The following is a 72089-nucleotide window of genomic DNA, read 5'->3' on the forward strand; positions in this document are numbered from 1 at the left end:
TTTTTTTGTTGTTATTCTTTGACTATTGAAGGAAGAGGAGGATTGCAGCAATCTGTAAACCAATAGTAATGCTTTTGGCTAGAAAAAGCAAAAAAACAAAAACAAAATTTGATTAAAAAAAAAAAAGTTACTCAAAATAACCTTCATATATAGGAGTGTAAAAATGGTCCACGGGCCGGGGTGGGCCCGGCCCGTTTAGGCCCGGACCTATGCCCGGCCCGAGCCCCAGTCCTATGCCCGGCCCGAGCCCCAGTGCCTGGGCCTGGGCCATCATTTTGAAGCCCAGCCCGGCCCACCTGGCCCGGCCTGTGGCCCTGCCCATCAGCCCGCTTAAGGCCCGATCAACCCGAGGCGCAGTGTCTTTTTCAGTGGAAAATAATAAACTTTTGATTAAAAAAAATGGTCAGGACCTCCCAAGCCTGGGGGCAGGCCCAGGACCGACCCGCCCAAGGCTCGAATACCCTTGGGCTTGGGCTTAATTTTTTGACCCATGGCCTGGCCCGGCCTGGCCCGAATTTTGGCATGAGCCCGCAAGGCTCGAAATAGATCAGGTCAGATTTACACCCCTACTCATATATGTAAATACACCACACCATTTGAAAAAGTAAATTCTTTGAGTCTTAATTATACACACTTCATCGATATAACTACACAAAGTGGTGATGAATTTTTAAGGGCACAATGTGTTTACACTTTGCCATTAGTGCAATTGGTTAATTTCGTATGAATTTTACATGCTATAATCCAATATTTCTAATAGAAAAATGTCATACATAAATGGATTTTTTATCTTCTTTTTTTTATTTTTAATTTTACTAGAGACAAAATTAATGGATTCTATGTTTTATTAACTTTGTGTCTCTACTTGTAAGAAAATTTTGTAAAAAGGGAAAAATACAATTTAGTGTAAGTTTAGAAAGAAAAGGAAAAAAAAAAAAAAACACATATAAGTGGTAAACTTTAAGAATATTAATAATTAAAAATCTAAACTTTTTCATGTATATATATATATTTTTTCAAAAACTCACTGAATTGTAATTCTCCTAAAAATTATTTATGCATAATGTTACTCTTTTAATATTTTTCTATTTAATACTCTTTTATTAATGTGTGTTGTTGTTTCCACTTCCTATAAGGGATGTAATCGGTTCAATTTTGTTGATTTTTTGTGTTATTGATGGACCGTAGGGAAGTAGTCGATTTTGATAATTAAAATAACCGTTTGTTTTGAGTCGATTTGATGCAATCAGATTGGGATTAAAATAAAACAAAATAAAAAATTTAACCATTACGGTTAACTTGGGGTTCTGATAAACCAACAACGATCGCCAACACCCCAGTACTCAAAAAAAATTAGCAACAACTTTTTGTTGAAAACCAAAAATAAATAACAGTAATCAAAATCTTAATTTTTAATGGCTAAATTGGAATGTGAGCATTAGAGACAGATAAAACATTCACTAATTGGCAAACATGTTATTTAAGAATGCTTTTGGGCTTAAATTAATAATAAATGGTAAGTTGTGTATTGGAAATTAAATGTATGAAAATTCGAATTATTGGTGATAATTTAAGGAAGGATTTGTATTTTGTACCTAACTGGGCAGTAATTACAGTAGTGTCTTAGATTCTTAAATAAAAATGCTAAACTCTTCAAATAAATTACATTTAATATTATACCAAATATTCACATGGCACTCATGTGGGTCCCATGTGGTGTAGGTCAACACCCATATAAATATTGTGTAGAATATTTGGTAACTCATTTTGTAAATTTAAAATTATTGTTATCTTTTCTTATAGAGCAATGCTCGTAAATTAAATGAAATTAATTATAAAATTAAATTATAATTGTCACACAATGCCGCATAAAATCAGATCCTTAACTTTTGCCTATGTCCCACCTAAAAATATAATTCAAAATTCAATCGATAGTGAAACGAACATGTTAAACAGTGTCGGTCTTCATATTGTAAGAAGATCTGAAATCAGATCTTAAAGTTTTGGACGTGAGGAAAAAAGTTTGAGCGCAAGCTAAATATCAAATATGGTGGAAGGTGTGGTGGTGGTGGTGGCACCGAAAAGGGTTGGAAGATAAGCTTCCAATATTTTTAAGCAAAAAGACGAAGAAAATGAGTGGAAGGAGGAAAGAGGAGGCCAGTGACTAGTGACTGGAACCCTCCCCACCATGGCGGCACACCGAGGGCTTAGGGAGGGAAACTTAGAGAAAGATGCTTCATTTAGAAGGATTCTAAATTGCAAAATGCTACTTTAGTACATCAACAACTTCATTATTATCATCTACTTAGTGATTCAAGGTTTCAATTAAGTGATTCAAGGTTTCAATTAAGTGAAAAGGGAAGAAAAAAAAAACATAAAATTATAGTCTAAGAAAATCTCACTGGTTTTAGTCAAAGAAATTAGTTTAATCGAATTAGTAATAATTTAAAATTATAACCAAACATAATTAATCAACATAAATGATCTAAATAAATAACTTATAAATGCTACTAAATGAGGCCATTAAATTTGTATCCTTAAGTTATCACCCATATTAAAAATAAAAATAAAATTTAATAAATTATAAATAATAATTTTTTTAACCTTGAGACCCATGTTAATATTTTTGAAAACACGACGCATAGAATTCTTTAAAAAAACTTCTTAACGGTTGTAACTAACTTCATTTTTTTAACTCCCTCGAATGGGTTACCTACTCTAATAATTATTTTAACAAATTTTTCTAGAGGTTTTGTTTGGAAATAGGTTTTTTTTAGTAACTTTTTAACTAAAATATGATATAAAAAAAAGTTATTATATTTGGGATAACTTTTTGATTTTTTACAAAAAGATTTGTAAAAAGTAGAAAAAAAAAAAAAAGAATCTTTGGTTGTGTTTGGTTAGATATTCAAACTATGATCCACCATTTGATTTCAGTATGGGCATTTGTTTAGAGTTTTCAAAAGTTAATTCCACACCCATTTTTGAAAATTATTTCCAATGTGGGAAAATTTAGGCTAAATGGTCGTCCTCCCTGATGTCTAGTCGGTTGTCCTCCCGGACATCCGGCCAGTTGACCGGTATATTGTAATTTTTTTTTTTTTTATAATTGGCACCTGTTATTTTTTATATTTTAAATTTAAAAAAAACGGAATTTTTTTTTAAAATTTATGAGTTTTGAATAGAATTTTAAATTGTGTTTGGTTATGAGTTGTAAGTTTTTGTATCAAATATCATATGTCACATCAAAAATTCCCCACTCAATTTCACCAAATAAAATTTTGACACTCAAATCATAATTCCAAAACTCACAAACTCAAAATCCAACTTTATTCTCAAATCATATTTAGAAAACTCTACCAAACGTTACCAAAGACTTTTTGGTATAAGTTGTTAGTTTTTTAATTTTTTTTGTGATTTTTTGACTTTTAAACTAAAAAATAATGTTGCCAATTTGGAGAGCCTAATTGACATCAATGACATTAATGTCTTAGATTCTTAAACAAAAATGCTAAATATCCTAAATAAATTATTAAATATTCTGCAAAATACTCACATAGTAACTCCAATGCTACTATTCATTTTTCGGTAGCTAAAGTATAAAAAAAAGGTATACTCTCAATTTTACTTAACTAATTTTTCATACATGTGTTCTAACACTAACTATTTATTTTACATATTTATCCCTACAAACTAATTTAAAAAGCCTCTCCAAGTGTAGCTAGCTTGGGAGAATCTTATTAAAATAGTTGTTGCAATAGGTAGCCCATTGGAGACGGTTAAAAAGCTGAGATTAGTTATAATAGCTACCAAACTTTTTTTTAAAGGGCCCATTGGAGATACTCAAAGAAAATATAACATTAATTTTGAATTAAAAAATAAGTAATGGTAATTATTCGACACAACACTCGCATGAGCGTGGACCCACACCATATGAGATCTACATATAGGGGTGGACAAACCTCGGGCGTGGCTTGGGTCAGGCCGGCTTGCTCTATTTAATAAGAGAATGACTACCATCCCAAGCCTGGCCTAGCCCGACATCATGCCTAATCTAGCCATTCCAAGTCCAATCCTAAAAAAAATTAAATTTCAAACCCACCCACTTAACCCAATAGATATCACATATATATATATATATATATTATTAAAAGTAGTGTTTTTTCTATGCTTAGGTGACACATTATAAGGTCTTACTTTTTTTTCTTCTAAAAGAGCCACATCACCATACCTTTTCCATTTACATATAAAATTCTACACAAACTCAATTTCAATTATAATAACCAATTTTACATAAACTCTATTTGATAAATATTTATTTTTCATATATATACACATTCTAAAGTCTTTTTTTTTCTTCTTCTTCTAAAAAAGCCACATCACTATGCCTTTTTCATTTATATATAAAGTTCTATACAAACTTAATTTCAATTATAATAATCAATTTTATACTGACTCTATTTGAGAAATACTTATTTTTCATATATATAATTTAAACTACACTTTCCTAATAAATAGTTTTAAAATAGATATTAAAGAAAAATTAATACTCAACATAATTAATCTATCTATTTTTTCTTAATCTAACCACAAGATACTTTATTTAATTTTTTTAAATAAACTTTTTTATAACTTCCATTCCTACTCTCTTTTTTTCAAATGAATAAAATAAATAAACAATGTTATTTTTTTTTTCAATTTAACTATTATTATTAATGTCAAATTGAATGTTTATTTTACTATGTTATAATTTAATATCATATAAAATTATTATATATTTATTTTAGTTACATGTTTATAGCACGATAGGGCTAAGATTATTAAAATACACATAAATAATTGAAATAAAATTATTATATATATTTGTTTAAATGACACTTTTATAGAACGATAAGGTTAGGATTATCAAAATAAATAATTAGAACCATTATTTAATTTTAAATGACTTTTTTCTCCAATTTAATCATTATTTTTAATAAATGAGTATTTATTTTATTATATTGAAATTAAGTACAAAAGTATCATATATATATATATATATATATATTTAAACTACACTTTCATAGTTTAACATAACGAAAATTACATTGCATATTTCATAATGTATTTTTTAAATAGTTATATGTAAATGTATACATAGATATATATTATTCTTTGGTAATGCATTCCAACATATTTCTAAAAATATTTTATTATATTGAAATTAAGTACAAAAGTATCATATATATATATATATATATTTAATTTTAAATTACAATTTTATTTTATTTTATTTTATTTTATCGTAATTTAATTATGATAATTTAATTTTAATTTAATTTAATTTAATTTAATTTTATCATAATTTAATTAAGTACAAAAGTATCATAATTTAATTTAATTTTATATAATATTATTTAAAAAGAAAAAAAAAATTAATCTATACATTACACAGGTTAACTATTAGTGTACTAATATTTTTTTTTAATTTTATTTTCATTTTGAATAAATATTAAATTATTTCGATTCTTTTATTTATTATTTTAATGCGGAACATTATCAAAATTCAATGGTAAAATAAATTTAATTTTTAACAAATATTTTAATTTAAGTCGTAAAAAGAAGTATATATTGTCTTTTATATTTTTGTTCTTTATTTTATAACTAAAATAATATAAACTTATAATCAATGCAAAAAATCAAATTCATCCAACATCGGTTGTTATATAATTAGATCATTTTTACCTATACGATCTACATTTTTATCATTTTTATCTAAAGTCGAGATTTTTTACTTTAGCAAATTCGGACTCCCTTATTAATGTATATGCACTCATCACTACAAATCATAACAATAGAAGGTGAATTAATTTCTTGAATTTCTTATAAAATGTTATTTACGTGATTTTGTGCCTGTTTGGTGCAGCTTAAAAGCTGCTTATTTCAGCTTTCAGCTTAATTTAAACTATTTTAATGTGTTTGGTTTAGCTTAACAATGCAGCTAATAGCTTTTTATAAGTCAGAAATCAGCTTATTCTTTGAGTAAGGCAGGAGATGCTTAATTTATAAGTCAGAAATCAACTTATGTTCATAATTATAAGCTATAAGCTATTAAGGCATAAGCTATAAGCACTTTCCCACAGCTCTACCAAACATTCAAGAAGAAAAAGGAAATATGAATTGTTTAAAATGATCTAAATAAATATACTTTTAAATTTTTTAATTTTTTATAAAAAGATGTGAAAAAAATAAAAAATAATTTGACTCAAAAAAAAAATTACACTTTTATAAATATTTTGATCTCAGCATTCATTGGTCCGTGGACTCTAAACTAATCTAATTTCATCAAATATTTTTTTGGTACAGAAAGATAGCGACTTTTCCGGTCTTTATTTATGTGTTACACAAATGGAATATTTCTTAATAAATTAGCATGTTGGGGTCAAGTTAAAAATAAAAGGTAAGTTGTGTATTGAATGTACGAAATTTGTAATTATTGTTGATAATTAAGGAATGATTTGTGAGGAAAATAAATTTTAATTTAAGGGTTTCTGTTCTCTAATTAAAAATTTTACTATATTAACATTAATTTTCATTGTTTTAAAAATATTTATTTAATGTTCATATTTAAGGCAATAACAGTTAGAGTCATATCAGGGATCCCAAATAAATTATCAAACCTCTTACATGAGTGTGGGATCTACACAAATCACATGTGTGTGGTAATTTATTTGGTAATTTACTTGGGATTCATAGCATTTTCCTAACAGTTATAGTGACTATTATATTTAATGATAATGATGGTATTTCACTACTTCAATGCTAAAATTTCACAGTAAAATTTACAGTTAATCAGAGTAAATTTTTAATGTCAAATAAAATAAAATTTTATTGTTGATGTCATTTTCGATAGTAAAATTTTATTGTTGATATGAGGGCCAATATGAATCTTGTTTAATAGTCTTGATGAAATGATTATAAAAATAATAATTTTATTAAAAATTGACATTTGGATTAAAAATTATATTATTTTAAATTTTAAAATATAAAATTAGTTAGTAAAGATAATTTGGTAATAATACTGTGTGTTGGCATTTTTATTTGTTTGTCCTTAATGCGTGAAAATATTGTTACGAGGGAGTATTGACTAAATTTTTCTTTCAAAAAACATATTATTTGTAACTATAATTTCAAATATGAAAGGAATTCATTAACGTATGAATAGCATTTTGTACCCACCCAAAAAATGAATAGCATTTTGGGTCAATTTGGGAACTTGGCTAAAAACTAAATTTTAGCTTTTAACCTATTTTAGTTACATCACCTCTCTACATTTTTATATATTTTTTCAAAAAAAATTGAAAAGTCAACCTTTAATCAACTTCCCAAAACAACCCTTTGTTATTGTCTTTTAAATCTTCTCATATTTGGAATTACAGTTACAAAGAATTAATTCTTGGGTTCCTATAGTCAAATAAACAAATAATTAGAATTAATTGAAATTGATTATAGCAATGTCTATATATCTTATAAAATTAAAGGAAAATGATATATAAACAAATCCATTTTCTAAACCCATTTTCTAGATCTAATAATGTGTCAATAAAATGGTTAATTGACGATTAAAAAATAAATGAGAGAAATATTTGATTTAAATATTTTAATTGAGTGACACATCATTAAATTTAAAAAATAGATATAATTTTGTAGTCTCAATAGCAATACTTAAATTGCAATGACCACACAAAGGCATATACCAAATTAGGATTTGTGACTTTTGCCTATAAAAAACCTTATGTCTCAATTAAAAATATCATTAAAAATTCAATTGATGGCAACTACTAACTTAACTCGATTTGTTTTCTTCTACTTCGTCTTCCTCAATCTCTTGGTTGGTCATGAATGTGAGTAGGCATGAATTTGTTATTTCAATGACACCGTCAAAATCAGAAAATATTGTCAACCAAATTTACTGTAATCCATGAATATTCATTTATTTATTTTTGTTTTCTTATTTATTGTTATCTATGTACACAAGATAGTCATATTATTTATTTATTTTATTTTTTTTGTGGTTTGTGTTGGTACACATACAGGCGGTGAAGATGGCAATATGAAAAGTCCAGATGCAAACATGGAGGGTGCTAGAACTCCTCAAAAACAGGGAGCTTATGATCGTGTAGTCAACAATTCAAAATTAATTTTATGCATCCCGGGCCTGAGCCGTTGTCCTGACACTGCACCTTCTTGTTGGTGTTGTGTTACCCAGAAAAGTTCAATCGATTGTAATTATGGTGACAAAGAAGTTTGTGACGCCCTGTGTGGTAAACTGTCTCTGTGATTGTTGCGACATGAAATGCATATATATATATATATATATATATATTCAATAATATTTTATAAAGAATAATTGAAAAGATAAGAATTTGTCCAATTATAATATGTAGATTTTGTTGCTAAGAAAACAACCAACATTAAAAATACCAAAACCAATAATTGTTTTGGAGATTGGTCTTTTGGGAAGAAGTTAAAAAAAGTTAACTTTTTGACTTTTTAACGTTTTGTATGTGTCAATTTTCAATCAAGTACTCAACTGGAGAACATTGGCAGAATAGATTAAGTCCGAATAACCTGTCATAGATTAAGCCCGAACAACCTGTCACCGAAAGATAAGAATCCCGCGGTGGTCACAAAAAGATAAGAATCCTGCGACAAAAAGATAAGAATCCTCGTTAGTAAAATATCTCTCAAATATAATCTTAACTCACTAGACAGACCCATGAGAATGCCTCTCTTTTATAGCCAACACAAACCTAGTCCCAATAGAAGTCTAACTTCAATAGACTTAGAATTACTGCTAATCTTGGACTCGCAGTAGGATTGAGATAAATTCTCTAAGAGTCTTATCTTATCCAAACTGAAGTCATCTCTCATTCTAGGACTCTTGTCTCTTATCCGCTTATTCCGAATTTCGGTATCTTCGCAGATAACATCGGCCTAGCCGAGACGATCTCGGCGTCATGACCAGGACACATGACACCTAGGCTGGCACTTCGGTGACACCTCGACCACGTCTTGTAATTAAAAAATTATGTCCCCACATTTTTTTACGAAAAAAACCAAAAAAAACCAGTTTTTTTAGCCAAACACCACTAGATTTCATTAGACGGACCGCGTAGTTTTGGACGAGGAGGTCGCAAGACATTCATTATGTCAAATTAATAATTTTTTCTCATATTCTTATGATCTAAATAGAAAAATGATATATAAATAAAGAATTTAAATGTGAGCCTCATTTCATAGAGATGTTGTTTTAATAATATGGTCTCATGCCATCTGTGTTTTGGTTTGAAAGTCAATAACTAATTTAGAAAGTAAATTGTCAAAATTAAAATGACGAAAGAACAAATTAAAAACTTGAATAAAATTAGTGAATAGAGAGTGAAATTTATGCTATTAAAAAAATAAAATACTAGAGATTTTAAAAAATTTATTAAATTTTTCATATGGGTGTGGAACCTATATGGGACTTACATTGTGTAGGTCTCACCTCATATAAAACATTTGGTAACAATTTTAATAGAATTTGAAATCTCTAATATTTCTCTTAAAAAAATTTATTACAGTGAGGATTTTGTTTTTGGGTAAAGAGACAAAATAAATTTGAAGACCAATGATCCAAATCCTCTTCTTTTTTTTTTAGGTACAACGGAAATAAATCCAAATCCTCTTCCAAGAAGTCTTTGAAAACAGTTAAATGCAATTTTTCGTTTACTATGTTGACTTATAATAATAATAATAATAATAATAATAATAAAATTTAAATCTCTACTATATGAATTATTCATAAAAAAATCTCTACTACCTTGATTAAAATATTTTTTAACAAATTAAATTTCTTAAAACTAGTCTCTACTATATGAATTATTCATAAAAATAAAAATTAAAAAATTTGACTAGATTATATTCTTCCTATTTAAAAAAATTAAATCTTATATTTATTTATTTACTAGATTGACTTATAATAATAAAAAAAATTAAAAAAATCAAACCGTCTCAAATGTAAAGTAACGAACCTTTTTTTTATTTTATTTTATTTTTTTTTAGATTGGCAAAAATAAATAAAGTTGAGTGATTACTCCAATACTTAGATATAAGGGTGGGCATCAATTCTTTAATCCTAAGCCTATAAACAAATTGAGTTGAACTGATATCTAATTGTTTGAGTTTAATTTAATAAACTTAATAAATTTTAAAAATTTATTTACCCAACGAATTAATAGAGTCTCAAATATTTATTTTATTTATTTACTATAGTGATATAAAACATAAAAATTTCTAAAAAAACTTAATACGTAATTACTTGCTGAATTATTTAGCCCAAATAAAGAATTTATAGAGAAACATTTTTAATTATACAAATGGCACATTATCTCATTATTTTGTTACAAAATTGTATAAAAAATTCTGAAATATCATTTTGCTCTATTTATTTATTTATGTAGGTATTTATTTATGTAGGTAAATACATTTTAGAAAGACGAATGCGACAAAATAGGCGACTGTACCTCCAGCCCTGCTCTCGCCGATCACTCAGTTTCTTCTTCACGCCTCCACCGGACATCCATGGTTCTCTCTCTCTCTCTCTCTCTCTCTCTCTCTCTCTCTCTCTGTGTGATATCCAAAAACAATTGAAACAATGGTTTATGTTTTTTCTAGCTCTTCAGAGGATGGGGTACTGATAGTAGATGAACTTGATTGAGTCTGTTATTGTGTGTGTGTGTTTGTGTTTTTTTTTTTTTTTTTTTTTTTTTTATAGTTACCTAATTAATTTATTTCATTGTTTTTATTTGTTCTGAATAGGGTTTATTTTCAGATCGCCACTGCCTTTGCTGAAGGAATATTCAGGTAAGTATAGCGAAAATAAGCTTTAACACATCAGAGATGACATTCCTAACTTACAGATTTCAATTTCTTAAATGTTTAAAATGCTCTCTCTCTCTCTCTGTGTGTTTCTACCTAAGTTTGAATTGATGATGTATATGTGTGTGTATATTGCTAAATTTCTGTTTTGTGCTTCATTTTTTAAGTTATGATTCTATAGGGTTGAGATGGATCAGTAATGGTGAGAATAAAAAATTATTATAAGTTTGAAGCATTAATGTATGTATGTATATACCTATATAATATACAACATACATGATGGTGGGTGTATGAAAAGCACCTACTTGTATTGTAGCAGCTATGGAGGGAAAACTGATAAATGCAGCTAAGATTTTTTTGTCATCAGTTACAAAAACCATGCATTGTGACTGTAAGAATGAGTGGCTTGGTGATTTCATGATAGGGTGATGTTTGATGAGCTAAATTCGTTGTATCATATACAAGGTAAGTCAAGAAAGCCCAAAATTTTCTAGTTGCATTCAAATCCTACATGATGATTAGAAATATATGGCCCTGGATAGAATAGAGGAGTTTGATTTAAGAGAGATGCTGTCTCTTCTCTTTCCCTCCCCCATCCCATACTTTGTATATGAATTTAGTTACATGCATAGCTTATTAGCCACATTCCCAATAATTTAGCTATGTGACATGCTCTTTAAAAACCCCCCATAAAATCCCTTGCCTCCCAATTTTTGGTTGTGATGTTATTCAATAAACTAACTAGTTTACTAATTAGTTTACAAACTCCTTATGTGGCTCTGCCACCTCAACACTATGGCCCCCACGCATTTATTTTACCTCTTTCCCTCTCCTTCCAATAGAACTCTTCTCAAGTTCCCCTCATGTCTTTTGCTTTCCCTCTCTCATGCAAAAGTCACAAAACAAAACCCCACTCTCAAAACCACAACAAAACCATATCTTTCTCTCTTGCTGCACTTCTAAACCCTCCAATTATTTGTGGTGTCCTCCAACGTCCCAAAACCCTGATTTGTCATTAAAAACTCACTTCTTCCGTGTTGCTTTCTTCTTTTTGTTTTGTAGGACATCTATATGGCCTTACTATTATTAAACTTCAAAGTCAAGGCCAGAGGCCATGAAACACGGAGCAACATTTTTTCCCCCAAACAAGAGACTTTCATATCAAGAGTTCTAATTTTGTTATGCTTTGAGAGTTGGGTTCTGTTTTGTGTGAGAGAGGAAACCAAAAGATGTGAGGGGGATGGGTTTTGTAAATGAAAGAGAGGGGGCTCAAATGGGTGAGGCCCAAAGAGTTGAGGTGGCAGTGGGACACAAGCGGTTAGTAAACTAGTTGCTGTTCATAGCTTTATTGGATGTTATTTCTACATTTTTTACTATGTCAATGGTCAGTATATAGTACTACAATGCAGGTCTAATGGGAATTCTGTCAATGACAATAATGAGTTTGTTTTTAAATTATTGGCCAAGCACCCAAGCTTGTTATTGGCTTATTTAGTTCACTTGTGCGAAACTCTTATATTTATTATTAAACATTGGTCTCTCTCTCTCTTTCTCTCTCTCTCAGCTTGAATGCATATTAACTCTACTTGTACTATCTAATGCATCTTAGTAACCTTTTATTGTATTTAAATTTTCATATTCTGCCTTCATATTTAAAATCTCTTAAATCTCTATGTCTGCTATGAGTGTTTGTAATTATAATGGAGCATCCATTGCAATGCTAGTGGAGCTTCCATGATCCATTGATGCATTAGATTTCTTAGGTTGATTCCATCTAACAACTGATTGAGGTTTCAATTGAAATGAAGATCCTTGGTTAAGTTCTAGTGCTCTTATATGTGTTTGTGTTATATATATGAACTTCAAAAGCATGAAATTTACCTCTCTTTGAGCTGCTTTTTCTTAATTGCTGGGAAAATTCATGTGAAGTTTGTAATCATTTGGACACCCATTTCAAAATTTATTGGATGGGGTTTGAAGAACATGAGCATTCAACTTTACCAATGTTTATCCTTTTGTGGACTGGGCATAGTTTTGGACATGAGATATATGAACTGCATTATCTACTGTTATGATCAAAGTACTCACGGATTGTATCTTCTGGATTGAATTTGACACTTCCTCTGGTTACTAGTTGCTTTGACATGAAGAGTACTTAATAACTACATATGTTGTCTCTAGTAGTTGGGCTACATTATTCTATACTAAAACTGGTATGACCTGCAAAGTCATGTTGGATACCAGTGAGTTCAATGTGTTTTCTTGGTGAGGCCAATCTAACATTGTATATCATTATAGTTGTTGGCATGCTGTCTAGTTTTATTTTATGTGCTAACCTAATTACATCTATGTTATCTTCTATTGTATCATTTGCAAAACTCGAGGAATTAGTGTTCTTTTTTGTCTTTTTGGTTATCATGCTCATTTCTCAAAGTAGAAAATTATACTCCTTAATGACTAGTCTGTTATTTTGTGCAATGCTTTGATTATATTTGTATGCTTGTTTCTGATACTTTAATTGTTGGGATTGTTCATTGCTGACACTTTTTCATTAAATTGATGACTTGTAACAGGACATCTATGGCGTCCAATGATGTTCGGATGAAGAATGCTTCTGGAAAGGCTCCCGACGTTGGTGCGATCTTCATGTCAAACAGAACTACAATAGAAGAGTGTTTTAAGAGAAAACTATTTGGTCTTCCACATTCTTTTGTTGACTTTGTGAAAGAAGTCAAAGCTGGAATGGTTTTATTTCTTTTCGAATTTGAGCAAAGAAAACTATATGGTGTATTTCAGGCTGTAACAGATGGTTCAATGAATATTGTACCCAATGCATATCGTTCAACAGGAAAATCATTCCCTGCACAGGTATCAATTGATGATTGTATGATTTTTTGTTGTTTTCTTCCTAGCTTCATTCTTTCATAGCTTTCACTAGCCTCAAATTTATTGTTGCCTAATTATATTTTTTTTCCCTTGAGCATATGTGAATCACCAGATATTGTTTCTTTGAAATGTAAGCTCTTTCCTTTTTAGACCAATTTTATGTCTATCGTTCAATTTTGTCTTGTTCAGATTCGATTTAGTGTGATTTGGAATTGTCGTCCTCTTTATGAACATGATTTCTGTGATGCTATTCAAGATAATTACTATGCAGCTACGAAGTTCAACTTCGGTCTGTCTAAAGATCAGGTTTGCTCTTATTCACATTTCTTGTAGAATCTAGGCTCATTGTTTGGCAAAGGATTCATATTCTGTCCAATATGCAGTTTAAGTTCATCTCAGCTCAATCATAGAATGCCATAGCAGGGTACTAACAAGCCCTCTTATTCCTTAGAGAAGTAAAGCAAACAAACATACTTCTTAATGGGATAGTTGGTGTGGCCTAATGAAGCTTGTTGTGGGAAGCTGTGATTGACTGATTGTGAAAGGAAATGAACTAAATATGTTCGAGTTGGAATTGAACCTTGCAACAAGCCCTAAACTGGACCTGTTTCCAACACTCACTTTATATTGATTGAGCATGCAGGTTCAAAGGCTCTTATACTTGTTTGATTCTAGAAAGGTCAGAGTACAAAGATCTCTCAAAAAGAAGAAAGTCAAATCATTGGATATAGTAAATCCCTTGGCTGATTCTGGCAAACTTGAGCTGAAGAGAGACGACTCCATGGCTGAAAGTCAAGCTAGGAATTCAGTGGATGTACCCCAGTCACTGAATGCAGGGATATCTTTTTTCCAGGCTCCATTCGTGTCTGGAACAAGCAACAAGTTTACCTCATTTCATGAATATGCTACTCACTCTACCGGTATTTCAGTAAGCTCATCTTTTTCTTTAAGTCAATCGGTCCCATTGCAAAAAGAGTCAGAGCACATAGACACCTCTTCTTATAATGCTTCATTGGGCCTCGGCGATTACATACCACTGTCTTTCCCTGAACATCTTGATGCAACAGAGAATGAGAATGCTTTCTCAGAGGCTGGGGTTTTGAAAGATAACCAAATAGAATCTGCCTCTTGTGATGATTATATAGATCTGTCCTCCTCTGAAGCATGTATATTTCCCATGCCTTTTGGACTGATGGATTCAAATCAGCCATCTTCTGTATTCAGTCCAGAGAGGGATCAATGTGATGAAAAATACCCGAGGGTGAAGGGCCTGTATTCTGATACTCAAGACAAAAGAACAAGTGTGTTTTCTCGTTTGAATTTGGTGTCAAAAGCTGCTGTAGAAGATGATGAAGACGACTCTCAAGTGACTGAATCAGTGCATGAAATTATGGAGAAGTTGCAGTGGTCTCATGAAAATTGGAAAAGGACGACAAGGAAAACTAAAAGTATTTCACGTGAAAAAGGAGATAGCCATCTGAAAAAGAGAGCTAGTGTGTTTTCTCGCTTAAATTTTGCTTCTGACAATGCTGTGGAAGAAAAGAAATTTGATATCCAGGTAGATAATTTAGTGGGCAGAAATGCAGAAATATTTCTGGGGAATAAGAGAGAGACACGCAAAGCAGCTATCAGAAATCATGATAGTGAGAACTTACAGATGACTATCCAGGTGCAGATGAATGAAGATACATCTCAAGTTGAAGAGGATATGGTGGATAAATGGACCGGGAAACAAATTGGAGAATGCATTCCACTTCTGAATGTTAATGACGAGGGCAAAATGGTGAAGATAGAGTGTGAAACTAAGGGAAGAGATCATGTAGATGGTGAAGAACAACAGAAGAGAAGATTAGTTAGGCCAATGCTAACAAACAAGTCAGATGCCAAAACCGAGGATAATCAAGCCAGGTTATCTCAAAATGACATAAAACCAGCTCTGATATACCCGACCATTAGTGATGGCAATGGTGAAGAGCAGTTGAAAGGCTCGACCAAAATGGATTCAATGTTGATAAAACAAGATGGTCCGGGAAAGAACTGTTTTGGAGAGGTGGGCACAAAGCCATTGAATGTATGCCAGCTTGGTTGTTTGTCTGCATCAGCTGCTATCAAAGATGTGGACAAAGAAGTACTCATTGTAGATGAAGGACAAGCGAAACGTACAAAGACATTTTTTGGCATTGGGCGTGAAGAATGTGGTGAGCAAGATGCTGGAGTTATATGTGAAACTGGTGGTGTTTGGTACCTTTAGAACTTGTTCATAGCGTATGACTCAAAATCTTTTTGTGTTACCGTACATAATGAGGGAACTTGGAGGAATATTTGAAAGAAACCGGTGAATGAAGGAATCATTTAAAATTGTGAATGAAAGTAGTCTTGAGAGCACAAATGTTTGTTTCTGTTCCAAGAAGAATTAAGTGAGTAGAATTACTATGTAGATAGTTAGAAGGAGCGGAGTATAGAATCCTAACCATTTGAGCATCTCAAATATTGTAACTATGTTTTTGTGCACTGGAAATTAACTATTATTGCAAGCACATTGGTCCACAATCCTTCTCTTCTCATTACATTATTGTTACAGTTATGTGTTGGGTTTCTATAATTTGTTGATTTATTCTTACTGTTATTGTTAAGCTAAATCTTCAGTTATGTATCGAGTAATGCTTTTCTTTCCAGACTCTATGTAAATCAAATGGAGTTTTACAAACTTTCTAAAATAATGTAATATTGTTTTTTAAACTTAACCCATCTTGCCTAGGTTAATACTTGCCATTATACTTCAATTAAGAGAGTGGGGGAATTAATAGACTAAAACCTAGCATTAAAGATTATTATTGTACTTTATGGCGTATTATTTCAAGTTTAGTGGGTCAATATGTATTAACTGGTTATATTGAAATTTCATAGTTATTTATCTAAGAAAAAAAGTCTCTGGGAAAGACTATGATACATACATTTCAAAAAATATATACCATATACAACTTGTTACTCAAAAAGCAACCTAAGAGCATCTCCAACGGTGTATTATTTTTTTCACCAAATCTGAGTAAAAATTAGTCGATTTTCTCAGTCTGATGTGGCTTGCTCCATTGGTGCATCAAAAGGGAAGGGTCATCCGCGGGTCGACCGGTAAGGAACTTTTTTTTTTTTTTTTAAAACCTGTTTGAACTTTTTTACCCTGTTTAAACCTACCTATTTGAAAGGGAACTAGTCGACCGGTGGGTCAACTGGCCGGACACCCGGCTGGTTGACCGGTTGCCCCCGTCCAACGGTACAGAACAGTGAAAAGATGAAATCTGGAGCTTGTCCTCAGTTTGATGAAACTTTTGTTCCATTATCTTTTTGATATCAATTTGGTGAAACCATTGGAGTGAGAAAAAGTGATTTTTTCATCAAATTTCAACTCTGATGCAAGGTTTGATGCACCGTTGGAGATGGCCTAAGAGGGGGTGAATTAAGTTTCTACAAAATAAAATTAATAATACCACAATAAAATTAACTACTAGTACAACAAATTATTAACAAGTACAATGATGAGCTTAATAGTAAATGATGAAGCAAAATAACAATGTAGTATAACTAGCATACAAGGTAAATCAAATGATTAACACATAAATATTAGATAGCTATAGCAGTAGTATGAAAGTAAAGAGATTAGGGAAGAGAAGACAAATAGATTTATAGTGGTTCGGTTTCAACCAAGCCTACATCCACTCCTCAAGCTTCACTTGAGATTTTCCACTATCTTCTAGCTTTACAAGGGTGCTAGCAACCTCTTTACAAATGAAACAATCCTCCACGGATTTTACACAGACTTCACAATCCCAAACCCTTGCAAATCTTAAGTGATTCACAATCACTCTCAAGATTTCAAGAACACAGTATTTGCAACACTTTTACAAGAGAAAATTGTATTTTTACTTTCAAAGAAAGTAAAAATAAATATCTCTCAAAGATAGATATATAAAATAAAGTTTTGATTTTTCTGTAAATCTCACACAGGAAAGATAGGCTTAAAGCTATAAGGCTCAATGTATAATTTCTGAGAAAAGATGTGAGTGATTATAGATCAAAGAATATTTTCAGGTTTTTTTGTAACTTGTTTACATTAGAGGATTTGGTATATATAATGAAACTTATAGTCGTTTATAGCCGTTGTATTCATTTGAATTTATAGTCGTTTATAGCTGTTGTATTCATTTGAATTTATAGCCGTTGTAGTCATTTGAATTTATAGTTATTTATAGTCGTTGTACTTCTATCATTACCATTTTGAATATCTTTCACTCCATCATTACAAATTTGAATATCTTCCTCTTGAACCTTTTGGCTTTTTGAACCTTTATAACCGTTTATAGTTGTTGTACTTTCATCATTACTAATTTGAATATTTTTCACTTGAACCTTTTGAACTTTTTGGCCTGTTGCTGTGCTGGGCTGTTTGAACCTTTGTTTTGGGCTGTTTGAACTCCTGATTTAATCAAATATTAAATACATTCTAACAACATTTAAGATAAAGGTTTAGGTGAGAAATAATAGGACAAAATAAATTTTGATTCTATTTTTCTTTTTCAAATAAATCATCAAAATAAATTTTGATTAAAATATTATTAAATAAATCATCAAAATAATTTTGGATTTTATTTTTCTCTTTCAAATAAATTAAAACATAATTAAATAAATCATCAAAATAAATAAATCTAACACAACTTATAACTAAGAAAGAAAATAGTATAATCTTATACTTTTTGAGTCATAATTAAAAAAAAATAATAAAAAAGATCATAATCAAACAATACATAAGACATAACTAAGAATTTCACGAGTCATAACTAAAATAAGGTCATAACTAAACAAGAAAATTGATTATAACTAAAAAAAAAAAAAAATATAACTTAAGGATGCATAACATATGGGGCGTGCATAGTAGAATTTCACTCTAATCTTACACAAAAATAACTCAAACTAATTTATAGACTTGTGACTTTTGAAATTAAAAACTATCTTGATGGACAATTTTTTTTAAAAATAAATTGTTCCAATTCAACTAGTAGGTCACTGTAAAATTTTAACAAGTGATAAAATAAAAAAATAAGAGTAATATTAAAAATTCTAACAAATTTTATTAAAATTTTTGTTAAAAAAATGTTTGAAAACTTTAGAAGTGAACCCACCACATGATTTGATGTTTATTAGACCTCTGTTTTTTTGTTTTTTTATTTTACCACAGAGTTCGCTTCAGCTCCAACTAGAGCTACCTATCACTATTGTTCCTCCCTATTATATTATCAACACATAAAATGAACTGAGAGGGGAGTCTTCTCACTGGACTGGATTGAGTGGGCCGTCGCGAAGGAATTGGCTGTGGCTTTCTGGGTTCGTCAGTTCTCTCTACTGAAGATTGTAGTTTTGTGTTATTCAATTTTCAAGTTTGTTTTTTCATCTCTGCGTTTTGATTTGAGATTGAGATTGAGATTGAGATCATCCTTTCAATGTGCTATACATAGATCATTGAGAAAGAGAGTGTAATTTTGTAACAAATGATATGAATGATTTAATCTGTTGTTGCTTATTGTTTGTGTCATCACTCACTATTCACCTTAACCTAGAATGACCACTTTCTTCCATTTTATAGTGATGATGTTCTTATTTATTTGTTGACTCAGTGCCAGTGATTCAACAATTTCATCTTAGCCTAATATGAAAGCTAGATTCAATGCTGCTGTTATCCAATTTCGTTTCCTATTCCGCATCCCTGAAATCTTCGTCCCCTTAGCCTTTGATTCTCCCTCTCCAAAACCCCCAATTTTGAAGCTTTGCCGGTACTGGACCACCTTTGCCACCACCACTGCACCATCCCCATTAGGCGAAACTCTAGATGGAAAAGTAGCAATACAAGAGGTTGGAGGTTTCCCAAAGGACTCCACAGATGTTTTTCGGAGGTGGGGCTGCAGTGATGCTGATATATTACAAATATTTCACCGGAGGCCTGCTTTGCGTAAAGTTGGTCTTGCCAACCTTCAATCCAAACTCAACTTACTTAGTGCGTTGGGCCTCAATTCTTCCGACCTTGTCAAGGTCATTAATTGTCGCCCCCGCTTGTTCAGTTGTCGCATCAATCGCTGCTTTGATGAGCGCCTAGAATTTCTACTAAAATTGTTTGGGTCAAGGGAGGTAGTTGTGAAAGCAATTACACGAAACCCTTCCCTCCTCACCTATGACTTCCATAATAAAATGAAACCCGTCATTGCCACATACGATGAATTGGGTGTTAGTAGAAAGGATTTAATACCAATGCTTATATCTCGTCCCACCTTAATTCCCCGATCCTCTCTCAATGATGGGAAGTTGGATTACATTCGCAAGACTGGTATCTCCAAGGATTCCAAAATGTACAAATATGTTGTCACCCTGATTGCTGTCTCACGTATTGAGACGATCCGTGAAAAGCTGGCAAACTTTGAGAAGTTTGGGTTTTCGGAAGATGAGGTTTTTGGCCTTTTTGGACGCTCTCCTCTCATATTAACGCTATCTATTGACAAGGTTCAGCGGAATATGACTTTCATATTAGGCACAATGAAACTACCAGCCAGCGTGGTCCTTGGTCACCCATTTCTGCTGTTCTGCAATTTGGAAGCTGTGTTAAAGCCACGGGTTCTTCTGGCAGGAAAGATACAGGATATGGACCTAATTCCACAAATTAAAGGACCTGCAATGTTGAGGGCATTGAGAATGAAAGAGAAGCGGTTTGTTAAGGCATTTGTTAATTGTCACCCAAAGGATGTTGCTTATGAACTGATGAAGTTCTACTCAAACGCAAAAGATGTCAAACGATTAGCAGAAGCCTCAAAGACTAATGTCCATAAAGGATTCCCATTCTGAACATTTTTGGATACCAGGTTTGGCTGTACAAAACTATTTCTTTCAATTTTCAGGAAATAGGATACTTTTTAATAACAGCTTAGTCTCTTTTGTTTTAAGCTGGATATTTTTTTCGTTATCCATTCCATCATGCTGGAAATAGTATTAACTGTTGTAGTGCATAATGCATTTTACGGATTAAGATTTGTTTCTTCATGAGCATCCTTGTGCCATTTTCTTTGTGAACTTCACGCATATGCAACAAAGTGCCATAAGAAAGCATACTTATGTATGCACTGGAGTCAACTCCTGCCAATTAGCAGTGGCATTGTTGCTTTTGCTTCTTTGCGAGGACTTAGTCCTCCAGCTTGGATTTCACCTTAGCACAAAGAGGTTAAAAAGTTTATTTATCATCTGAATTATCCATTTAGAAAGAACCATTGAATCTACACATAAACAAACTAAGAAGATCATACCTCATTTGCACGGGCTTCATATATCAGATCTGTCGAATCATCCATGCCAATGGCAATTATGTTATTATTATGAGGATAGAAGGCAAAATACATTGGCACAGGCGGTGGACGTGTGAAAGTCGCCATTGTCTATGTCATTTCAACATTTAGGATAGGTCAGTTTACTCCAAATGAAATTAAGATTTTTTTAAATGCAACGGAAAAATACACCTCGATGTGTTTCCCTAGCAATATATGTTGGCAATGTACAAAAACCTTTTAAAGCAGTAAGAGGTGTTTACAAGAAGTGTGAGAATGTCTTTCAATAAGGCCCAGGCAGAAAACTAGAGTACTTAAAACCATACCTAAGCACTTGAAAGTTGTACAATACCTTACATGTTATGTTGAACAAGGAAACTTGACCTCCAGATGTTGAAATTAGGTAAGCATCATTTCTGGACAAAGCAAAACAAGGTTTGGTCTCTTCAGTTCTAACATTAGTTAAGTCATTTCTCATTAATATCCCCGATATCGGATGCCATAATTGAGGGGGATTTTTCATTGTTGCCTGCATCAAGACTGACCTCAATTCTCAACATAACAATCATGAACTAATCTTTGAATACAAAGAGAAGCGTGCGTGCATGCATACAGATTAACGATAGATTATTTTTATTTATATTTATTTATTTATTTTTTTATACCTTGCCTTCATTTGGCCACTTCCAAAGTAGATGGATCGCATTTGATGCTAATGCTAAAATGGCATTACTTGAACTAGTGTATGTTAACTTCAAGATCTAAATTAGTCAGCAGAGAAACACATGAGAAGAAATAGTCTTTATTTGGCAAGAGCTAAGAAGCACGGACATGACACGGACACACCATCTTCTTAGAAGTGTTTGTGTGTCCAATATTCCAATATAGAATGTTGTTGAAACAAATGTGCATCTAAGGTGACCAAACTGTAACATTTATAGCATCATTTTGAATACAAAATGGAAGAACAATGATTGACCATATCTACAATACAATAATTAGTGAATCACACCTTAGCCATTTTGACAAAACCAGGAAGCAACAAGGACTAAAGTTGAGCAGGCTCACTAATTTCTTCGAGCTTCGACCTCTTTGTTGGTTTGACGACTTCAATTGTTTTAGGAACATCCTCCGAGCTCCTTTGGTCCCCATTCTAGTAAGTCCAAGTTTTATGTTTACTTCAGAAGTGATATCAAATATACATATAAAGACATGGAATACATGTGAAATTAATGAAATAGGACAGATTGTGAGAACAAAGAACACAATTAATATGGAAATATACCAAATGGGGAAACATTACACGCACAATATAAATATATATTTATATATCTACATCTTCAATTTTGACAATAAATTTTGTTTAGAGCCCCATGAAATGATTTAATGAACTGACCTTAGCTGCAATAATGGATACAATCATTTCATAAGCTCGTAATGACTGAATTCCGTTGAGGGCTTCTAAGATTTTAATTATGTTGTTCCTCACAGATGCAGCCAGTAGCGTGCCCTCCCCGTTGAAGCGGATGCACAGAGTTTCCTTATGATTTGAGAAATTTAAAAAAAAAAATAATAAAAAAAATAAAAAAATGTGAATTGGACTACAATTTTTACACGAAGAATATGTAATATGATATAGAAACACAAATGCCCATTTGTAAAGAATAGATTTAATTTTGAGCACAATTACGAAAACACTTGTAGGTAAATCTCCCCAACATCAAAAGTTGCCATGAGATTCTCGCTATCCGTTTCCCAAAATTTGGTAAAATAGTCATCACCGGCAACCAAGAAGCTGTCTTTGGTTGTATCGAACTGCTCAATATCCAAAGAATGTTTTTGCAATCCTTTGTAGCTTATCTGCTCAGTACCTTTACTTTTTATCCATTCAACAAGATGGGTCTCCCCATTTTGGTTTGTACCACATGAAAAAAGCCTACAATGTGTTCAATGACAATGTCAGTGCTTCAATTTGTCCTCTATATATGAATAGATACAAAATCATGTGGTAAAGGAGGTTCAAAAGATCTACCTTTTACCATCGGTACTATAAAGTATTGTTGTGCACCCTTAACCTGGTGCATCATAATGAACCAATGGTCCCGATATATCATATAACCATGCTTTTATCTTTCCATCGGTGGAGGTTAAAGAAATAATTTAAATAAACTAGGAAATAGGAATCCCAAACATAATATTCAACATATTGAAAACAAATAACAGAAGCCATGGAAGCAAGAAGTACACATGGAACAATCATAAAAGAGAGATTTGAATTTGTGATTCCAATACTCATCTTTATTCGACCAGTAGTCACCATTGGTGTGCTTAAAGAGAGAATAAAAGACTTAAGTGGAACCAGTACCCAACAAGTAAGATTCTGAAGATAGGAATACGTCTTCGTTTTGAACAATCCATGTCAGTGTTGACTATATATATATTTAAATACAATATTGATTGGATGTCTATCCATTTTGGCTGCATAGGTAGGTAATGCTAATTTAATTGCCAATTCAAAGAAAAAGAGTTCATAGGTCTGCAGATTAATGGCCCTGAATCCCTGGTACGGGATCTAATTGTTATCTTTAATATGAATTATTTGTCTAGATTTTTATTTTTTCGACTTTCAATAGAGTTGTGCATCTCTCATACTTAGCAAATTAAGTTGTGTTTTTCTGGGGGTTATCTCTTCATATTTCTTCTCTCAAATCCTGTAAATGACGGCCTTTGGGGATGAAGAAACAATACATATATATGATCAAATATGTGAATTGTGGTTGAATAATGGCAAATATAAACTTTGAATAGTCTATGACTTGATTTATTGATGAAAATGAAGAAGTCACTTGCCAGATCAAGTTGCATTTGATTAATATTTGCAAATTGGTCCAATACTTTTTGGCATGGTGATGGATTAGGCATATGCTCAATAAGAGTGCTTCAGAAAATGTAGCAACTTGTACCATTTAGTTTTGAAGTTAACATAAATGAAATTCATTGTCGTTTTTTTTCTGGATAATAATGCTGTTGTTTGGTTTGAAGATGCTTTTGTGTGCCTTAAGCGGGGCCCAGTACCATATTAGTTGTTAATGGAAGATAAGATTGTGTAAATCAATAAATGGTTGCACTTCACATTGGGCTATGCTCGGATGCCTTTGTAAACATTCCAGCTATATTGCATGAGCAATATAATAAAGAAGATCATAGACAAGTTAAGACATCCATCTAGATCCTAGTCGATGAGATTAACATTGCCAAAGCAAGGTGAAAGATCCTCAGAGAATGTTTCTGTTGTCTTCCATAGCGACATATTTTTCTGGACTGGACTTCATTCTTTCGGATGGGCAATTCTCTGAGAATGCTACAATTCTCTTTTTGCTCTGTTTCTGATGCACTGATACACGCCACTCAGTTTGATTAATATCTCTTGCATTGTCAATGCTGTGCAGGGAATGATTCAACATCATTATTGTAGTCTCTGCCACCTACCAGAGTTATTCTTGTACCTTTTATTATTGTAGTTTTATAATTAGGTTTTATGTTTCCAAGTAGAATTTCTTATTCAGACCTTTCTTAAACAGGTGCTGCTGATGGTTAGGCTGAAGTTGCTCAACCCTGTTGACAATGAAATCTGATAGATTTGTGATTAGAAAGGGTAAAAAGGTTACCAAGCTGACTTGAGGGGATCCAAAACAAAGGGGACAGGCTAAAAGAGAGAGATTCGAAAGGGACATAAAATGAAGTATGCGGAGAATGAACACTTGGAGCAAGGAGCTTCCCAGAAGGTGTCCCGGATGGTCTTAGCCTCCGGCTATTGTTTCACAGCTACATTCTTGAGGCAGGAAAACTGTAGTTGGTTGTGATTGAAGGAAACCGTGTGAAGATAGTTCTGGGATTTGCTGCAATTATCAATTCTTACAACAATTTGAAAATGTATTGAGTAAACCATTTCAAATGCAATTTTGTATGTGTTCATTGTATCAAGATTGGAACAATGCAATTGAGGTCTGTCTGCTTATTCCTCTCTCTCTGAATGCTAAAAGTTCTGTGGGTTCTTGCTGATCAATTACATTGATATTCCTTGATAAACTTATCTATTATATTAAAAAATAAATATTACAAAATTAATCCAGGGCACTTGGTTCATAAATCCAAATTGTAATTTTATAAGGCATGAGGTCCAGGCGCTCAATCAGCTTGTTCAGGACAAGTTCAAGTAAAATGATCAAAATACCCTTCCTATATATATATATATATATATCATATTGTAGGTCCCAAAACCCAATCAATCACACTCCTCTCTCTCTCTCTCTCTCTCTCTTCTCTGCCTCCCTCTATTATAAATCATTTGATGTCTGCTTAGTGGATTCTAACAATCCAACCGTATACGATTGTGCAGGCATCTCTTTGGACAGCCCTGTTGTAACTTCATGTGGCACTGCTGTAACTGCTTGCATTCTTGCCCCGGTGAACCTTTTTCTTGTTTCCCATGTCACATTGCTATTAAATCTTCCTGTTTTGGGTTTTTTTTTTTATTATTCTATGAATGTTTTCCCTCCCCCACCAATAAAGACTAAAAGTAAAAAAAATTGCGTGCACGCTAGAGACAGGGAAGGGAGTTGGTGGTAATACTGCCAGGGAAAATTTTACACTCTTCTTCTGGTTGAACAATTGCATCTTTTGACACGAAACTGGATTTATTGTGGTTAACACGTTTTATTGTACTTTCTACTAAAATTATGAAGAGAGATGGCGTTTGAGTTTGAACTTGGTTTTTGGCCAAGAGAAGAAGAAACATATTACCCTTGTATGATCGCTGCTCATCTTTTTCAGGGTCTCCATCGACTTGGGAAGACTGATGTTCCAATCTATGATTGTGATATCTCTGTCCCGTAATATGTTAATTGGTACTTAACATGAATGTGATTATGTGTTTCATATAACCTTGTGTGCCATTATGTGAAAATATGTAGTTTTGAATTTCTATCTGTTCACCGTAAGAATATCTATTTGATTGTCTGTTTTGGAAATTAAATTGAAGGCCCTATCGGCCACCGAAATCAAAATTGGTCGCGCCATTGTGATTGGCATAATTTTAGAGCATACGGTGAAATTTAATTGAAAATTGATTTGGATCAGATTGAATTGATTTAATTAATGACATAGTACTTAAATTATTTAATATTAAATAATTATGGTTAGTGGGACTTGTAAAGAGAGACACTATACACTCAATTCATACACTTGAGCTCAAAATCAGATTTTGTGCCTTAGAAAGAGAGAGGGCTGGCTATAGAGAGAGAAAGGGAGAGAAATTGTGCAATTTTGGCTCAAAGCTTGGAAACCTTGAAGATTTCTCAAGAATTTGCTATAGATTGTGAGAATTAAAGCTCCTAGGTGAGTATTTCATGGATTCTAGTTTGTAATTTTGTGTATTCAAGCTAGTTGGGTAATCAAGAATAAGTTTGACATGAAATTGGGTTGGTCATGTAGGATTGAAGGTCAATGTATGCATGCATGTGTGTGATTGCTTTGAAATTTGCATGTTTGAACACAAAATACATGATCCATGTAGAATGTTGGTTAAAGCTCATGTTTGTAATCACCATTTGCACCATGTAAGTTGAAATGGGAGTGATATCCCACATGCATGTACAATTTATGAGAAATGAGTTTGAAAATACATGAAATTGTTATGTTGAAAGTGAATTGGTGTAGATTGGGACATGCATGTGATTAATTTGTGAAATTGAGCTCCATTGTGTTGTAATTTGGTGTTGGTACCATGTTAGTATATGATTATGTGAAGTTTGAGCCAAAAGCATGCATCTAGAACCATTGAATGTCGAATTGGAGCTCAAGAACATGTTCTGGAAAACCCAGAAAATTTGATGTCCGCTTGAGCGGGGAAACCGCCGCTCGAGCGTGAATTTCGTGCTCCCAGTATTTTTGCAGACTTGGATGTCCGCTCGAGCGGGGAAGTTCACGCTCGAGCGGGGAGCTATGTAGACAGACCTTTAGCTCGAGCGCCAAAATGCACGCTCGAGCATAATTTTGATGCATCCAGCACTTTTGCAGACCTCATGGGTTCGCTCGAGCGGGGAAGTCCACGCTCGAGCGGGGACCCTGTTTTCTAAAATTTTGAAAAGGCATTCTGAGTTTTGTTTTCTGTCCTCTTTCACTCCTAAGTACTCTTAGGCATACATTGAGCATTGTAATTGAGTTAAAGAGATAAGAATGAAGCCTAAAGAAGAAAATGTGAATTTAGAATGGATTGAATTGTTTGTAACCCTTTTGTGTTCATGGAATGTGTAGGGTCAAGCTCCAGGGCAAACCAACCAACTAATCACTGTGAGTAATATCTTAACAAAGATATTTGAAATATGTTGTTGTCCAAATTACTTACTTCTATGTAAGTTTTATAAGTTCGTCGATTCGATTGGTGGACAATGTTGCTATGCCAAATGAATGGGCCAGAGGCCCATTTGATCTGATTGATAGAGTGAATGGGCCAGAGGCCGTTTTGATAAGAATGAATGGATGGGCCAGAGGCCGTTTTGACATGAATAAATGGCCCAGAGGCCGTTTTGACATAAATGAATGGGCCAGAGGCCGTTTTGACATGAATGAATGGGCCAAAGGCCGTTTTGACACGAATGAATGAATGGGCCAGAGGCCGTTTCGACATAAATAAATGAATGGGCCAAAGGCTAGTTTGATACGAATAAATGAATGGGCCAAAGGCCAGTTTGACATGAATGAAAATATGAATTGAGCCCAAGGCCGTTTGAAGCATGTTGTTCTACATATTATTTGTATAACTCCTTTATTTGATATTATTCACTGGACTTTCGCTTACGCTCATTCATGTGTTTGTAGGTGAGCCAAGAGAAGTCCAAACCCAATCCCAGTGAAGTCTGTGAGGAACAACAAAGGTTTTGAAGAGTCAGCCCTTGCGTCTCACGCACGAGACCCGCCTTCGCCTTTTTGTCATTTTGTTTTATTTTGTCATGGGGCGAAGTCTTTGAATTTGTTGTATATAGTTTTCTTGGGTTGACTTAGACTTATATGATCCTGTATGTACAGAACCTTGTGTAGTACATATTTTGTTATGAGTTATTAATATGCATATGTATGGTTTGTTATGATGTGCCATGTAAGCACAGCTCTATGGACAAAGTTTTAAACTGCTTCCGTTTGGCCCCCATTAACTCTGTTAACATACATTGGTTTGGTTTGAGGCCGTAGGTAATCTCATGATTACTGGCCGGTTATGTTCTCAACCCATGGGGGCGGGTTTGGGGTCGTGACAATGATGGGTCATGGACAGAATGGGGAGCGCATCCAGACCTGCCTGTCTCAGCTTCTTCTTCATGAAATGTTAATGCCATAGTATCAGACACTTGTTGGCTACATGCACAGCATGAGGTTTACCTTGTTTGATAAGTCATTGGGCATTTTGACGAAAGAGATTGTATCTGAAACAAGTGAATTTAGTATCTGGGGTGTCTCATTTTCTTGAGTTTCGAAAGCTTTAAATTTGGACCCCATAATCACACCTATGAATAAAGAACTGGAGTTTAACTTTTAAAGTTATTTGATTGGGAGTTTATTTGTCAAACAGGATATGAAAATTAGGAAACTGCAACAAATGTCATTTGGCATTTCATTTGCTAGGCTGGTGGTTCTTGAATAAAAATTACACTGGAAAAGTGTTCACAATATCAGCCCTTAATTTAGACATCCAATTGGAATGATGCATGTTGCTGTTTACCAATATGATATATGAATGGCTTGTCTGTTTTAGAAACTTTATTGTTTAGCAACTGTATCAATACCATATTGTTTTAGCTATTAAGCTTCGTAGATGAGCATAAATAATGGTCTGGACAGGTTTAATTTGAAAGAGAGATTTTGGTCCATCCCATTTGATTTTTAAGACAGAAACAAGGGGTAATTAATGTAACCTGAAAAACACTACTCCGACAGTAAAGACCAGATTCAAAGGAAGAGTTCAACCAGATCCATCCAATATTTTCAATCCAAAGGCATAGAACGGTGAATCAGATTGATTCCGAAAAACAAATCTTATTATACAAAATTAAGTTGAAAGCAATTGTATTGAAATCTAAACAAATGAAAGACCAAGCTAGAGAATGTATAAAAATTCAAGAGCTGTTACAAAAAGTTAAGCAAATGCATATTTATCTCTTCAAAACAAGGACAAGTATTGGAGCCAATGGTCGTTCAGCATCTGAAGTTTGCAACAGAGCCAATTCTCAACAGGTAATCCAGAATCAAAAGCTTGTACTGCCTTGCATTCCTCCCTATATAATATCATAAACAGAAGTTAAGCTCTTAGCATCTACCATAATGCAACCTACTGGTAAAAACCAAAAACAAAAAGAAGCATCTACCACACTTCAATCCATTTTAACCTATGTTACATGGACTCTTCAAAATAAATCAAATACCCGTGTCGGACACCCGACACTCGGACAAGGGTATGAGATATGTGTCGGATACTTTTCAACGGATACTTCTTATATAATTATATATAACACTATTATTATATGTACATATTGTTGTATAATTGCTATAAATGTCATTTTGACACTATAAGTTAAATATAATACCATTTTATCTCACATATTAGATTAAAAATATAAAAATATGACATTTTTTTGCCGAGTCCGCGTATCCTTAAATTTATGATTTGATGAGTCCGACCTCTAGATACATACCCGCACCCGACACCCGTACCCGAGTCCATGTAACATAGATTTTAACTACAAGCATACAAGTATCTGTGACTGTTGTCAATTTTGTAAACATCTTCGCAATTAACACACTTGAGTCCTTTTCTATTAGCCACACATGAAAATGTGAAAAATAATTAAACACGATATCCCAAAGGGGAAAGAAAAAAAAGAAGAGAGACGAAGATTTAATACTGTAAAAAAACCAGTTCAAGAACTATTACCTTCCTCCAGGATGGCCCACATAAACCACTATATATGCTGATGAGCCCTCCAGGTGCTAGCATTCTCTTAGCAGCTTCCAGTGCTTGTAGTGTTGTTTCTGACCTTGTTATTAGTGCTTTGTCACCGTCTGGAAGGTAGCCCAGGTTGAACGCGACTAGCCTAAAAACAAACCAAAACCAATGGGAGAAACAAATTTGGGGAATGGAGTGACCAAAAAAAAAAAGTTTTAAGTCACTACTTATGGGAGTTTAAAAAAAATAATTTTAAAAAGTAGTCCGGACAAACAGCTCAATGACTACAGCACCATCAAGAAACTTGATTCGCATTACATACCTCATAGGGACACCCTTTGGCACAAGTTCCTCCATTTTACTGTGGCAAATGGCAAAGAGCTCAACAAGTCCTCTCTAAGTAGATAAGAAATTCAATAAATCAGCAGCGGTAAATATTTGACATGAACACTAATTACCGACTCTAAGATCAACGTGTTTTTCCTACTACTACTTTTGCACCTGTTTACTAGACCATATTGAATAGAAAGCAATATAGAATCCAATTAAATAAGAATCAAGACCAATTCATATACTTGTATTGTATCCTAAGGGACAATACAATTACTGCACGCTCCTGGAGAAAAAGGGGGATATTGTCAGTCGTAAATTCAATTTTTTGCCTTGTGCAGTTTACCAATAGAAAATTGGATAGAAGGGGCACCTCATCCGAAGTAAGTGATTCGTCCAGTAACGATGAAGCATTTTCCAAGGAAACTTTTTGAACATCCATTACTTACACATGTCCACTATGTGTCTCATCAGCAACCATTTTGACCATGGCTAAGGTATCATAACCATTGCCGCAAGTGGCATCAATAACTGTATCACCTTTCTGGACAATATGCCTCCATACCCTGATGAGGAAGGAAAGGGAAAAATGAATGTCGTCAAGCAATCAATTTTGCACCATAATTCGAGTACCATCTCCAGAACTTAACATTTTAAGGCTAATTAATTTGATGGTTACTGACATAAGGTCCAACTCAGTTTGTTTAGTATTATGCTTGCCCAATAATTTCTTAATTGTGTACAAGCCAGACATAAGTGTAGCTTTAATGGCTTTGTCGATAGAAGGGATGGGAAGCTAGATCTCAAATGTTAGTGACCTAAGAAGAAGAAGAAGAAGAAGAAGAAAATAACAAGCTATTAAAGCTCTCAAATGAGCTTCCACCAATTGCACAAAATGACAAGCTAACAATGCAGTCACAATCGACACCTAGGTAAACAATCCAAGATATTGGCTAATTGAGTAGTACCTGAAACAACTAATTCTAACTACAAGAGAGCTCAACCAACCTTAAAACCCAGCTCCATTTTTTTTCCCCCAATAATCCTATGGTGATGGAAATTTGGGTAACAAATTTTGGATGCTATATGATGTGAAACCAATGCATTCAATAGTTGAGATGAGCTATCCAAAATTTAGAATTCCAAATTTGGTCATCATGACATTAGTCTGTGTGTTTTATACACTCAATATTATTATAAAAATCCTTAGGGATTATCTGAATTAGCAAGGTTAACAAAGGCTTAACCTCTAGTGCACAAAAGTTTGGCCATTTTAGAGCATCTCCAATGCACTAGGCATATAATACTTGTTAGTTAAAATGCTTAATGTGATTCACTTTTTTCAATTCTAATGCACTAGGCATATGATTAGGCATTTTGGCTCAGCTCATATTCACTAGCTACATGTAGCTAGCCTTCAACGCTAGGCAAAATGTATTCAATCATTAGGATCATTTCCCTCCATCTTTGTTGTTGACGTGGCATTCTATAAAATTAATAGTATTGGATAAATAGCTAAAATAAAGAGTATGGTTGGAATAAAAACATAAAACAGTTGATAAGCAAAATAAAATATATACTTTATAGTAATATTTAGATAGGTAAAATGCCTACTAAGTGGAAGACTAGTTTGTTTGTTATCCATCATCTTAGAATGAAATGAAGCAGTTAAAAGGTTAAAAAGTTAGAAGATGGGAGGGAGTACCTACGACTATGAGTGAGCAACTTGAGTGGCCTTTTTCTGGCCAAACATATAGCCATCATCACATCTTCCAACCCTAAATAATAATAATAATAAATGAAGCACATTTCGCTATAAGAGAAGAGAACCAGTCATGAATTACAACAGAAAAAGCGAAAGTGAAATCACTTCTCATATTTTTTACCTATAAAAAGATAAAATAGATTAAAAAAACTAAAAAACTAACTTTTTATCAACTTGCCAAAACACCACATAGTTTCCTTCCTTTTCAATTCCTTTCTAGGAGAGCCCCTTTCTTTCTATCTTTTCTTTTTTTCTTTTTCATAAAAAAATAAATAATCATATTTTATCTCATTTTTATCATTAAATATCATATCATTCCTTTTTACTTTAAAATATTAAAATCATATAAAAACTTTATTCTAAAAAAATATTTAAAAAAGAAAAAGAAAAAGTGAAAGTGAAATCATTTTCACAATTAAATAATGTAGATGTTTAGATTTAAAATTAAGCGATTAAAGTAATTTTAAGTAATAAGTGGAAATTAGTAAAATATAAATAACCCAAAATGTATCTAATATTTTTCCTTTCAAACACACATTAATATATACTATTTAGACGACGTTGTTTTTATAAATAACCCAAAATAAAAATACTCGCGTCAGTGCATAAACATAGATGGTCATTTTACACTTTGATTTGGTATAAGGCACTCCACATAGAGGCATAATTTGATATGGTTATTCATTTATATGTGACTTTTTCCCCCACATGGACCGACGGAACCCATTTGATTTAATCAAGACATATGGAAATGGATAGTGCAATACCCACAAATTATGCACAACCATGCTAATGAGTTCAATCAGATTATTAGTAGGCTACACCTCCAAATTATTCTGAGTCAGTTTTGGTGGCTCATCAAGATGTTCAATCACAAGGGAAAATCAACATATGCTTACTAAAATGACAATAATTAAAATAAGAAGGAAAAAAAAGAAAAAAAAAAGGGGGGCTTTTTTCAAAACAACCAACCTAAGCTGAATCATTAACAACTCTTTCACCAAACGGAAGATTCACATTTGCCTAGCAAATCCATCAATCCCACTACAATCAACTTTATTCAAACTTGATCAATTACTCTACAAAGTTCGAGTCCATTATGATTCGAATCGCTCTAGCATCAACAAAAGACGCCCAATAAACAAGAATGGGATCTACGCATTGCTCAAGAATCCTCAAGGGCAAGAACTCCGGGGAGTGATTTTCTCTCGAGAAGTTCCAAGCTGAGGCACCACCTCCAGTTGAGATGTGACTCATCATGTCAGCAAGCCCATACTTCTCAACAGCTGCTACAGAGTCGCCTCCTCCAATTATTGTCATCGCCCCCTTGCCAGTGAGATCTGCCAGTTTCTTTGCGATGGCCTGTTCAAAGACAAAATAATACACATCCCTCAGTAACATATGCAATCTACAATGTAGTCATGTAATCAATTGCCTTAGCATAATAGTAGAAAGGGAATTGAACTACAAAAGTAATGAAAACAGGTTTTAAACTACAACCACCCTCCAAATTCAAGGTTTGATCATTATAGCACAAGAATGATGCTAATGCTATAAATAAGATCACGTGGGTTTTGTCCTCCGTTCCTGCTGCAAACTTTTCGAATTCAAACACTCCCATAGGTCCATTCCAAATAATGGTTTTGGTGGTATCCAATGCTTCACCAAAGACCTTGATGGAATCAGGTCCAATGTCCAATCCCATCCAACCATCAGGAATACCAGATGCTGGGATTTATACATGATAAAATACAATGTATAAAAAGAAATAGAGAATTGTATTATTTATTGATGTATTGATTGTGTGTTACAAGATTGTTCTATTGATTCCTTATATAGATGTAGGTGTAGGGAGTAGGTGGTGGTAGGTGAGTGTAGTAGGTGAGTGTGTGGTAGGTGATGGTAAGTGTGTGGTAGGTGATGGTAAATTTACATTTACATTAACAGCCCCCCTCAAACTCAAGGAGGATAGGTACTAGCCAACTTGAGTTTGGAGAGAGTAACAAAACAGAAAAATAAACTGATAAATAAAATAAAACAGGATAGGAGACACGGTATGGTCGTGTCAGACCGATGTAGCAGACAGTTTACGGGGTCATGTCGGACCGTTGTAGCAGACAGTTTACGGGGTCATGTCGGACTGTTGTAGCAGACACTGTGTGGTCGTGTCAGACCGATGTAGAAGACAGTTTACGGGGTCATGTCGGACCGTTGTAGCAGGACAGTTTACGGGGTCATGTCGGACCGTTGTAGAAGACAGTTTACGGGGTCATGTCGGACCGATGTAGCAGGACAGTTTACGGGGTCATGTCGGACCGTTGTAGCAGGACAGTTTACGGGGTCATGTCGGACCGTTGTAGAAGGCAGTTTACGGGGTCATGTCGGACCGATGTAGAAGCTGACCGGAATCAATATCGGGACAGTTTATGGGGTCATGTCGGACCGTTGTAGAAGACAGTTTATGGGGTCATGTCGGACCGATGTAGAAGACAGTTTATGGGGTCATGTCGGACCGTTGTAGCAGACACTGTGTGGTCGTGTCAGACCGATGTAGAAGACAGTTTATGGGGTCATGTCGGACCGATGTAGAAGACAGTTTATGGGGTCATGTCGGACCGTTGTAGCAGAGGTTGTGGTGGTGCACCAAGGGGGCGACTTAGGGAGTGCGCCATGAGCGATTTATACATGATACTGTGTATAACCCCCCCTCAAACTCAAATAGGTGTGAAGATAGAAACCTATTTGAGGTTGAAACAAAGGGATTGATAAAGCTGACCGGTGTAGAAGACACTGTATGAGTGTGTATATAGGCTGCCCAAAAGATATACATGGATGTAGATATCGAGCCCTCAAAAGTCGTGCCTTCAAAAGGGGTGCCCGCACCCTCAAAAGGCGTGCCCGATTCATGAAAAGGCGTGCCATGAAAAGGCGTGCCATGAAAAGGCGTGCCAGGTTGTCGGCGTCAAGAGGCGCGCGATGCGCGTGGCTGCCTCTGTGTCATGGTCTTTATAAACCGAAGCGGAGGAGGCAGAAACTGAGACAGAAAAACTGAGAGAAACCTCTGAAAAATTCTTCGTTTTGCTGAGAAAGAGAGGTCGTTTTGCTGAGAGAGATAGTCTGTAACACTCTGTGGCGAGAGATATTCTGTAACACTCTGTTGCCCAGAAAATGGCCTCGTCTTCCCGTGGGCTGCTGACTCTCTTTCCCGACCTCAACGAGTCCACAGGAGAGAGAGCTGGTGCGGCGGCCAGTGAAACTCAACCAAGCGCTTCCAGTTTTGCTCCGTTGAACTTTCCGATGCGGTCTGTGGAGCAAAAAATGGCAGTGCAGTCGGATGTGGAGGCCAATCAGTATACTTTGAAGGCATGTGTGGAGTCCATGACGGCGGTCACAAACTTGTCGAACCGGCTGCAGAGTAGGACAAATGAGGTGCAGCAGTTAAACTCCCAGCTGGCTCTGCTCCAACGCATGTATAAGGATGCGCGAGCAGAGATAAGCGTGCTAAGGGCAGAAAACAAGGAGCTGAAGCGGAAGGCCACCGTGATGTTCCGATTTGGAGGGCCGCCATATGCTGCAGTGGAGGAGCAGGGAGTAGTGATCGTGCCCAGTGGAGTGGGAAACACGGAGGCAACACCGGCAAGGGCCGCCCAGGACGGAGGCAAGAAGAAAAGACCGGCGGCAGAGTAGAGAAAAATCCCGCCTGTGGATGTGGTTGTTTTGGTGGGGTTTTGTTTGTTTGTTTGTTTTTTTGTTTTTTTTTGTTTTTTTTTTTTTGTTGTTGTTTTTTTTTTTTGGTTGTATGGTGATCGGGGTGAGCCCCGACAGGAATAAAATGAGGTTGAGTTTGGTTGGCAGTTCATCTGCGTGTGAAATCAAAAAGAAGATGCATGAAATTCGAGAGAGTGAAAATCTGCAATGGTGTTTTTTTTTTTTTTTTTTTTTGGTTTGTTTTTTTTTTTTTTAATGAAAAAAAAAAATAAAAAAATAAAAAAATAAAATAAAATAAAAGAAAGAAAGTGGAGCGCAAAAGGTGGACACTGCCAGTGGAAAACATGAGGGTATTGATTAGACCACTTTTGAATAATAAGAAAAAAATTTCTATATTCTGCGTGGTGCATGGGGCAAAACAGTAGAATAAAAAAGGTGGTGGAAATAAATAAAATAAAATGACGATGGGTATGTAAACTTTCGTTTGCTTTGCAAAAGATGGATTAAAAAAAAAAAAAAAGTGGAGTGGGGAACATGATGATAATGACACTTTTCCCTAACCCAAAACTTCCGAGAGACCCAATGACCACATGCATGTGTGGGTGTTATCTTCTTCTTTGTTTTTTTTTTGTTTTATTTATTTATTTATTTATTTATTTATTGATTTATTCTTCCAAAACTGGATGTCGTGCATGTGTATGTCGTGTGTGTGAATGGTGTAGCAGTGTAGTGTGGGTCTCTTGAGTGGGTGTCCCCTCTCTCTCTAAACCGTGTGTGAGAGAAAGCTGTATGTGTGTTGTAGTGTGATCGGAGACCGAGAGAGGAGAAGAGATAGAGGTCTCTGGACATGGAGACTGGTTCGACGAGCTTGAAGATGCGGATGATGATGAAGGCTAGGGTTGAGCAGAAGCCCATGTGGATCATGGTGAGGTTGCCGTTGAGCTCATCAAATAGAAGAGGAGAGAGACGAGATCGCTGATGATGTGGAGGACGGTGTAGCTGGTGGCGGAAGGAGAAGCATCGGTGTCTCCGTAGCCGCCGAGATCGGGGGAGTAGATGCGTTCTGTCGTGTTCGTATCGCTCTGCCACAGCTCCTCCGACAACGCCATCATCATCATCATGACTACATGCACTGCTTCTTTCAATGGCGGTTCCTGCTCCCATCGTCTCAAGCAGCGGATTGGCCACGGGTTTTTTTTTTTTTTTTTTTTTTTTTTTTTTTGAGTTGACGTTCAGCTTCCACGGTGTTTCTGTAGCCGGAAGAGGAGAGAGAGAGCATCTGGTGACAGCTCCTCTTGAGGCCAGAGTAGTCTCGGTTGGGTTTATTGGAGATGGTGGACTCGAAGAAATTTCAAGGTATGTGTAGAGGTCCGGCGGACGGCTAAGGGGAGGCTGCCGCCCGCCGGTGAAGCAGAATTAGTAGCTTCTCAACCTTGCTCTGATACCATGTTAAAATACAATGTATAAAAAGAAATAGAGAATTGTATTATTTATTGATGTATTGATTGTGTGTTACAAGATTGTTCTATTGATTCCTTATATAGATGTAGGTGTAGGGAGTAGGTGGTGGTAGGTGAGTGTAGTAGGTGAGTGTGTGGTAGGTGATGGTAAATTTACATTTACATTAACATGGGACAATCTGCAAAACACATATTACTAATGTTTAACCACACTCTAACCAGTTATATTAGTTTTGCAATCAAATAAAGTATTCACTTAAATGCAGACAATCAAAGCCATGAACATCATATTAGAAAGGAAAATTTCTCCTCATTTTCCCCCCCTAACAACTTAGCATCCTTGAAACTAATACTAAATCAGATTCAACGAACATGTCAAGGCTGGAGGATTTCATCTCAAGCTAATCTTGAACACGTGATCAGAATACTTATTTCACTAGAGAGAGAGAGAGAGAGAGACTAACCTTACTGTTGGCATCAACGGCAAACTTGTCAGCGACAACCACATCAGAAGGGAGCATTAATGACACCCCTTTAGCCTTAGCCTTCGCAAGGAGTGATGTTGCAAGGTCAAGCTTGTCTTCCTCAGCTAGGGAGGATCCAACTGAGTACCCTTGGGCCTTGTAAAATGTAAAAATCATACCTCCACCTAGCAAGAGCATGTCAACCTTCTCCAACAAAGACTCAAATCACACCAATTTTACTCGATACCTTGGAGCCTCCGACAATGGCAGCAAATGGCCTCTTGGGGTTCGACACAGCTCCAACTAATCAAGTTCCTAAAACCAAAAAAAATAAGTCAAGATGTTACAACCTGTGAGGCTTAGCAAGCAAAGCTCAGATTTTTGACAGGTTGAGCATGAAAAGTCAAACTAAGGTATATAATATATTCATATATTTCTTTGACAATTGATCAGACATTCAAAACTTCAAAATCTCCAATAAGAGAGATTTTGAGTCTAAATTCTGCCAGAGAATGGTGCTGATTATGTGTTTGCCCAATTTTTGCGTGCACACACAGATTTTAAATGGTAATATTTTGTTTCTTGAAGAAAAGTGAAACAATGAAATGGAAACTAAAAACCTTCTGCATAAGGAATCAGGCAACAGCAGGCTTCAAACACTTAGCGACACTCCCTCTGTGGAAGCATGTGCTCTATGAGCAGTGCCAAATGCATCATTCACGTAGAGGTCTGAAAGAGATGCCAGCTTCTTTGCAAATTCAGGATCATTCTTCTCTTCCTCCTTGTAGAACCTCACATTTTCCAGAAGAAGAACACCCCCTTCTGGTAGTTCAGCCACCATTTTCTGAACTTGTTCACCTATACAGCCATTTGCTATCTTGACCTGTTGGAGGCAAATAAACAAGATTAGCAAGCATTTCATGGACTGAAAAGAAAGCCAACAAAAACATCCGGAAAGATAGAAACCTCAACACCAAGAAGCTCAGACAGCCTACGCACAAGGAATTGGGATCCTCCCCTTCATTTCGGTCCTTCATTCCCTCCTTGCAGGGCCTTCGGGCCCACTTTGAGGCCCAATTTTGATAATTCGAACCGTTCATAGTTTTAGATTTATTCAGTATATCATACCTGTAAAAAATCAAGTTGATCGAATATCATAAAGTATGTGTTCGGAAAACTGTTTATTAAAAAATAGTTTGTAGTCCCAATTTTCTGAACGCATACTTTCTGATATCCGATCAACTTGATTTTTTACAGGTATAATATACTGAATAAATCTAAAAATATGAACGGTTCGGATTATCAAAACTAGGCCTCAAAGTGGACCCGAAGGCCCCTGCAATGAGGGAATGAAGGAGGGGGCTTAAGGAGGGGATCTGGACTCACGCACAAGAGGCTTCAAGCTGTACTTTGGTGTGACGCCCTTTGGGCGTCCCTGCAACCCAAAATTCAAAAAATATAGTTAATGTGTGTGTGTGTGTTTTTTTTTTTTGTACAAATTGCATTAAATTTTCAACATATTTAAACTAGAAAAAATAAAACAATACGGCTCCGTTTGGTGGAGTTTTCAAAATCTAGTTCCACACTCACTTTTGAGTATGATGTTTGTTTAGGGTTTTCAAATCATAATTCTACACTCATTTTTCAAAACTCAATTCAAAACATAATCATTACTTTTCAAAACTCATAACCAAACACATAATTCAAAACTCTTTTCAAAACTCCATTCAAATCAATATTTTAAAAATATTTTAATTTTGTTAAGATTTTAAATATTTTAATATTTAAATATGTTACGATTTTTTTAATTTTTTAATTTTTTTAATTTTTTGAATATTTTTAATTTTTTTAATTTTTTGAATATTTTTAAATATTTTAATTTTTAAATATTACGATTTTAATTTTTTAAATTTTAAAATATTTTATAAAAATAAATTCAAACTCTATTTTATAAAAATATTTTTAAATATTTTAATTTTTTTGTTATGTATTTGGTTACGATTTGAGTGTAGAGTTGTGAAAGTAACATGGAGTTTCGAGTTATGTGTTTGGTTATGAGTTTTAAAAATAATTTTTTAATTGAGTTTTGTTTTATGTGTTTGGTTACGATTTGAATGTAGAGTTGTTTTTAAATTTAAAATATTAAAATTTTAAATTATTTTAATTTTTTGAATATTTAAATTATTTAAATTTTTACGATTTAAAATTTTTGAATATTTATTTTAATTTTTTACTTATTAAATTTTTAGATTATTTAAATTATTTAAATATTTATTATTTAAAATTTTTGAATATTTATTTTGAAAAAAAATTATTTCCTTTGTAGTATTTTCAATTAAAAAATTGATTAATGTTATTTTTTGTTAATAATAAATTTTTTTAATTGAATTTTAAAAAGAGTTTGGTTTTGAGTATTGATCAAAATTTTCAATAATGTGAAAGTAATATGTTTTGTTATGGGTTATAGCAATTTGAATTAAGTTTTGAAAACTCTTTTCAAAACTCATAACCAAACAAATTTTCTTACTTCACATGTCAAATCAAACTTTCAAAACTCAATTCTACACTCAATTCCACACTCAATTCAACACTTTATTCAAAAATCATAACCAAACAAATTTTCTACACTCAAATCATAATTCTAAAACACACAAACTCAAAATACAACTCATATTCTCAAATCATAGTTACAAAGCTCTACCAAACGGAGCCTACATAGTTCGAAAATGGAATAGAAACTAAACTCAAATGCCTAGCAATTATCCAAAGTGAACACTTCCATTAGTCTCAATTAACTTTGGCAATTGGAGACTAATTTGGAGCATGAAGATAGGCTTCTACTGCTTTCCATGTCAACAAAAGACATCCACAGGATCTAATTACTTCCCCTACTCCCACGTTTTCCCCTTCCCCTTGTCTCCGAGAGTTGAAATAAGCTATTTTAATCCCTCTGTTCCTTTGGGCTTCATTTGGCCCTGGCTTTTAATCTTTTTTCTGTGTGTGTGTGTGTGTAGTAGACTTTGTCAAATTTGCTTGGTTGGTTAGGTTTTTTTAAAAAAATACCTTTCAGAAAATTTTATTTTTTTATTTTTCATATTTTTTTTGTTTTTACTGAATTTTTTAAATATTTTAAGCAATTTTTTTTCACTTTTTAGACATAATTAATATAAATATATCTAAAAAATAAAAAATTATGAAAAAAATCTTTTAAAAATTCACTAAATACCAAAAATATATATTAAAAAAAAACGAGAATTCAATACATTTTGTATTTTTATGTATTTTTTAATTTTTTAAAATATTTTTTCATATTTTTTTATTTTTTAGATACATCTAAATAAGGTGTATCTAAAAAAGTAAAAAAAATATTTAAAATTTTAAAAATATTCACTAAAAATAAAAAAATACGAAAATTAAAAAACTCATTTTTAAAAAATTTAATCTAAAAGACTCAAACCAAACACACTGTTATTTATTTATTTATTTTTACTTTTTAAGTGTTTATAGAGTAGAATCCCCAAGTATTTTGGAGGGAACAATTTCCGCTAGAATAAAAAAACTTAAAAATGGTTCTTTCATTCTCATTCATTTGTAGAAGAGGGTTGGTAATATACCCCCACCAAGCAACTAACAGGGAAACACAGGAGGTGAAAAAATATATCACAGCAAAAAACAAGTATTTTAGGTGACATCAATCAATCACTCATCAAAATATATAGTAGAATCTGAGAGGGTAATTTTTGGTGAAAATTGGGCCGAGCTATGAGATGGACTTTATGGCCCAAAGTACGAAGGACTGGGTAAAAAAGGGCCGAGAAGTTTCTCCGGCCCAAGAGAGATGAGGTTACTCCGGCCAAAAGAGATGAAGTTACTTCGGCTCAAGGATTGTAAAGCTACTTCGGTCCGGAAGCAACTTGAAATTAGACCGGTCTTGGAGTTATACCGGTCTTGGGGTTATACCGGTCGCAAATCATTGGCTCGGTCTAAACCGTACCATGAGTTCTACATGAAAAGCCGAGATAGGAAAGAGTAAACGGAAGAACCGAACTAATGATAGTTCGGCCTACTCCGTGGCTCAGCATAGCCAGGTTTATCTCGGTCTGATGGTGGTTCAGCCATGGTGAAACCATCCCACTTGGTTTAAGCAGTGGGAGGGTGTAAAAGGATAAGCATTATCCTATAGGAGTATGAATCCTAGGAGGACTCTGCATGGAGAAATAAAAGTCCTACTAGGATTGTGCCACTCGAAACTTATAAAAGCTCACAAACATCACCTTGGAGGAGGTAATTCAAAAAAGACAACATACAATTTTGCTTTCTGAATACATTGAGCTTTGTCAAGTTTGCTAACTTAGGCATCGGAGAGGTTTCTGGCACACACCCGCCGGCTAGCTCACGTTTGTGCTTTCAGGTGACAAAGCGACGTCGTACGGAGGAGTGCGGACTTAGTCAACAGGATTATACGAGGAGAATTATTTCTTTCCCGTACAATTGGCGCCGTCTGTGGGAAAAAACAGACAGAACAAAACCTCTTGATTAAAGCTTCTCCCCTTTACATTCAATGGCACACATTGAAGAATTGCCGCAGTCCGCCGTCGACGGACTAACTCCAGATGGGGGCGCAAGGCGTGAAGGATTACCTTCTGTCCCTCCCATGGCGGACTTGGAGCCCCAACGACATAACTCCAGAAGGGATGCTAGGGGAAGGCGAAATAACAGCCCCCATCACTCTCGTTCACAAAGTCCTGACAGGCAAAGACGGAGGATTGACCCTCAAGCTCTAGAAGACCGCGTGAAAGAGCAAAATGAATTGATAAGAAAGATGGCGGCGGACATAGAGGCCTTGAAACGCCAGATGAAGAAAAAAGAAGTGGCGACAGGAGAGGGGCGCAAAAACAAGACGCCCCCTCGCCACTCAGAAAATCGTAGTAGGAATACTACACCCTCCCAAGGAAAGAGTAGAAGCCTCAGGACAGGTGATACTCAATCATGGTCTTCCAGAACTCGTCACTCCAGGTCTGAGAGGACGAAGTCTGAAAGATCATACACTGAAGGAAGCACATACTAGCCCTCTCATTCGCATCAAACTAGATCTAGACAGACGGAATTACCCAGATCATCCGACTTACGAACCGTGCTCGAAGAGAAAGCACGATGCAAGGAGGATGCCAGGGCGCGGGATCCGCATAGAGTTTCTGCCTTACAGCGGTTGGCTCCTCAGACACATGGAAGCGTCGAGGTTGGAATGCCAATACCGCGCCTAGCCTACGAACCAACGGACAAAGCATTAGCAAGACTACAGACTTCGCCGTTTGTTCCAGCGATCGAAAACGCGCCCTTTCCATCAGGCTTCCTTCTGCCGAAATTCACCACATATGAAGGGAAGACGGACCCGTACTCACACTTAAGCCACTTTCGCCAAGTCATGGCCGTTTACAGACGAAACGAGGCCTTAATGTGCATACTCTTCCCATCTAGCCTTGGCAACCTAGGCTTGACTTGGTTCGAGAAACTTCCTGAGGGCAGCATATCCTCTTGGGCGCAATTGGCAGAAGCATTCGTTACAAGGTTCCGAACAAACACTAAAACCCCGGTGGAGATCGACCAGCTACTCTCCATCGACATGGGCGATAAAGAGACCCTAAGATCCTACAACAGTCGCTACTGGGAGACATTCAATCAAATTAGGGACTGCCCCACCAATCTCGCCATTGCACAGTATAAAAGAGGCCTTCCAGTTGGGAACAGACTGAGGGACTCAATCACCATGACGCCACCCCTCACTATGGAAGCCCTGATGGAAAGAGTGCATCAGCACATCAGGGTAGAAGAGGATGGCGCACGTGCCAAAGCAAAATCTAGTGCGACCGCAGTACCAGAAAAGAAGACCTCAGCGAAGGTCAATGCAGTAGATCGTCAGAGCAAAAACGGACGTGGCAGACGAGATAACGGAGAAGACCCGGATAAAAGATGGTTGAGAATCCGCACTGCCATAACCACGGTGTTCAAAAAACCGATATATCGGATTCTTAGTGAAATAAGAGATGAGCCTTTCGTCAAGTGGCCAGCCAAGCTAGGAGAAGCCCAGAAGGACTATGACGAAAGATCCCGGTGCACCTTCCACAAAGAAAAGGGACACCGCACGGAGAATTGCACACCATTGAGACAACACCTGGAAGAGTTGGTGGCGGCAAGCCACTTGGACAAATACATTGAAGGAGGGACGCAACCAGCCCCTCAGGATCACAATAACCCCAACGGAATGCCAATCGACGCCCCACCTCAAGGCATTATCAATGTAATACATGGAGTCTTTGAACCTGAGCGTGTATGCGAGCTCAGGGGATCAATCAAGAAAGTTGAGCACTTTAGAGAGGTGTTAAGTGCCCAACCTGCCATCAAGAAGAGGAAGACAGAGGCAACAAACGTTATGTCTTTTTCAGATAAAGACTTGGATCGAATATACTGTCCTCACAATGATGCCCTAGTCATCACTCTCCGAGTCAAGGATTTTGACGTCAAGCGGATTCTGATTGACCAGGGTAGTTCATGTGAGATCATGTACTACGACACATTTAAACAACTAAAACTACAAGACAAAGACTTGGCGCCAGCAGTATCTCCCCTAATTGGATTCAACTCCATGCCAGAGTGGCCCGTCGGCAAAATAATTCTTCCAGTCAGAGCAGGAAGCGTAACAAAACAAGTGGAGTTCTGGGTATTGAAGGTCCCCTCCACTTACAACATCATCTTGGGCAGAACATGGCTGTACGCCATGCGTTCGGTGGCGTTATCCTACCACCAGGTAATGCGGTTCCCCAACGACACCGGTATAATTGAAGAAGTCTATGGAGATCAGATCATGTCAAAACAATGTTTCGCCACGGTAAATGGCAGTCGCGCTGCTAAAGGATACGTTCATTCGATGGAAGAACCTGAAAGCAATGAACTATTCGCAGACGTCGGCAAAGCGGCGGATCAGAAAGCGGTGGAGGACTTGGTAGAAGTAAAAATTGATGAAAAGAACCCGGATAAGTTCTTTTTGCTCGGTTCGTCGTTGTCCAGCACTGAGAGATTAGAGGTCTTGGACTTCTTGACCTCTAACATCGAAGTGTTCACCTGGACGCCCTACGACATGCCAGGCATTGATCCAAACTTCATCTGTCACCAGCTCAATGTCCACCTATCCGCCAGACCAGTCATTCAACGCACACGCAGATCGGCACTCCACCACGCCGAAATAGTGGCGGAAGAAGTAGGTAACCTGTTGGAGGCAGGAGCAATTAGAGAAGTGTACTACCCAAGATGGATCTCCAACACAGTCGTAATGCCAAAGAAAAATGGCAAATGGCGAGTCTGCGTCAACTACAAAACAGTCAACAAGGCGTGCCCAAAAGACAGCTTTCCTCTACCGCGGATAGATCAACTAGTGGACCTAACGGCGGGGCACAACCGACTTAGCTTTCTGGATGCCTATAGAGGCTATCACCAAATCGCCATGCATGAACCAGACCAGGAGGTCACATCTTTTACAACTCCAAGAGGATTATACTGTTACAAGGTCATGCCCTTTGGCCTGAAGAACGCAGGGGCAACATTCCAACGGATGGTCACCAAGATGTTTGAACCATTGTTAGGCAGAACAATGGAAGCTTACATCGACGACATGGTGGTCAAAAGCAAGGATGAGAATGACCATCTTAAGGACCTAGGCGAGATGTTTGAGATCCTGAAGAAGCACAAGTTGCGCCTCAATGCGTCCAAGTGTGCATTCGGAGTAGGATCTGGCAAATTCCTGGGCTTCCTCGTGACCAACCGAGGTATAGAGGTAGACCCCTCTCAAATCAAGGCAATCCAAGATCTGGAGAGACCAAACTCAGTAAAAGAAGTGCAGCATCTCACCGGCATGGCAGCTACACTCAACCGGTTCATAAGCAGGTCGTCAGACAGACTACGACCATTTTTTCATGCCTTAAAAGCCAAGTTTGAGTGGGATGAAGAATGCGACCAAGCTCTGAAAAGCTTGAAGGAGTATATGTCTTCCCCACCACTGCTTGTTACCCCAGTACCTGGTGAAGAACTCTTCTTGTACCTGGCAGTCTCTCAGCACGCAGTTAGCGTAGTGTTGGTTCGTACAGAAGGAATCCAACACTTGCCCATCTATTATGTCAGCAAGACATTGCTGGGAGCCGAAACAAGGTATTTTCCACTGAAAAAACTGGCATTAGCATTGATGATGGCCTCCAGGAAATTAGCACACTACTTTCACGCCCACTCCATAATCGTCCTCACAGCTTTCCCACTAAAAGCTTTGTTTGAGAGGGCGAACTTTCTGGGCGAATTTTGAAGTGGGCAGTAGAGTTGGGGCAATTCGACATCAAGTTCCAACCCAGTACCGCAATAAAAGCCCAATCTTTGGCAGACTTCGTCGCAGAGTTTACTCCTGGAAGTCATCATATCTGCCCAGTCGACCTAACTGACACCACCGAACTAGGGATGCAAGTTGACGCCGGAATAGCGCAACCCCTAGTAGAAGGAACTCAGTCCGACTCCAAAGCAGACCAGACTAAAGACAACAAGGAAGAAACAAACCATGGCTTACCAACAGTACAATCAGATGGCGAGGGACAGACAGCAAGCATGGACCTTGAAGAAAACACCATTCTTGACCCCACGACATCAACTGACCCCTCCACTTGCTGGAAGTTGTTCGTTGGAGAGATGTGGAAGCTCTTTGTGGATGGAGCATCCAACCGGCATGGTGCAGGACTCGGCATAATCCTCATCTCACCAGACGGCTTGGTTATAGAACAAGCAATCAACCTTGGCTTCCCAGCATCAAACAACGAAGCGGAGTATGAAGCGCTTCTCGCAGGACTCAAATCAGCATACTACATGAAGGCCACCGAACTAATGGTCTACAGCGACTCACAGCTAGTGGTAAACCAAATTTCTGGCGACTATGAAGCAAAGGATGATAGGATGGCCAAGTACCAAGAGTTGGTCAGAACAGAGATCAAGAAATTTGAAGTAGTAAGGATAGAACAAATCGGTAGGGAGGAAAACAGCAGAGCTGACGAACTAGCAGGCTTCGCATCAATGGCAGACTCCTCCATACCTCATCCACTACTAATCGACTACCTACCTAGACCAAGCATAGAAGACCCCGAAGCAGAAGAGGTATGTTGCACAGAACTAGGCCTTTCTTGGATGGATCCCATCATCCTGTTCTTAAAAGACGGCATCCTACCAGAAGAGAAAAAAGAAGCCAACAGAATAAGAGCGAAATCACAGCGATTTTGGCTCTCCCCATCCTTAGCATTATACAAGAAGTCTTTCGCAGGACCCTACCTAAAGTGTGTACATCCCAGCAAAGTAGAAGCTTTCTTGTACGAGATACACGAAGGGGTGTGTGGAAGCCATCAAGGAGGAAGATCGCTAGCTTACAGGGCCATTTCACAAGGGTACTGGTGGCCATACATGCAGGCAGACTCAGAGAAATATGTAAAGAAGTGTGAGAAATGCCAAAAATTCGCACACCAAATTCATCAACCAGCAAGAGAACTCCTACCATTGACCAGCCCATGGCCTTTCGCAATGTGGGGCTTGGACATAGTAGGACCGCTTCCAACAGCATCCGGCAACAGGAAGTTCTTTATCGCAGCAATAGACTACTTCACAAAGTGGGTGGAAGCAGAAGCATTGGCATCAATCAAAGAAAAAGATGTGAAGAAGTTCGTTTGGCAGAATATCATCACTCGGTTTGGCATACCAAAAGCCCTAATCTCAGACAACGGTACTCAGTTCGACGGCAGAATCTTTAGAAGCTTTTGTGAAGAATACAAGATAGAGTTCTACAATTCTACACTGGCATATCCTCAAGCAAATGGCCAAGCAGAAGCATCAAATAAAGTTGTCTTGGATGGACTGAAGAAAAGGTTAGAAAAGGCAAAAGGCAAATGGGCGGACAAACTTCCTCATATTTTATAGGCTTACCGCACCACACCTCGACGATCAACAGGAGAAACACCATTCTCCTTATCCTACGGAATGGAAGCAGTAATCCCACTGGAAGTTGGCCTCCCCACAATTCGAAGCGAAAATTTTGATCCAGACTTAAATGGAGAAGCCATAACATTGGAACTCGACCTTGCAGAAGAAAGAAGAGAAAGAGCACTAGTTCACATTGCTTCATACCAACAAGAGTTAATTAGAAAATACAACAAAAAGGTGCATCCAAGACAATTCAAGATCGGCGATTGGGTACTACACAAAGTAATGGGAAACACCTTGGTACCAGGAGATGGCAAGTTAGGGCCAAACTGGAAAGGTCCTTACAAAGTGGTTGGGTTAGCAGGCAAAGGGGCATACCACCTAGAAGACAAGGACGACAAAGCAATCCCTAGGCCATGGAATACGGCCAATCTCAAGTTGTTTTATTTTTAGCTTTTTCTCTTTCAAACATGTAATTTCTTCTTTTTTTCTCAATAAGACAATCAAATTCTTTTTCAGCATGAGTTGTTCTTTGTAAAAGTTAGTTTTAGTAAAGATAGGAATATTGCAAACCTTTTATTCTAAGTTAGCTGGAAAAACTAACTTAGAGGTTGGCTGGAATAAACCAACACCCTTCCTAAGCCCAGGATAAGGATCCAGGCTGCAGGACGTTTGGTCGGAATAACCAAACATTATTCTAAGTTAGCTGGAAAAAACTAACTTAGAGGTTGGCTGGAATAAACCAACACCCTTCCTAAGCCCAGGATAAGGATTCAGGCTGCAGGACGTTTGGTCGGAATAACCAAACATTGTGCTAAGTTAGCTGGAAAAAACTAACTTAGCGGTTGGCTGGATTAAACCAACTATTTGTACTCTTCAGCCGAAGTATGGGCATGGCTGAAGAGTGGTTGGCTGGAATAAACTAACTCTTTGAACTCTTCAGCCGAAGTATGGGTATGGCTGAAGAGTGGTTGGCTGGATTAAAACCAACTCTGAGTACTCCTCAGCCAAAGTATGGGTATGGCTGAAGAGTGGTTGGCTGGATTAAACCAACTCTTTGTACTCTTCAGCCGAAGTATGGGAATAGCTGAAGAGTGGTTGGCTAAACCAACTCTTTGAACTCTTCAGCCGAAGTATGGGTATGACTGAAGAGTGGTTGGCTGGATTAAAACCAACTCTGAGTACTCCTGAGCCGAAGTAATTATATCGGCTAAGGAGTGGTTGGCTGGTAAGCATAAGTTAGTTTGGACAAGCAAAAACCGAGATAAACGCTGGACATAAAAAGATCAACTGCAAGCATACAAATCAAAACCGGAATAAAAGTTCAAACAAAATTTTCATTCATTGAAAAGCAAGTACAGAGGGGCATAGCCCGGTTACAAAGACAAAAAGTAACAACAAAGAGAGAAAGAACAAAGTCATGAGAAAAGATCTTCAATTTCGGCATCAAAGGCAGCATCAGCATCAACATGAAGACCGGTTTCTGGCGGGAGCTCGTTCACAAGTGTGGTTTCGGTCGGAACCACGGTTTCACCTGGTTGTTCAATAGTTAGGTCTTCCACCGTGGGCTCCGGCCGAACTGTCTGATCCACATTGACAACCGGAGTATCCTCAGAGGCAGAGTCTTCATCGGAATCTGAGCCTTCAAGAAACTGCTGTTGCATGGTATTTGCATATTCCACAAGGGAGTTCGGTATAAAGTAGGCTGGAGGGTTGAAAACCTCGGTCTGTGGATCATGACCGAGCTTCTCAACAGCTCCCCTCCAGCCGCACTTAAAGAACAGTTCCTTGGCGGCCTCACACTGTTTGACATATATATCCTCTGCATTCTTAAAGCCTTTCTTTTCGGCTCCTTTGGCGCTCTCTTTCAGCTGGTTTATCTCGGTGTCTTTCTTCTTTTCAAGCTTTACCAGCTCGCGCAGGTACTTGTCCTTCAGAGCAATGGCAGCCTTCTGCTTTTCGGCTTCGGCCGAACTAACCAGTCCGGTCAGTCTGCCGATCTCACCTTGTAGCTCGGCCATTTGCTTTCTGGCCTCCTCTAGCTCGGTCGCTTTTGCTTCAGCTTCTGCCGCGGCTTTCCTTGTTATTTTCCTAAGCTCCAGCACTTTCCTATGAGTGATTTGGTTTTTCTGAATGGCCTGACAAAGCAAAGATTTCCTTTTAGCCGAAGTAAAAGTTGAAAAAAGAAAGTAGACAGAGAGACGACCGAAGTCACTTACCAGAATCATGGATTTTGTCGAAGACCGGATGGCCTTCAGTTCGGTGTTCAGTTGTTTTTTGTGGTGCTCCATGTCTTTGGGGAGGCACACACTCTTGGCCAGGTTGAAGGCCAACTGATGGTCTTTTTCAGCAACAATCGAGTCTGAGGCTTGGATGTCTCGATTGTTGAAAGTAAGTTTCGGTGCCCAGCAACCGGTCGTTCGGTCAGAAGGCTCCGGTTGGGGGCTCGGTGGTAAGCTCGGTGGAAGAGCAGGTTCTTCTTCATCAACCAAAATTTGTTCGGTTTCGACAGTCCGAGCGCGCTTGGTTCGGCGGGAAGAGGATGGCTGTTGAGAAGGGAGGGCCACAACAGCAAGCTGCGATTGGCTAGGTGGCGTTACTTCGGGCCTGGTTGTCTCGGTTAAAAGCACCCTGACTCTGTTCTTTTTTGCCATCTCTTCTTCAGCTGTCAGTGGGATCAGTCTAATCTCGGGTAAGGATGGGTCCGGTTCTGGGGCCTCTTCAAGAAGAAAGTCAGTTACTCTGGCTTTTCGGCGACCGCTGTATCGGTAGGTCGGCTCGAATTTCAGCAATTTGGCCCAACTACGTTCAGGATATCGTAGTGTGGCTCGCAAAGTTGCAAGGTTTGGATAACTGTATAAGGAATGAAGGTGGGCAGAATCTGCAAAAGAAGAACTGTTAGCTCGGTTGATAGACTAACAAACCGAAATAAAAAAATGCAAGGAAGAAGACTGAAGTTAAATTACCGGGCTCTCCTTTTTTCCAATTTATAGGTCGGCCAGGAATTTGGGCTTGAAAATCCTCAAAGTTCCGAGAGACCCAGAAAAAATCATCGTCGTTTAAGTCTTTGTCCGGTGTATATTTAATTATCTTCTCTCGGCGGCGGCGTATCCTAAGATAATAGACCCACTCATCTTCTTTTGAGCCAATGGAATATTGATGGAAGATTTCGGCCAGGCCAAGGTTTAGTCCGGCTTGGCGGTTCAGTTCGGCTATTCCCATAATAATGCGGTATGAATTGGTGGACAGTTGGGTAGGGCATAATCTAGTCTGCCTAAGAAATTCACAGATCAATGGTTGGACTGGAAATCGTAGTCCAGTTTCTATAATGGATAAAAGGGTGAAGGGGACAAAGCCTTCGTTATCCCAGGGGATGACATCTTTTTCGGCTAAAGACAGGTGGACATCATCAGGTATGTTATAGTCCTTCCTGAATTCGGCTAGGCCGCCCGGAGTGTCTACTAGATACCTATACTTCCCCATTAAAGGTATAAATTATGAATAAGTTATATCGGTGCAAAAGTTATGCTCAGTAGCTCGGTTGAGCGCACGGAGTGCCTGGGCAACCTAAGTCTGCAAAGTAGAAAACACGGGTTAAGCACAGATCATTGAACCGTGCTACAAATTAAAAGCAAGGTAAAAGAGCCCTACTTCGGCTTTATGGACAGGTTTTATCTCGGTTCAGTAAAATACTTCATAGCTCGGTTTGAGCAGAGTTCTTATTAGCCAAATCTTGGCAAGCATCTCGGCATACTGGCTTTGGAAACAATTTTTGCTAAACCGGTTCATCGTCTAGGGGCAGCTTTCTAAGTTCGGTCTAACAAACTAAGAAAGCTGATTTAGCCCCAAGACCTAAATCGATTGAATTATGAGTTTTGTTACTTCGGTTGAGCCTCTAGGGGCAGCTTTCTGAGTTTGGTTTAGAAACTAGGAAAGCTGGCTTAGCCCCAAAGGCTTAGCTCGGTTGAAGACCGAGGTTCCTAATTTAAGGAATTCAAACTTCGTTCGGTGGACTTATCTCGGCTAGAGTGACTCAAGAGTTGATTTCTACAAGTTCTAGTTCGGTTATAGTCTAAAGTGATCTACCTATATAGGACAAATAGTATCCTAGTTCGGTTGTTACATAATTTTGGATCTAAAACTAGTTTTCTACAGAATAGTTCATACACGCATGAGTTCTACTGATTTTCTCATGAAAGTACAGAAGCAAAAACAAGAATAAACAAGCACGCTTCGCAAAAACATAGGAAGTAGAAAGAAGAAAAACAAAACGGGTTTTCTGAAGCAAAACAGAGGAAGAAAATGGGTTTACTTACCAGATTGAAGAAGAGGGAACTGGAGATGGAGCAGTGGCAGCAATGAAAAACACGGGCTTGGAAGTAAAGAAATGGAGGCATAGAAAGAGAAGATAGGGTAGATGAATGATTCATGAACAAAGGGGTTGTTTTGTGAAAAGGACGAAAGGCAAAAAGGGCGGGACTGTTCAAAATTTTCGTAGTACGAGGGCGGCGTGACAGCTGCCCACAGCCTATCAGAGCCTGCCACGTGTCATTAGAAAGTGAAGCGTTACAGTCACTGTGATTGAAGAGACGTTTTGACCGAACGAGTAGAGCCGGAGTGAAATAAGCTCGGCTGGAGAGGCTACACGGTTTTTTAGCCCGGCTGGAAAGGCTTAAAAGCGTTAGCTCGGCTGGTCACCAGGTAATCCCAATCATACTGTGCAGATGGAATTAAGGGGCAATTGAGAGGGTAATTTTTGGTGAAAATTGGGCCGAGCTATGAGATGGACTTTATGGTCCAAAGTACGAAGGACTGGGTAAAAAAGGGCCGAGAAGTTTCTCCGGCCCAAAAGAGATGAAGTTACTTCGGCTCAAGGATTGTAAAGCTATTTCGGTCCGGAAGCAACTTGAAGTTAGACCGGTCTTGGAGTTATACCGGTCTTGGGGTTATACCGGTCGCAAATCATTGGCTCGGTCTAAACCGTACCATGAGTTCTACATGAAAAGCCAAGATAGGAAAGAGTAAACGGAAGAACCGAACTAATGATAGTTCGGCCTGCTCCGTGGCTCAGCATAGCCAGGTTTATCTCGGTAGGATGGTAGTTCGGCCATGGTGAAAACCATCCCACTTGGTTTAAGCAGTGGGGGGGTGTAAAAGGATAAGCATTATCCTATAGGAGTATGAATCCTAGGAGGACTCTGCATGGAGAAATAAAAGTCCTACTAGGATTGTGCCACTCGAAACCTATAAAAGCCCACAAACATCACCTTGGAGGAGGTAACACAAAAAAGAAAAAACACAATTTTGCTTTCTGAATACATTGAGCTTTGTCAAGTTTGCTAACTTAGGCATCGGAGAGGTTTCCGGCACACACCCGCCGGCTAGCTCACGTTTGTGTTTTCAGGTGACAAAGCGACGTCGTACGGAGGAGCGCGGACTTAGTCAACAGGATTATACGAGGAGAATTATTTCTTTCCCGTACAGAATCCAATGCAAACCAATGGCAGAAGGGAAACACTGGTGTACAACCTTCGTATGCACCCATTGTTGGAAAATTCGATTTTATAAGGTTTATTTTAGGTTAATTATGAGTCCAAAATTGAGTGGGCCTTAAACGTTTTTTGGGATAGATCCGAAGAGGTGACGTATTCCTTGCCGCATGGCAAGTCATACGGTGAAGACGGTTCGTCAAAACCATTTATGAGTGAATGGGAAGTTGACGTCGTTTTCGGGTTCGTGGAATGGACAATTAAAGAAGTAAATATGAGTTTTTTTGAAATGAGTTGTCCCACATTGAAACTTTAGGAGAACTTTTGTGTGTATATAAGCTCTAGATTATAACACCTGGGTTGGGCTCTAAGGGGCACCTCAAGTTTGTAGAAGGGAGGAGTTATGGATAAAGTGAACTTTAGCCTAAGCCACGCACGCAGGCGCTGCCGTCGTCCAACGGGGCACGGGTGTGGGTTGTGGGTCGAATCGGTAATTATATTAATTTTTTGAAGAAAATTTATTTGATTTTTTTTCAATTAATTCAAAATTTGAATTTAATTTTTTGACCTTTGTTACCTCTTCCAGTCCATTTTTCCAAAACAAATAAAACTATTCAAACAGTTTTCAAATCTGTTTGAACCCGGACAGATTCATTTCTGCCAGACAGGTTTTTGAACTGCAGTAGTTTTCCAACAGATACAAATTGTTGGGCAGTTATTTGTTGCACTTGGCCAATTTGAATTTGCATCTGTTCACTTCAAATTATGTACCTATTTGGATCTATATATTTCCAGATTTGTTCCAGCATTTGGCAATCCGAAAAATTCATTTCTTTTGCCTTCTTTTTGCTCTCTTGCATCAATTATTCTTCATATTATTTTAGAAAAAAATTCAAAGAGTTTAGAACACAAGTTTTGTTCGCCGAACAAATTGTTTAGAGTGCTACTACAATTTATGAAGATCATTGTATCCTGGGAGATAGATGCCATTAGTCCCTAAGTACCGAAGTGGGGCGAATTTGTCTTAAGGATAGAGTGTTACGCACTCAACTTGATCTTTTTATTATTTATTCGGTTCGGTAAAATAAATTCGGTACGTTATTTATTTTATTTATTTGATTTAGTTTCAATTTATTTATTATATAAAGAAGATTGTTCCAACACCTAATAACTAAAAAGGAAATAACATAATTTTGAATCATAATTTTGAGAAAAAAAAATGTTAAACAACTCATGAATTATAACTAAAATAATATTATAATTAGGGAGGTATGCGGTACTCTCGTTTTAAAAGGATATATATTAGAATTTCCCATGGCAGAAAGAAAGAAATAAAAATGTAATTCAATACAAACAAAATCGGTTGCATAAACCAAAACTCACTGCTGCTATGCTATGTAATGTATGATCAAAGGATTTACAGATTCGGGATTTCCAATGTGAGTGAGTGATCACAGGATTCAAACAAAGCAAGGGCAACCAGTCAAGAGAAGGATCCAGAAGATTTTTATAGGTAAGAAGGCACACGATAAGGTTAGTAATTCCATATAATAAGCGTGGTGCTATATGCGCGCACCTACTTTCTTTCGTATTTGCCTTGGGTGTTAAAAATGCAAAATATCACTTCACTATTCCTATTTCGATAATTCTCGACTTGGGTAACACGCTGCCTTCTTTTTTTTTCTTTTTCTTTTTTTGTAAAATAAAATGTTAACCGATTAATAATTTACTACTATTTTCCCATAAACTAACTTTCTCTTAAAACTAAAGATTAAATTAGGACAGTGTGAGGAAATCGAAAAATTTACAAATCGAACTTATTTAGTTTAATTCGGTAGGTTTTATTTTATTTTTTAAATTCCTGGTGCAACTCTTGTTTGGAAATCGAATTGAAAAATATATAACTTTGTAGGGAGGTTCGAGGTTAGAAAGATGATTAGAGAGGCAAAACTATTTTAATAATCCAAAAAATGGTGGAATGGCTGAAGAATAGAAGAAGCAACTGTCTGGGATTTGGAGAGTGTGCAGTTAGGTGAGGGTGAAGCAATTAGCACAAGAGGAAAACAATGGCAGTGTACAAATGGGCAGCATCTCCCCCAAATCCCGCAAAATTCCTCTCCTCTTGGGCTGGGAAATGGGTTCTATTTATAGGCTTTTCTTTGGTATCAAGAGGACAACAAGTGACCAAATAGAGAGAAGACATGTATCCTAAAGGATCACATGGAATATTCTGCCTTGAGTTACTAGGTTGAAGGTGCCATGTGTGCCTCAGTAGGTGCACTTGCGACGAGAGTGTTTGGCGCTGCAACTACCTTTTGAGCCTCAACAAGTACACTTGCGGCGGTTGCGTTTGCTGCTACACTTGCCTTCTCATCTTGAACCTGAGCAAGTGCACTTGCAGTGGTAAGCTTTGTTGCTACACTTGCCTTCTCAGTTCGAACCTCAGCAAGTGCACTTGCAGCGGTAAACCTTGTTACTGCACTTGCCTTCTTAGTTTGAATCTTCTCAATTCTATTTAGCCAGTACATGCATTCTTAGGACTTCATAGCCTGCTATCAGTCAAGTTTTCGTGTTCACCTCAGCGAAGCCTCCATCCTTAGCCACTTAACCACAAACTCCCCACCGTCCCAGTGCGAAGGTCACAGCTAAGCTTGCTATCAGCTATGTTGTGCCTTAGTACTAAACCCAAGAGGGCTTCCTTAGTCCTGCCTATGCGTCTAAGGCAGGTTCATAACCTGGGTAATGGAAAGGGATTCCCTTACACTTGGGCTACCCTGCTCTCATTTTCACAGGGTCACCATGGTATACTGGTATCTCTAGGCCTGCTATCAGCTCTAACTAGTAAGCCTTGGGGTCTGCTATCAACGCCAAGCTAGTGAGCTTTGGGGCTTGCTATCAGCGCCGAGCTAGAGAGCTTCGGGGCCTGCTAACAGCGCTAAGCTAAAAATGACTTTGGGGGCCTGCTGTCAACTCTAGGCTAGTAATGCCTTGGGCCTGCTATCAGCGCCAAGCATTAGCCTCTACTTGTGAAGGGGAAGCTTTTCCCAAAGGTTGCTATCACCTTGGTAGGGTGTTCCTTCTGCAAGTTAGTTGTTGCGGCTGTAGTTGTTGCGGTAGTCATTTCCCGCGGCAAGTTCAAATGGCAGAACTGACAATATTGGAGATGGCGACAACGATGAAATGCCTCCACAACTTGGTCACTGCAAATGTTGCCTCTGTAACTTAGTTGCTTCGGTTTTTTCTTTCCTTCAGCAACTCCAGATGGCTGCGATACCGATGATACTTGGAATGGCGGCGCTATAGACAATACTTGGAATGGCGGCGCTGAGACAAAGTGCCTCCGCAACTTGGCCACCGCAAGTGTCGCCTCTACAACTTAATTGCTTCGGCTTTCTCTTTCCTTCAACAACTTCAGATGGCGGCGGAACCGATAATATTGGGAATGGCAGCGCTGAGACAAAGTGTCTTAGCAACTTAACCACTGCAAGTGTTGTCTCTGCAACTTGACTTAGACATTTTTCTTCATAGAGTTTGTTTGGACCTTTGGCTGGTTAGACCTGCTCTGGCCCACTGCTAACCCACTTCCCTTGGGCTTTGGCCCATGCTTCTTTAATTATTCCTAGTCACCTAACAGAGGCGACCTCGGCACTTAGGTCCATACTTAATTTGGACTTTAATTTCTGACACTCTACAAACTTAAATCATGTACATACAATACACTTTGATGCATATAATCCTACCTGCTTATTCATGAATCAAATCCTAATTCATAACATTTTAGATTAATGTAATAATAAAAATCAGAGTTTAATGTTAAACAATATTTGCTTAATGTTATGTTTTTGTTTGATAGACATGTTATTACTATTTTTAAAATTTACGATAGATTAAATTTTTTTTAAAATGTTATATGATTATTTTTATGAACAGATTATGTGAAATTGTAATTTCAAATCGAGCCGAATCGTGTTTAAAGGATTTAATTCAGATTGATTCTATAATTTAAATATATTGATTTGGTTCCAATTTTTATAGAACTGTAAACAACAAATTAGTCGTAATTTTACTTCAAACTAATTCAATTCAAATCATGCTTATCCCTAAATTAAATAATGATTAACAAACTTATTATGCCCACATATAATAAGTGTTAATATGATGATTATTATTTTATGTTGGCTTATTTTAAAATGAGAATTTTGATTTTCAAAGTATATAGTACACAAAATTTGTAATTTTGTTTTACGGTGGACTTAGGCCTCGTTTGGCAAGTGGCTTTTTTAGCTAAAAAGTCATTAAAAAAATCAAAAAGCCAACAACCCATACCAAAAAGTCAAAGATTTTCTTTTTTCTTTACTTTTTGCACATCTTTTTGTAAAAAGCTAAAAAATCATCCCAAACATACTAATTTTTTTTAGCTCATATTTTAGTCAAATAATTAAAAAATTACTAAATTAGTCTGTTCCCAAATAAGACCTTAATATCATATTTTTTTATCCCTATAGTTTTCTTTTGGAGACCTACCTATTTGGATGTTAAACCTTTGGAAAATATCATCATTAGTGCACAGAAAGCATATCCTATTAGTATATTCTCTCTGATTTATAGGTGATTTTTGAGACTCGTTTAATGAGAAGAAACACTAAAACATAATCCACTGATATAGTTATTCATTTCCTTCGCTTTGACTACCTTTTTCTATTTATTTCTTTATTTTAAATTTTACATTTAAAACGCATGGTGTAACTACTATTCACTGTATTTGGTTTGAGTTTACTGAATTAAATTTTTTAAAAATTGACTTTTTTAGTTTTTATATTTTTTTGTTTTTAGTAAATATTTTTAAAATTTTAAACATTTTTTTTTACTTTTTTAGATGCACCTTACTTAGATGTATCTAAAAAGTAAAAAATTTGTGAAAAAATATGTTAAAAAATTTATAAATACATAAAAATATAAAAAATATACTGAATTCTTGTATTTTTTTTTGTATTTTTGATATTTAGTGAATTTTTAAAAGATTTTTTTTATAATTTTTTTACTTTTTAGGTGTATTTATGTTAGGTGTGTCTAAAAAGTAAAAAAATTGCTTAAAATATTTTAAAAATTTAGTAAAAACAAAAAAATACAAAAAATAAGAAAGTAGAATTTTTTGAAAAGTATTTTGAAAAATTGAAAACCAAGCAAGGTGATTATTATTTTTTTCAACTATTGATGCACTATTATTATTATAGGTGGACTTGGTTTGTTTGTTTGTTTTGTTTTTTTTTTTTTCTTTCTATGGTAAGCTAATTAAACCATTTGTTAAATATTAATAATTTATATAACCAAAAAAAAAAAAAACCAAAAAACAAAACAAAACAAAAAGTCAGAAGCATTTGAGTGGCGGCTAACCGTATGATATGCTCATTTTCGTGGGCAAAAATGAAATATCGTGATTCACCTGTTTTTTGTCACAAATTTCCACCTCTGTCCACATAATTTAATTAATATAAATTCTCCCTGTGCTGTGATAGTTTTCAATTGTAGGAGAGGGTTCGAGAAAGGAGTTGGAAAATTCGAAGATCTTCGAAGATCCTTGAAGAACAACTTCGAATTCTCTAGAATATGATGAGAGGCTTAGATTCTTCAATAATCTCAACTTAGGAACACAACAACAAAGGAGATGATAGAGATAAGAGATTGGGTGAAGAAGAAGGCAAAATGGCTAGAGAATAGAATAATGGCAAGGCTCTCCCATTGATCTCCCACTTTCACTCTCAAGGTCGATAATGGAGAAAGGAAATTAGTTCTTTCCCAAGAGTTAAAAATCTCCAAAATCCATCCCCTGTAAAGCTATGGGTGGGTGCTATTTATAGGCACCTCATGATGTAGGATGGAGCCCATGTGCAAGGCACATGGGAGATATTCTCTCTAACCACTTTGTCCGAGGAGGTGACCTCTCCGAGGAGGTGACTTCTCCGAGGATGAGAAAACCCCGAAGAGGAGATCACTCCCTCGGCGAACCCTTCTTCTTAGCCACACCTAACCAATGATCCCCAATCATCCCAAAGGGTCAGGGGTAGTCCCAGAGGACGTCCTGCCGCAAAATATTGCCGAGTCTCATGGACCCCCCGGGGTCGTGCCACCTCGACCCGGGTATAGGCTAGTTTAACCGAAGAGTGAATTTATCTCCACTCACCGTCCTCGGGATCGGGTCCTTTGTTCGAACTCCATTACGCCCATGGTTCTGGTGCGTAGATCCCGGAAAGCTCCGAGCCCGCAAGTGTTCTGGGACTCATTAACGGAGCGACTTCTAGATTGCGTCTGAATCCGTTCGAAGCCAAGTATTTCGGACCTCTAGGCTCGTGGATCCGAACCCTTTCGAGTCCGAGTGCCTCGGATCTCTAGGCTTGCCTAATACCCTTTCGAGTCCGGGCCTGAGTAAGTCTCTAGGTTCGTGGATCCGAACCCTTTCGAGGCTTAGAGCCATTTAGCCCGTTTGATGGTGATAAATCTGGTCCCGCCAGTCTTGGACTTGCGATAAATTCGGGCCCACTAATCTTGGGCTATTGGGCCTAAATAATTTAGTGGGCTCAAATTAGCCCCTCTTACATCAATAATATTAGGGATTATGAAAAAAATATCATGAAATGCATCATGAAGATTTTTCATCCGTCGTTGATTAGTGCGTGGTGTTTTATTGCATGTGTAATCTAAGGGTAGAGAATCTTTCATGATCATCTTTATGATAATTTTTTTCATGATCTCTTCTAACAGTGTAACCTTTGGACGGAGACGGCGAGGGAGATAAAGAAAGCCGTCACTTGTCTCATTCGGGTTATGCTTCTTTCCGATCAACTTGGAGGAGTCGTGATTATGCATAGCCTAACCTAACCAACCAGTGTCTCCTCTGTCACTTCCAACATTGCAAGAAGACAAAGCTAGCTCTGGAAGTCATGCCATATCCTCCAAACCAAACAGATTAATTTTTATGCATACAGCAAGTACGAATTACTATATGATCTAAAAGTTCAGATAGTGCAAAGACACTACTAGTTTGATGATCTCCCTCATCTAATAAATATTTTTCACCCAATGTTGGGTTGATATGGCCATCTATCTGTAGCCCATTATTAGAAAGTTTTTAAACCATATAACATATATTATCACAATTGAATTCCTCCATGGTTGAGAGAGCAAATTGAATGATGAACATTCTAAATTCACCTTGTTCCTGGCAGCTATCTTCAGTCTTCTATCCTTTTCATGCTCTTTTCTGTAACCATACAAATGGAGTTTAAGGATTGGGTCATATCATTCCATGGTTGTAATGTTACTTACAAGCTTAACATATTTAAACCCAAAAACAAAAGCCACAGCAAACAAATTTAATTTGGAAAAAACAAGGTTTTCAGGTGGTGGGGCTGAGAGGGTGCCCAATTTATTAATGACTAGAAAAGGTTTCTTGCCATTAAAACATTTCTTACCATCCTTAATGTGAACGAGGGGTCAGGAAAACAGGGTAAATGGGTCCTTACATTGATGGCAATGGTGAAAACCTACCACATGAACTCGTATTTGGCTACAACATTTCTCGTTTACAAGCCCGAATTGACATGTCAATAAGGAGATGGATGGGTGGGGGAAAAAATCGTATGAAACTTGTCTTAAGCAGTAACTAGTATGGCTTCATCAAGAGCAAGGACACCAGGGAGCTCTTTGCCTTCCAACAACTCCAAACTGGCACCACCACCTGTTGATATGCGGCTCATCACATCAGCAACTCCTACTTTTTCTACAGCTGCAACAGAGTCTCCACCTCCAATTATGGTTGTCACTCTCTTCCCACTGAGTTCAGCTAACTTCTTTGCAATTGCCTGCAATAGCAGTTACAAACTTTAACTCACCAAGCAGAAATATAGGGATTGCAATGGGAGCAGGTAAATCAGGTAATCCTTACTATTTCTCCCTCTTCTGATGGGCTCTTTGCATAACATAGCCCAACGATTTGTATGGGTTAAAACTGGACTCGGTTCAATGCATGATCAAGTTTTCTTCGCCTAATGCAAAGTTTATCTACTGCATTCAATTTGAGGGTAAGATGAATAAAACCAAACATAAATCAAAGCAAATTCTCAGTAATTCCCAGCCAAGACTTTCTTGGGTAAGTTAGGCATAAAAGTGGCACCATATCGTTCCAGACCTAACCCCATTGTCATCCCCCCAAGGCATATGAATTTTTTCACATGTATCATTACGTGCACATGTAGAAAGCAAATACACAATATGATTCATCCATTTTTTGATAAATTAAACCAAAGAAACAAGCAAGAAAATTATTGCACACCTCTGTTCCAGCAGCAAACTTGACAAACTCAAACACTCGCATTGGTCCATTCCAAATAACAGTTTTGGTAGTGTCCAAAGCATCATTAAATATCTTAATAGAGTCCGGTCCAATATCTAATCCCATTCAGCCATCGAGGATGCCAGTTGCTAGCACAATCTGCAACGACCGAAGTAAAATATTATTACGTACTAACTAGTGTAGTAAAACAAAATCACAGAGATCACCAGTTTGTGAAATGATGGTTACTATCAGACAGTCAGTTTTAATCAAACAAAATGATAGGTTTTCCATTGCCAATGAAGGGACCTAAAGATTTTGAATGTCAAAAGTAATAAAACTTGAGCAAAATGAAATTCCAACTGGGGCTCAACGAACAAACCTTGCTGTTTGCATCAGGAGCAAACTTGTCGGCAATTACCACATCAGTGGGTAACAGAAGAGATACTCCTTTGGCCTTGGCCTTGTGTCACGGGCCGACTCCTTTAGAGGCGTAGCGGATCAATTTTTGCCTATGTGGCGCTCAAACTCCACCAAGTTTAAGCCCGCCATAGCTCATTGACAAATTGAGTATTGATGATCTCACCCATTTGAACATTAGGGCCCAATGCTTTGTCAAGCAAAACAACTTCACAAGGAAGCTCCGTCTTCACCCGGATGCCACAAGTAGGCCTGACGTCTCAAGTGTACCAAGCACGGCATAAGTCGCTTCATAGCGTCAAGCTTACCTCAAGCAAGGTGCTCGCCCAACTTAGGTTTATGTCATCAAGGTGCCTAGCCACACAACAATGTGCTAGCGAAGGTCCTCAACTTAGCCGACAAGCCAACATTGCACGTTGGGTCTTTAATAGCATCTCGAAGTGTCGTAGGGTCTAGCCTGCCTCAATAGATGCATATTGGATGGCCACTTGGTCATGCGAAGCCCACAAGCCACCGAGGGTCAATCTCTTGCCCACGGCGTAGTCCTCGTGCCAACACGTGTGCTAGATTCCGCCTAAGCCCATTGCGCACCATAGCGTTGCACCAACGTGTAGCATGAGTAAGGCGATGTCTCAATCCGTAGCTTGCTTGTAGCATAATGTAGTCCCTCAAAGGACGTAGTCATTGCATAGCTTGATGCCTTCATTCGATAGCCCACATATGCGGTGTCGCCTTCCAACCACTTAGCTTAAGCCACGGGATCCCCTCGTGCAAGGTTGAACCCAAACCAAGCACTAGAGTTGGCCCACGAGGCCTTTAGTGGTGCCTCGATAGCCCATTCGGTCCAAAACGAGTCCCAAAGATACCATATATCGTGGCATAGTGGAAACAACGTAGTGGACCTCCCCTCGGGAGGACACGCGCATTGCTTACATTATTGCACCGTCCACGGGGCTCCCAAACCCATGTGGAGACTCTAGACACCCCTTTGGATGCCTAAAGCCCGCCCTTGAGTTGTCCCAAGGTTGCTCACTTCAAGCCCAGTTTGGACGGGGAGGTAGGTAAGTAGCACACCATACCCCCTTATATATGCTTGTTAAGCAATTTTCCATCTGGCAGGAGGAAACATCATACATGTCCGATGAGTCATAATGATTTTTCATAAATTCTACAAATTAAGAAAAATCACGAAACTTGGTCGGAAAAACACTTCCCCTAAGACCTATCTCTAGTAAAAATTTCAACTCAAAACTCCTTCCTTTGAGTGCCGAACCAAAGCGCCAAAACTCTGCACTGTTGGCTGCCATTTCTGGTTGCTGGCAGCGCTGGTTGGCTTCTAATATGGGCTGCGGCTTTGTCTTTTGTTGGCTATTGGTGGCCTACATAGCTTGGGCTACTTGGGGCCAATGTTAGGTCACGTTGGGGCACTTCCAACGGCCACTCTTGAGCACTCAAATGGCCACACCACCGCGAGCGAAATGTCACGGAGTTAGCCTTGCAAGGCAACCCGTGACACCTTGGCAAGGAGTGAAGTTGCAAGATCAAGCTTGTCTTCCTCCACTAAAGATGAACCCACAGAAATACCTTGTGCCCTGTAGAATGTGAAGATCATTCCTCCACCAAGAAGCAGGATATCACACTTCTCCAAAAGCGACTCAATCACTCCAATCGTGGATGAGACCTTGGAACCACCCACAATGGCAGCAAATGGCCTCTTTGGGGCAGTTCCTAATACAATAAAAAAAATAGACCAAAGCGAAGAGAGACATAACTAGTGGAGCAATAGAGATATGATGACGACTGTCATCCACTAAACATTATATACCAAAATATGATTTCAAGGGGACCCAATCTCCACAAATATATGAAGCATAATTCTTTTCATGTGCCAATTTAGTTCAAAAACTCTCTCCAATTCAAAAACTCTCTCCAGGCTCCACTATATGCAAATGCAAAATGATAAATTCAACATTTTTGAATATTTTGTTGCTACAAAATTACGATGATTATAAGGGAAGGTACAAATCTGCTTGTTATTCCAGGTAGGCAATCCAAGAGATGGTGAATTAAGTTATTAAAAAAAATTTATAATATTAAAATTTATAAACATAATATTCAAAATTTTTACAAATAAAAAAAACAGAATAATAATTATCAATATAAAAGTATGAGAGATAAGGAGAGAAAATCAAACACTAAGATTTATAATGGTTCGGCACGCCAGGACTACGTTCACTCCCCAATGAACCCCTTGAGAATTTCTTTATTATCAAAATGAAATAATACACCACCAAGTCTTTCCCAAGTTTGTGGATTTTGCACAGGACTTACTCTTATCTACTGAGCCTCACTCAACAATAAATGTATTACCCTTACAAAAATCTCTCACAAAAATAATGAATAAAAATAAGTGGTACTTAAACCATCTTTTACAATAATTCTCTCATACATAGTAGATATGAAAGTGTAACAACAAATGATAAGTGAAATAACATAATACAATATACTCAAAATTTTGGAGCACACTGAAATCTTTCTCTCTTCAAGTTTTTTTTTTTCACATACAACACTTCTATTTATATCCAAAAAATATATATCCGTTGGAGGAGGGGATGCTCCTCTTCTGACTTTGGAGTCCCTTCTATTTATATCCAAAAAATATATCTATTTATTGGTGCTTTTTGATTTTCAAAACGAACAAATCAAATACTTTGAATAAAAGGCAATGGACTTCTATCAATGAATAGTACGTAAGGAACAAAAAAGTGCATAGTGATTGCATAGTGAATTTTATTTTAAACTATTTGAATGTACATTGCTATTCTTAATAAAATATTTGTATGTATATTATAAATATACTCAAATAAAAATAACCAATCTTTCCATGTGAGTATATCAAAAGAAAACAAATTATTAATATCACATTTGTCAAAATAATACAATCAAACAATCAATTTTGTCAAAATAATACAATTAATCAATTTTAAATCTATCAAAAGGTGAATAGTGACTAGCCAACCAATCAATCAATTTTGTCAAAATAATACAACTAATCAATTTTAAATTTGTCAAAAAGTGAATGGTAAAGTTTTCACAATATTTTTATTTAAATAATATTTAACAAATATATCATACAATATAAAAAATTATCAATTAATATTTTAGACATCATTAAAATTAAACAACATGATTAACAATCTTCCCATTTTTTATGATGGCAATACATGAATGGATAGATTTGACACAAAATTAAAATCAACAAAATAGTTGATAACTCTGCTTGATAACTTTGCAACATATAATTAAAGCACATGCATGCACAACAATTCAAGATCATATTTTTTTCTCCCCATTTGACATTATCAAAATAAAATATGGAGATAGAAAACAAACACATTGGATAAAATAATCTGAGATGCCAAAAATATAATAATGGTCCTTCGGTCTTGTCGAGATCATTGTGGGGATTTTGGAGCATCTGTGGCGCTTGAAATATTGACAAACAAAATATTTGAGCAGACATGCATCGAGTATTGGATCAGTGGTGTATATAAAAAAGGGAACAAGGATGATAGGCAAAGATACGAAATTATCAAGTGTTGGAGAAAAAAATTTGTGTTACCTATTTGTGTAATCATGCCATTCCTTACCTTAGCCATCAATAGTTCGGACATGCATGAGGTGCCTGTAATGCTGTCAAATTAGAGATTACCAGTGGTGTAGGCATATGCTAGTCCTGTAAATAAGAGTCCTAGTGTTATTGGTAATTGGAATGACATCGATGCTATTAATAACACTTTGGCTATGAGTACACAGGCAATGACTGCAGTTTCTAATATGGCTCAATGATTACAAGCAATAATACAAGAAAATCAGCAATGGAGAGATGATGTGTGTTTGGTAAAACAACAATTGGCTAATATTCGTAAGGAGAAGAGAGAGCTAGAAAGGAAAAATGCACAGTTGGAGAATGCATTGCAATATTATGCAACAATTATAATGCCAAGACCCACAGAAGTTGAAAATAGAGAGAGGCATGCAAAAGAGGCTCATGAAAAATTGTTGAGAGAAGTGAAACAGAAAAAATCTGTGAAGCCTTCTGAAAACTTACATGTAATCGAATAATATTTTCTCCTTCTGAAATAAAATTGCAAGCATTTCTTTATATATATATATATATAAATTCTGTCTTTGCAAAAAAAAATTGTTGGTGCAGATAAGAAGTAATGCAGATAAGGAGTAAATATATATATATATATATATATACTTCCCCTAAAATTATGCACAGAATATACAAATATCCCTTTTTTTTTATAATAATTGTTAATCTCAAAATATATGAATCTCCTCCCGAATTAATGCACTAAAAATTACATAAATTTGAAAAAATAAATTACCAATCTATAATACCAAGGGCCATTAAGATCCGGCCATAAATAACTACACCAAGTGCACTAGTATAAAATAAGCAAATAAAAAAAAAAAAAATTCTTCAGACAAGGTAGAAGCAATCATTTTTAAATCCAAGAGAGTTTGGAGCACATACAGCAAGTAAAAAAAATATAACACAGTGCAAAAAGAATTTTAACATGTTGATCGGTGGTGACCTTGATGATCGGAAGGAATGAAGAAGATCGTGTAGATAGGTGACGAATTTTGTAGATCGGTCATGGATCTTGGTGGATCAATAAATGATCTTGTCAGATCGGTAATTGATCTTGATGAATTGAAAATGATGTTGAAAATGGGTGATGAAAGTAGAGCCGTGAGGGATCTTGGTAAGTCGGTGAGGAATTTGAGTGGATGATGGTAGTGATGAAGGTGATGGATGATGTTATGGATGGTGGAGCTGGTTGTAGATGATGGTAGTGATGAAGGTGATGGATGATGTTGTGGATGGTGGAGCTGGTTGTAGATGATGGTGAGGATGAAGATAGGGTCAGCTGAGGATGAAAGGAAGAAAGGAAGAGCGAGAGAGCGAGCGAGAGAAAGAGAAAATAGAGAGTGATGGAGAGAGCGGGTGAAAGATAAAAACAGTGTGGGTGAGAGAGAGAGAGAGCCAATATATATATATATATATTTATATAATTTATTTATTTATTAATTATTATTATTATTATTTTATTATTTATTTTAAAAAAATTATTTTTAATATAAACATCATATTGGAGTATTTATCATACTGAGTTCAGTTCTAATATAACAAAATAGTTATTCATTTAGAGGCTTGGTAAATGTGTTAGCTAATTGACGATTTGTAGGCACAAATTCGAGTTCAATATCACTTTTGAGTACATGATCTCTTGGAAAATGATGCCTTATTTCAATGTGTTTAGTGCGTGAGTGCTGAATTGGATTTTTTGAAAGATTAATGGTACTTGTGTTGTCACATTTTATAGGAATATGATCATAGTGAAATCTAAAATCTTAAAATTGTTGTTTCATCAAATGCAATTGTGCATAACACCCAACGGCGGCAATGTATTTTGCTTCAACAGTTGACAGAGCCACTGAGTTTTGTTTTTTGCAAAACCAAGAAGTGAGAGAGTGTCCAAGAAAATGACAAGTGCCACTAGTGCTTTTTCGGTCAAGTCTACATCCCGCAAAATCGGCATCTAAGCAACCAAAAAGTTCAAAAGTGGTTCTTTTAGGATACCATAATCCCAAATTTGGAGTGCCAACAAGATATCTGAAAATACATTTGACTGCAGTGATGTGTGATTCTTTCGGTGCGGATTAAAAACGTGCACACATACAAACATTAAACATTATATCGGGTCTACTTGCAGTAAGATAGAGTAAGGGACCAATCATACCTCGATATTTCTTTTCATCTACAGGTTTACCTTGCTCATCTTTGTCGATTTTTATTAATGTGCTCATTGGAGTTGCTGCAGGCTTTGATGATTTCATTTCAAACCTTTTAAGTAGATCTTTTATATTTCGTTCGATTTAAATGGATACCATCATTAGTTTGTTTAATTTGTAGACCTAGGAAGTAATTTAACTCCCCCATCATACTCATTTCAAATTCACCCTGCATATCTTAGCAAACTTTTTGCACAAATTTTCATTAGTAGAACCAAAAATGATATCATCAACATAAATTTGAACAATTAGCATATCTTCCTTTTTGATTTTTATAAAAAAAGTGTTATATTAATTTTTCCTCTAGAAAAACCTTTGTCGAGTAGAAAATTACTCAATCTTTCATACCAAGCTCTAGGAGCTTGTTTTAAGCCATGCAAGGCTTTTGAAAGTTTGAAAACATGATCCGGGTATTTATGATTTTCAAACCCGGGAAGTTGTTCAGCATAAACTTCATTCGAAATATATCTATTTAAAAAAACACTTTTAACATCCATTTAATATAATTTAAAATCTTTAAAACATGCAAAAACAAGTAATATTCTAAAAGCTTCAAGTCTAGCAACTGGTGCAAAAGTTTCATCAAAATTAATGCCCTCTTCTTGATTATAATCTTGAGCTACTAATCTAGCTTTATTTCTAGTAACAACTCCGGATTAATCCATTTTATTTCAAAAAACCTATTTTGTGCTAATAACGGGATGATCCTTAGGTCGAGGAGTTAAAAACCAAACTCCATTCCTTTCAAATTGATTTAATTCTTCTTGCATTGTTAAAATCCAGTTTTTATCATTTTCAGCTTCTAAAAACGATTTTTGTTCAATTTGTGAAACATACACTAAGTTATCACAAACATTTTTAATAGAGGAACGAGTTTTTATACCTTCCGCCGCATCACCTATGATGAGATCTTTGGGGTGGCAATGAGCATACTTCTATTCTTTTGGTAGATTTGAGTTATTTTCTGGAATAGCATATATTTCTTGAAGTTTCTCCATTGTCATTTCTTCTTCATGTTCGCGTAATGGATTTTCTTCATTTTCTTTTATGTAAATGTTCTTCATGCTTGGTTGATTTTTTACAATATTGTAGAAAATATTTCTTGAAGTAGAGTTGGAAATAATGTTGTTTGATTCATGAAAAACAACATGCACAGATTCTTCAACAAGTAGAGTTCCTTTATTGAATACTCTATAAGCTTTACTGGAAATTGAATAACCAAGAAATATAGCTTCATTCGATTTAGCATCAAATTTTCCTAAGTTATCTTTATTGTTATTCAATACAAAGCATTTACAACCAAATGCACGCAAGTGACTAATATTAGGTTTTCTACCTTTTCAAATTTCATAAGGTGTTTTCTTAAGAATAGGTTTAATCATAGCTCGGTTCATAACATAGCATGCAGTGTTAACAGTTTCCGCCCAAAAATATTTGGGCAACTTATTTTCACAAAGCATAGTACAAGCCATTTCTTTAAGAGATCTATTTTTTTTTTTTTCAACTATACCATTTTTGTTGAGGAGTTCTAGGGGTTGAGAAATTATGATTTATTCCTAAGTCGTCACAAAATCTAATAAAATCATCATTTTCAAATTCTCTACCATGATCACTTCTAATACTACAAATATTAAGACTTGTTTTATTTTGAATTCTTTTACACAACTTTAAAAAATTATAAAAAGCTTCATTTTTGTTCGCTAAAAATAATACCCATGCATATTTAGTATAATCATCAACACAAACAAGAGCATACGATTTTCTTCCTAAACTTAATGTTCTAGATGGTCCGAATAAATCAATATGCAAAAGTTGAAGCGGTTTACTAGTTGAAACGATATTTTTTGATTTAAAAGAAATTCTAGTTTGTTTTCCAAATTGACATGCATCACAAAGTTTGTCTTTTTCAAAAATAATTTTCAGTAAACCAATGACTAACTCATTTTTTGAAAGTTTAGAAATTAAATTAAAATGAGCATGTCCTAATCTTCTATGCCAAAGCCAACCATTATCATTTATAGCAAATAAACATTTAATATTAAAATGAGAACGATTAATTTCATAATAAGCCAATTTCATTATTTTCAACTCAATTTCATATTTCCATAACTTTTCCCAAATTAATTATTTAAATTAATTCATAACAAAATTAGGGCTTTCCTCCCTCTTTACTCAACATTGACCCAAGGTCCAAATATTAACAACTAACATCATTAATCTCATTTTAAGACCCAAAATATACATTTATAGGTTAAAATAACAAAACCCCTCTTTCTCAATATTCCAAATCTTAAACCCTAACATCCAAATCGAACCATTTATACAAAATGCTCAAAATCTATGTCAAAACTCATAAAGATGAGTAGTTATCCTTACCTCAAATTTGGAGCTCAAAGGAGGAGATGAAGAATTTCAAGGTTGCTCCAAATCCCAAGATTTTCGGATCAAGATGTAGCTCTCACTAAGCTCAACACTTTTTACAAAGGCCCAAAGGTAAGAGATCACTCAAACTAGATCAAACCCTAGAGAGAATTTGAAGTTTCAGAGAGAGGTGCTCTCCAATGGAGGTTTTGAAAGTTAGAGAGAGAGAAGAGGTTGAAAAGTGATCCAAAAAGTAATTTCACGGATTGATATAAAAACAGGTCTGCTCGAGCGTGGGATTCCCCGCTCGAGCGTCAGACACAGACTCACGCTCGAGCGTCAAAACCCCCGCTCGAGCGTCGATTGCACACTTCCAGAAGTTTTGCAAACCATGGTCCCCGCTCGAGCGTCAGAATCCCCGCTCGAGCAGAGGAACAAAATCAAAAGGGCCCGCTCGAGCGTCGATTGATCTGCAGAGCAAAAATGCTGAGAGATGAAAAACCACGCTCGAGCGTTAAAACACTCGCTCGAGCGGAGAAGCAAAAACGAAGGGCCCGCTCGAGCGTTAAAAGCCCCGCTCGAGCGTGAAGGCCAAAATCTGGGCATCAACTCTAGGTTTCTAAACACAACCAACCTGTTTCAAACTTGCCCAACATAACACAAGACTCAAATACAAAGAGTAAATGATAGAAACGAGAATAAGACAACAACATATCCACGGAACCGCGTCCGAAATACAATACACAAAGGAAGGGAAAACCGGGATCGCTATATCAATAGTGTAATTAGTTTTCTAAAAAATAACTCTATAACCTTTGTCACATAATTGATTAATGCTAAGCAAGTTATGTTTTAAACCTTCAATAAGTAAAACATTTTCAATAATAGGAGAAGGATTTTTACCAATACTTCCTACATCAATGATTTTACCGTTGCTATTGTTGTCAAAAGTCACATATTCGTCATCCTTTGGTTGGAGTGTGGCAAACATAGTTTTATTTTCGGTCATGTGCCTCGAGCATGCATTGTCAAGATACGATATTGTTATTGAATTTTGTCTTGAAACATATCTACAAAAATTTGATTTTTCTATTGGTATCCATATTTTCTTGGGTCCATAAAAGTTATAATTTGACACTCTTGAAATGTCCTAAGGGACCCATATCTTTTTTATTTTAGCAAAAGGGTTTCTTTTAATAGGACATGAAGGTGAAATATGACATTTTGTACCACAAAAATGACATGTGAGATGAGAGTGATTAAAAGATGCATACACAAAACTATTTTTGACAGTTTTTACTTTTGAAAAAGGTTTTATCCAATTCCGGCTTTATCAAAAGTATGATTTTGATTTTTAAGAATTTTATCTAATGTTTCTCTACCTTGAGTGAATTTTGAAAAAGTATTTTTCAAGTCTTCAATATTTTATTTCAAAACAATTTACTCCTTTTTTAAAGACTCATTTTCTTTTTGTAATACAACTAAATGTTTCTAAAAAATTGAAGACTTTTTTCGAGTGAAAATCTTATTTTCCTTTTTCATTTTCATGGCTTCATTTTCTAAAACATTTATCTTGGAAGTTAATGATTTATTTATTTTTTTTATAAACTTGAAATCACTTTCTTTTGACAATTACTTTTCAAACTAAGTTTCTTAAATTCAGCATGTAATTCATCAAAAGCTAATTGTAATTCATCAAATGTAAAGGATTCGTCATTTACCTCATCTTCATTTCCAAGTGCCATTAAGTATAGGTTAGCAACC

At 36.3% G+C, this 72089-nt stretch overlaps 2 protein-coding genes, 2 long non-coding RNA genes and 2 pseudogenes across 9 annotated transcripts in view; 3 read left to right on the forward strand and 3 right to left on the reverse strand.

Moving 5' to 3' along the window:
• Positions 1–10466: 10466 nt before the first annotated feature.
• On the forward strand, positions 10467–16338 carry LOC114276534 (uncharacterized). 4 transcript variants are annotated; one of them, XM_028218312.2, is made up of 6 exons: positions 10509–10608; positions 10843–10887; positions 11965–12219; positions 13476–13770; positions 13978–14094; positions 14432–16338. In XM_028218312.2, exons 3-6 carry the CDS (start codon positions 12143–12145, stop codon positions 16037–16039), a joined length of 2097 nt encoding a protein of 698 aa, XP_028074113.2. In that variant the 5' UTR covers positions 10509–10608; positions 10843–10887; positions 11965–12142; the 3' UTR covers positions 16040–16338. The 4 variants fall into 4 exon arrangements, with proteins under 4 accessions (XP_028074115.2, XP_028074113.2, XP_082725750.1 ...); XM_028218314.2 differs by lacking the exon at positions 11965–12219 and having other exon boundaries at positions 10467–10608; XM_082869624.1 differs by lacking the exon at positions 11965–12219 and having other exon boundaries at positions 10522–10681.
• Positions 16339–18979: 2641 nt separating this feature from the next.
• Positions 18980–25209, forward strand: LOC114276535 (uncharacterized). Its single transcript, XM_028218315.2, has 3 exons — positions 18980–19164; positions 19455–20687; positions 24725–25209. Exon 2 carries the CDS (start codon positions 19489–19491, stop codon positions 20668–20670), a length of 1182 nt encoding a protein of 393 aa, XP_028074116.1. The 5' UTR covers positions 18980–19164; positions 19455–19488; the 3' UTR covers positions 20671–20687; positions 24725–25209.
• A 282-nt stretch (positions 25210–25491) lies between these two features.
• Positions 25492–28334, forward strand: LOC145790815 (uncharacterized). The gene is made up of 3 exons (XR_014330042.1): positions 25492–25610; positions 27459–27494; positions 28023–28334. It is a non-coding gene; the product is annotated as an uncharacterized LOC145790815 (long non-coding RNA).
• Positions 28335–29202: 868 nt separating this feature from the next.
• LOC114276522 (tRNA (mnm(5)s(2)U34)-methyltransferase, chloroplastic-like) lies at positions 29203–31222 on the reverse strand (annotated as a pseudogene). The gene is made up of 5 exons (XR_014331167.1): positions 31152–31222; positions 30842–31034; positions 30461–30534; positions 30127–30286; positions 29203–29470 (listed from the first exon to the last, which is right to left on the reverse strand). The product of XR_014331167.1 is annotated as a tRNA (mnm(5)s(2)U34)-methyltransferase, chloroplastic-like (transcript).
• Positions 31223–33270: 2048 nt separating this feature from the next.
• Positions 33271–34025, reverse strand: LOC114276524 (uncharacterized). The gene is made up of 2 exons (XR_014330043.1): positions 33734–34025; positions 33271–33595 (listed from the first exon to the last, which is right to left on the reverse strand). It is a non-coding gene; the product is annotated as an uncharacterized LOC114276524 (long non-coding RNA).
• A 26595-nt stretch (positions 34026–60620) lies between these two features.
• The window catches only part of LOC114276519 (phosphoglycerate kinase 1, chloroplastic-like), an 18188-nt pseudogene continuing 6719 nt past the window's right edge, over positions 60621–72089 (reverse strand). Inside the window, exons 2-5 of the transcript XR_014331168.1 lie at positions 63613–63824; positions 62059–62139; positions 61677–61835; positions 60621–61206 (exon numbers count right to left, since the gene is read on the reverse strand). The product of XR_014331168.1 is annotated as a phosphoglycerate kinase 1, chloroplastic-like (transcript). The remainder of the gene's footprint in view (positions 61207–61676; positions 61836–62058; positions 62140–63612; positions 63825–72089) is intronic.

Source organism: Camellia sinensis, chromosome 5 (genome assembly GCF_055761805.1).
Source record: "Camellia sinensis isolate YWXY chromosome 5, ASM5576180v1, whole genome shotgun sequence".
In the NCBI taxonomy this organism is placed as follows: Eukaryota; Viridiplantae; Streptophyta; class Magnoliopsida; order Ericales; family Theaceae; genus Camellia; species Camellia sinensis.

Coding starts and splice junctions, on each gene's coding strand:
- LOC114276534 (XM_082869624.1), top strand. CDS start 10,524: ATGCGACAAAATAGGCGACTGTACCTCCAGCCCTGCTCTCGCCGATCA. Junction 13,771..13,977: donor GAAAATCATTCCCTGCACAG/GTATCAATTGAT, acceptor TGTCTTGTTCAG/ATTCGATTTAGTGTGATTTG. Junction 14,095..14,431: donor TCGGTCTGTCTAAAGATCAG/GTTTGCTCTTAT, acceptor TTGAGCATGCAG/GTTCAAAGGCTCTTATACTT.
- LOC114276535 (XM_028218315.2), top strand. CDS start 19,489: ATGAAAGCTAGATTCAATGCTGCTGTTATCCAATTTCGTTTCCTATTC.